The sequence below is a fragment of the Vidua chalybeata genome, chromosome 6, assembly GCF_026979565.1.
Source record: "Vidua chalybeata isolate OUT-0048 chromosome 6, bVidCha1 merged haplotype, whole genome shotgun sequence".
NCBI lineage: Eukaryota > Metazoa > Chordata > Aves > Passeriformes > Viduidae > Vidua > Vidua chalybeata.
The window spans coordinates 11290600-11362688 of NC_071535.1; the positions used below are offsets into that span (position 1 = coordinate 11290600).

Sequence of the window (72089 nt, forward strand, 5' to 3'; positions counted from 1 at the left end):
TATGTGGCTGAGCTTGAACGGATAAGTTCTGCTGGGAAGCAGAGCATATTAGTTTGGGATCAGAATTAGAGAGTTGCAGTTATCAGACTTTAGGATCAGAGGTAGCTTCTAACAGGGCATCTTGGAGCATTTGTAGATGGAATTGCTTCTTTTTGCCAACCTGCCATGGGATTACATCCTTAATATGTTAAAAGGGTTAGCCGGATGTGATCTGGAAAAATGATGCCCTAAAGACAGCCCATTCTTTTAAAATAAATCTTGAGTAAAAATCCAGTGCCAAATTCCAGCTTTAGCAATTTGCTTTTAGATGCTTTCTCTCAGGTCTGAGGATTGATGTATGCTAGTGTTAGGGGAAAGATTTAAAACTGTATATTTGAATCTAAACCAAACTGGTCCAAGGAAAGGACTGTGCACAAATGAGCCCCTTGCAGTAATAGCTGCCTGAATTAAATGTCCCTTCCTATACAGTCCATTTACACAAAAGACTTGTTCCCTTGTTTACAATGAATGGAAGGTGCTAATGGCAGCTGATTTATCTCATGTCTCAGGCTCCTGAGTCACTTAGGTACTTTTGAAGATGTTCTCTTGCAAATTAATTTCTGTAATTTATTTCCATGCTTCTGATTTTCAGAAAAAAGCCCTATTCCTAAATAAATTCATGAGTGTTTAAAAATTATTTTGTCCTTAACCTCAGAAGTCCATTAGTTGCTATGTTCTGGAAGCAAATATCTGTATTTATATCCTACAGCATTCTGTAGGATATAAAACTACTCGTAGCTGTGGCAGTGGATCAGTGCAATCATTAGGTTAATACCAAGTATTATTATCCAGGATGCTCATCTGGTTTTACTGAGCTTTGTTAACAAAATGGAAATGATTAAAGTCATCCTGTCTGTCCCTCTAAAGTTCTGCCTGTGAATGAGTCACTGTTTTACAAATGGGTGTTGCCAGACACTGATATTGAATACGGCTCCAGCCATCAGAGCCCTGGGTCCAGCACTGCATTCTTGGAGTCCAGACTGGAACACTGAAATTCCCATTGAAATCTGTGGGAATTCTGCATGGCCAAAGCCCAGCTGCCTTTATGGCTGGCTGAGGCAGCTTAGAGAGAGCTGTAGCTCTATATACATGTAGTAGTCTGGGGACTCAATATGAATTTCATGCATCTCTTCACTTAGTCACTTGAAACCCAAGATGGAATTGAGGATACCACATTCCACTTAGGCTTTGTTTGCTTGAGGTCAGCTGAGTGCCCACTGCTGCCTCTGGACGTGACACCTTCCACCCCACTGGCACAGCTGCAGCTGTGGTTTCTGTGCTCCCTGGGCACAAGAAGTATTTACATAGAGCAAACCCCAGTGTGTCAGCTGCCCTGCTGGCTGCATCAAGGGTGGAATATGCTTCAGCCTTTTCACAGACATGGAGCTGTTTGCATGTCCTGAAAGTAAAGAGCTCCCAAAGATCTTCTTGTGGAGTTGCTCACAGTAAGCTGTGTCTTATGGGCAAGGTTGACCCAATAGTTAATTTTGCTTGTTTGCCTCACATATGAGACAGGGATTGAATAGTCCTGGCTTTGGGGAATTTCACATCTGGATTCAAACTCTTTATGGCTACTGTTCCTTAATCTGTGCCATGGGCTGTTCCCAAGTCATAGTTCTGTACTTTTCCAAGCTTTGTGTTTCATATCATCCCCTCGGGGTCATTTGTAAAAGTGGGAGGGCCAGATTGGTAGTTGCAAGAAAGAGAAGTCTCATCACTGACGTCAATGCAGCTCTTCCACTTTAGCAGGCCCATCTACCAGTGTCACGGTCTGCTGGGGAGGAGGGGAGGCAGCCTCAGAAGTGTTGGGTTTGCAGTTCGCCAAGTGACAAACAGAGAATCTGAGTGCGGTAGCCAGGCATGTTACAAAACACTGTTGGAGAGACTGCTCTCTCTGGAGGCTTCAGTCTTGATTTACTTACTCCTGGTTGTTGTCCTGATATTCCATGGCTTTCAGACAATTTAAAAAAAAACTCAATATATGGCCTTCTGTGAGGATAATTGGCTGAGACCCCTTGTGGGATTTCTGGGTGGTTTCATGTGGTGTAGGAGGCCAGTTGTTGGCATAGCTGCTTTTGTGCAGCTGGGTAAGGCTGTAGTGGAAAATCCAAGGCTGGTTGCTCTGTGTTACCAAATGTATGACTACACAGGTTTAAAGTAATTTAAAGCTTCCAAATATTTTACAAATCTTCAGATATTTTAAATAATTCTGAAAGCATGAATTTAAGGGAATACTGAGTTGAAAGGAAGGGAGTCTGAAAACTCTAAGTAAGGCAGAAAAGAGCTACGGTTTTTTCAGGTGCAAAGGGGAGTAGAGGAGGGGAAAGGCCACAGAGCCTTTCAGAGATCCACTAGTGCTGTTCCCAGAACTCTGCCTGTTTTGTGCATTTCTTCTCCTTTGCTTTTGTTCATCTGAACAGTCTCTCCAGAAATCAGCAACTGGAAACACATAACAAGTAATTCTCTTTGCCAGGTAAATGGGAACAATAGTTGAGTGGGAAAGAATGAATCACTGCCATTAACAAGAAGACTAGGGTTGCTCTCATCATCAACACAATGCAGTGTCTATTCTCAAATGTCAGGGCTAATAACTCACCATTTACAAATTAGACTTAACCCCCTCCCACACAAACCCACATAGCCCTTGCTAGCCTTCAAGCTTAGGTTATAGCTGCCTTTCTCTGAGGGCTACCAATAAAACCTTCAAAATACATATCCTCCAGACAGTCTGACTTCTTTCAAGATCAAATACTCCTCCCCTTTTCCCTTTGGATTTTGTTTTAATTACAGCTACATCACTGAAAATGTGGAAAACCCATCTAAGCCCTAATTATCCTTAATGTAAGAGGGCCATTATTGTCTACAGATGAAATGAATAATACAACCAGTAAGAAAGATTCCAAAGTTTTGATTACCTTAATAAATTCCTAAAAGTGAAGGAACTCACAGATCTTTATCCAATGCAACCACAAATTAGTAATGCAGGTGGGAGTATCAAAAGCTATAGTGTTTCAGCTGGCATCTTACAACATCTGTTGAGATGGTGTTTTTCATCCAGTTTACTGATGGATAATAGCTATAGCTGCCCATAAAAGGTGTAACAAGGATGCCAGTTTCCTAGATAACCATCATGTAGGTGTAGAACATGAGATGCTGCTAATTTCAGATGCTCATCAGGATATTAATAACCTCCATACTTTGAAAGTAATGGGCTTGTTTGAATTCCTGGTCCTGAAATATAGAAGACATCCAGGATATATTTTTCATTCAGAATGACTTTTAAAGTGAAGTTAAAACAGGTAACTGGAAAAAAGGACACAGAAACAAATTTGGGACTCATTAGTAGAGTCCACTTAGCAAATTCTAATTGCCCAGTCCAACACCAGCAGTTTTTCATTAATGAATAAATCATTCTTTCTCTGCAGATTGAGAATTCTTCAAAGTGATTTACACGCAGTTCTTAGCACAGCTGTTTGCTGGGGGTGTATGCTCTGTGTGGGGGATCTATCAGCAGTCTGGCTACCTCTGTGTGATCTTGGGTAAGGCCTGGATAAAAATCAAAGGCCAGATTGTTCTGTTTTTCCAAATGTGTTGCCTGGGGCCTGCTAATTAATAGAATGTCTAGGAATGTCATACATCTATTGAAAAAAAGTGTCTCTTGAAAATTGCCATTGTTTTAATTGAATGTTGTCGTTTTCACATAGTGACCAATATCTCAGCCTACCAGTCTTCTTGAAAGAGCAAACTGGAACATGGGAAAACTGGACACTCATAGGAAAATCCTGTCTGTTTTTAAGTTATTTTTTAGTGTAGGTCTCACAGAGTCATAAATGCTCTCACATGTTGACTGGGGGCCTTATCCTGAAATCCAGACTTGTGTTTCATTCTTATGAATTATTCCAACATAAGCCATTGCTGGAGGCTGACTGTAAACAGGGGTTAGAGAATTGAGCTGATTTTGACCTAGCAATGGAGCATAACTCTGGAAACATTTGCCGGAGATACGGCACTTTGTGTCACGGACAACTGAAAGGCCAACTGAAACTCTGAGGTTGTGCATGGCAGTAGGCAGGCTGGGATGTCTACCAGTAAGTGCTTGCAGGATTGGGTGGTAGGTGGTCCTAATTTATTTGCTGTTTTAACAAGAATCTGGGATTTGTTATGGAGTGAGTTAGTTCCTCTGGGAAAGGTGGGTGTAACTTGTCAGGACATGAAGGATAACTAACCTCAGACATTTGGGAAGTTGTGTGTGTGTGTGTGTGTGTGTGTTTTGATGCATATGATTTTGTTATGTAAAATAGTGAGGCTCACCCCCTGCTCTGCCTGTGGGTTTCTGCACAGTTCTTTTGAAGGAGAAGGGTAGCTCATATGATGAGGTGAGAAAGAAGATGAATGGAAATAGAAACCAGGAGGAATCACTTCTTCAGCTGAATAGTTATAAGTGCTTCTAGAAATCAAAAATTTTTGTCCTGTTTCACTGGGCATATAGGGCGAAAATAAAAATTGATCTAAAGATTACATCTTGATTTTTACAAATTTATTTGGCCACAATTTGTTTGTACATGATGAGAGACATTTTGTATAATATCTGACTGGAAGCATTCCCCCAGTACATCACATGCTGTCAAAAGAAGCTAAAATCCTTCTTTTTCTTCTCTGTGTAAGTTTTGGATTGGAAGCTGTTTTCATTTGATTTGTTTCTATCAGTGCATTAGAGCAAAGGTGTGTGCTTTGGACCATGGGTATAATTTTGAAGGCTTCTTATGTTGAAAACTCTCTCAGTTGGCAAATAGATCATTCAGAGCTATGTTTTCTGGGAACCCAGCAAAGATGATGGCATTTTGGAGGCGGAAAGAAGCAATAGGGAATGAGGGGGAGTATCTTTTTATCTGTCAAATGCAGTTGTGGTATCTCTGCAACACTGCGCTTTAAGTGCAGTGTGCTGGTCTTGGCTTTTATGAGAGCTCTGGAAAAGTTTTGTGCACTGCACAGTCTGATTGACAAAGAGGTTTTCTGTCCTCGCATGACCTTCTTTTAATTTAAAAAAAAATTCAATAAAAGTTCAGCCACACAGCAAGGGATGAATTTAAAGACTGCACACCATGTGACAGTGGTAAAACTTTCATAATAGCCGTCATATTTGTTGGTTTAAAAATCAACTTCATTGTCATAGTTAATAGTTTGCAGCTGCTGTAGAACAGAGGCAAATTGCTATGTATGTGTCAGCCTTAAATGCAAGTAAGATCCACTGACTAGGACGACTCGGTTAGTTTTTCCTATCTATTGGTAGTATTGCTGATCATCATCTCTACGCGATGAGAGGATTTTATTGCCACATTTCAGCACTGCTGAGCTGATTATGTGATCTTGCAAGTAAAATAAACTTTTTTCAGTGTCCTGCCAAAATATACTCCACAACATCTCATTAAAAAGGCTTCCAGGGTCATGCATAAGTAGGTGCAACCCCCTGCAAATCTATGGAATATCAGCAGCATTGATTTAACTAATGAAGGTAAGTTATATGAAAAGTGTAAAAGAATAAGAATTTAGCACCTAATGTGAAGCTCAGTAATAAAAGCCTTTTTGGAAGATCACAAGGTAAGTTCTCTGCCAACTTATAACACATGAAAGTAGTTATAATTTGCACCAGGTTTGTATCAGATGGGAATGGGAAGTAGATGAAACAACTCTGTCTCCGTCATGCTGGTGATGTGCAGAAGGTGTGTAAAGTCAAAACAGTCCAGTGGTCAAAGTGGGACAAGCAGGCTGGGCAGGCAGTGGAATATGTGAAGCATCTTTTGATTATCCTGGACTGAAGGCTATCCAAGACAGCCTCCCTATGGCAGTGGGAGTTGTGGCAACCATAGGCAATTATGTCTAAAGGGATCTGTTGTTCACTTAGGCTGGGCAAACGTAGTGCTACTTAGATTTAGGGAGATCCTACTTTACTTCTCCTCCTCCCCACTCTGTCTGCTGTTAAAGTAGAACTGAGTTTAAACTGTGGACTTAAGGCTCCAGAATGATGCGTGAGGGGTATCCCTTTGAAGTCATCTCAGAAGGACTGTGGTTATTTAAAGCAGAACATCACTTGGTGTTTCAGGCATCTGTCTCTGTGGAGAAGTCATGGAGTTCAATAGGTGCAGGCCAGGCTGCCCAGGTTGCTGTGTTCTCGTGGCTGAGAGTCAGCTTCTCCTTCAAGAAAATAAATAGCAGAGGAGCAAGAAAGGCTTAATGACTGAGCTTACAAGAAGACAGTACTTTTAATGCTGAAGTCAAAGACTCAGAGCCTAAATGGTGGGAAAATTTCCCCAGGGAAGAGGCAGCCCACACAGTCCTGCACTGGATTACTGTTAGTGCTACTTCACTTATTTGGTTGAGATTTCTCATGTGTTTCTTGGGCCAGAACCTGACCCTCAGGTCTCATTTACAGTTCAGAGAATTTCAGTTTGGCATTCCTGTGAACACTGTGTAATTGCAATAATTTCAACTCTTGTTATTCCTTCAAACTTGGATAATTTGTCAATGTGCTAGTTTATTTTATTCACATAGAGACCATCACTAGCACTGAAGTCTAAAGTAAATATATGGGATATCTAGTTAATCTATATTTTTTTTTTCCTGCAGTCCTTCTGTCTTTATTGGTTTGTGGAGATTGCTTTGCTTTACAAACAAATGGAAGTGTATATAAGATGGATGGAGCCTTCAAAGCACCCTGTTCAGTGTGTGAGGGCTCTAGGAGAGTGGCTCTGGAGTCTGAAAATGCCACACAATAGGTACCTCCCCCCATTTCTGAAGTATATTCCCCATTCTCTTGATGGAGTTTCCTAGCCCTGAGGAGTGAGGGACATCTGGGCTGAGGCCTGGTTATTTGTCAGCCAATTCACAATTACACAAAATGTCTTTCCACAGAAAGAGTAGAGAGGGAAGGAAGATCATAGAAAGGCTCAGGGCCCCATCCGGCATGGGATTGAACACTTATGGGGCAGCCAGAACTTTTGTGGGAAACCTGTTCTGTGTATCACCACCCTCAGAGTAAAGATCTTTTTTTCTAACATCTAATCTAAATCTCTTCTCTTTTCATCAAAACCCCTTGTTCCCCCTTGTCGCTATATGGCCATTTAAAATGTCATTCTCCCTCTTTTTTTTTTTTTTTTAATAAGCCCCCTTTAAGTACTGGAAGACAGCAGTGAGGTCTTTCCAGAACCTTACCTTCTCCACGTTGAACAACTCAACTTTCTCAGTCTTTCTTTGCAGGAGAGGTGCTCCAACACTGTTAATTTTCCTGGCCCTCCTCTGGACTTGCTCCAACAGGTCCATGTCTTATGCTGGAGATCCCAGAGCTGGATGCAGAACTCCAGGTGGGGTCTCATGAGAGCAGAGCAGGGGAACAGGAGCACCTCCCTTGGCCTGCTGGCCACACTGCTTTGGGTGCAGCTCAGGATGCAGTTTGCCTTCTGGACTGTGGGCATACCCAAGATATACTCCTGTTAGAAAAGGTGGGACAGATGTCTGGAAGAAAGCAGCTATAAATGTGTTGGAACTACCTCATTAGTATTAGACCTGCATCTATTTTTCTGCCTTTTGGGACAGAGAAACTTACAAGTTTTTGACCAATAGTTCTCTGTATCCAACATCCCTGAGTGTTTTCTGAAGATTGTGGACAAACAACCATCTTTGTCCTTGATGGCAGTCATTATTTTCTGAAGGCGACTCCTTCATTTAGGCCTACAAGGGCAGTTGGCCTCTGTGGTTAGAGAAAGGGGGTGGACTTTATTTAATTAAATGTAAAGGCATCTGAAATGCAAACATATGCTGTCATAGTAGTCCTTGAGCATTCTGTTATGATCTGTAGATATGAAGTCAGTGTAGTCAAGGGACTGTAGGTGCTGGCTCTACTTACCCTAGAGCAGATCTGTAAAATGGCAAATAGACTCTGTCCATAGCAGTGTCTCTATCTATTAATTACAGGGGGACTGAGGCAAGAAGAACAACCCCAGATTTTTTGTATTCTGCTTACAGTGGTGGAACAATTTGTAGAGATGGTGATCTGTATTTTATCTTCCTTCTGATGTTGCCTTCCTTTTCACCTCTAAACATTGACATAACTTTTCAGGGTAGGCATGAAGTAAGTATGTTGAACATAAATTTTGATTTTTGTCATTGTAGCTTTGCCTGGAACAGCACATAATCTACTGGCATTTTAGATCTGCAGGAGAAAACCAGAATGTTTCCACCATCAAAGGTCTCTTGGAGTTGTTGAAAGAAGGCTGGAACAGTCCTGGTTTTTGGACTTTCTTTTCTTAAGGTATTTTTACTCCTATCTGATTTCCAAAGAGGAGTCTGATTTTCATTTTACATTGCCCCACCCCTGTGGCGTTTTTGACATTGGCCAGAAATGAGAAACTTTGAGTTGGAAAGGTGTCATCAAAACAATGACTAGATATACTTGGAAGAAATGTTTATTATTTGGCTTGGTGCTGCTGAGAGCTGCTAATTACCAAGCAATTATGACACAGGCATAATTTTTCACTGTCTAAAACTGCCTCTTGGGTTTAATATCTGTCAGAAAACAAAAAGCAGAAAATTTTTGAGGAGTCCAAAAAGGGCCAAGAGATGTATAAATATTTCCTCAGGGCATCCTTTGCTACCTTGGACTTCAAGGCCAGGAGTTTGGCTATCACTCCCTCCTTAGAAAGCATTCTTGGCTCCAGTATCCTGATCCATCTTTTCTCTCTTGGCTTTTCAAATAATCAAATCATAAAAGTAGTTAGGGAAGTACATTTTGCATCTGTAAATTCTGTGATCTTTGGATGCTTTAGGAGTCAAAACTCCACATGGATTTGCCACAGCTGAGGGCTGTGTGTTTGACTCAGAAATCCTTTTGCACACAAATTAGAGGGCAACCAGTGCAAAACAATGTGGTTATAATGCATTAGCTAAGCAGGAAGCATGGAGATCTGTCTCTGCTGTGTCAGGAAACAATTTGTCTGTGGAAATGGCATGGCACAGTGCTTGGGAAGACAATGCTGTGAGCAATGTTCAGTAGGCTGGCGGCTGGAGAAGGTCCTACAGGGGCACTGTCAGTGCATCAATAGGCCTGATTTATCACTGTATTATATTAATTCTACTCCAGGGTGACTCCATTCAAGTCAGTGAATTTATCATAGGGAAAAGCTGGGGGGAAATAGTGCCTCATTCCTCTTGCTTTTTCTATGAATCTCTTCCAGAGCCACATTGATACTTTCAGTTCTGTCCTCTTCATGCCCAGCTGTGACAAGGTGGGAGCTGGAAGCTTCTTATTACTGCATAGAGGAGCTGGGATATATTCCTGGTCCTGGCAGACATTTCTGAACCCCAGATTTGCCAACTAATCCTTAAAAATGCTTTCTGGTGAAGACAGACACATGAATCTTACAGTGTGGATCTTGAGAAGGCACTTTGAAAATGGGATTTACTGTTGAGGTGGAACACCAGAGGCTGTCACACCACTAAGCTGAGAGTAAACAGAGAAGAAAGCCTACATGAGAATGCTATGAAACTGGATATAAATGAGGGAGGGAGTAAACTCTTGCATCCAAACAGAGTTTGGCATTTGCCTGTAACATGTAGGTGCTTTGCCAGCATGAAGAACAGAATTGAGAAGTGAAAATCTACATCTCCATGTTCATCTTCCAGCAGGCTTCCAAGCATGCACATTTCGTTCAGAATCACTACCAAGCTGTTTGTGATACATCTGTGCCAACTGCAATGTTTTATGTAGTCATTGAAGCCAAATCACTGTGACCTGATGTGACTCAGTTTTCTAAAAGGGTGCATCTTGAGAATTCTCATTTTCTTCAGTTCAAAGTGAAACACTAGGAAAAGTGTTGGAATGGATCTGAAAACAGTGCAGCATTCTTATGCAGAGGCAAGACTGCCATTCAGGCAAACACCAGAAGAAAATCTGCCTTGGGTGTGTTTTTCAAAATGAGTCTGAAATGTTCATTGGAAAAGTGTCAGGAATATGAGACTTAAATTAACTCATTTACATGCTCTGATTTTGCCTATATCTGTGGTATTGGGCAATGCAATAATAAATTCTAAGTGCTCTGTTCCTGAAATTTTAGTTCACGTTTTTTTTCTCAGCATGGAATTTTTTTTAGGAGTGTATGTGAAGTCTGGGGTTTTTTCTCTCTGGTTTTATTTTTTCCTCCATATTTCTCTTTGTTCTTCTCCATGTTTCTCTTAATATAAGTTTTATACCTTTATGTGACTTTTAAAACTGTTAAGGATATGGAGAAAAATTAAGTGAAAACTTTTCTCTTTTCTTTGTCTGTGTTTTTTTTTTTAATTTTTTTGTCTTTTGCTGCTGTTTTTCTTGGATTATAGAAAAAAACTCTTCTTTATGTATTTAGCTGTTTAGATATGTTCTTGTGCATAGATCATGGTTTATTATGTGTTTTATTCTTGTTTCCTCAAATACTACTGAACAAATTAACAGTAAAATTTTCCAAAGTTCTTCAAATTTAGGTCAGATGCTTTCAGGCTCATAAATCTTCCAGGTCAGCATAAGATATTTTGATACTTGAAATTTGTCACCATCTTTCTCTTCAGTAGCACTGCCTGGTTTCAACTTCATCTGAGATTGAATTGAACAGTTAAGCATTGTCAGAATTTATAATTGACAGTTGGATTTATGTGTCATAATACTTGCCAGTGATGCTGGGTTGTTTTATTTTTCAGAGGTTCCCACTACAGCAGACAACAACAGCCACAGATAAAAATGGCTCGTGTTGTTTTCCCGTGCCAGCCATGAAAGCTGTTAATTAAAAAAAAAAAAAATAGTGGTTGATGAGAGGCTTCCTTCTGATGAAATGAAATTCAGTATCATAATTGATGAAATAAGGAGGAGGAGATTACCCCAAATGACCTTCGTGTCTGAGTCTTTATTTGAAAGGAAAAAAGACTTTTTTGAATGTACTTCCAGATAGTATCTACATTTCTTAGAAACTTGCAGGGCTTTTTGTGGGAAACCCCCAAACTATTTCAATGTGGCTTTGGCCAAAATTATTTGGTTTTCTCTTACCAAATTTCAAAAAGGTTGAATAGTTGGCTTTTCTGAAGGAAAGGCAATACTTTCCATATAGAAAAGTCCCCCTTTTTTTTAGCATTGCTTTTTTTTTCCTTTCCACATTTCTGACAAGCAAAAGAGCACAAAAATGCCTGGAAGTACAGTTCTTATGTCATGAAATTTCAAAGAGAAAATAAGATTTACAGTCTCTGAGTTTTTGCCTGCTGCAGCACCAGTCAGTGCTAATACGTCAGGCTCACAATTTGACATAAATACAAACAGAAATTACTGTTTCTTCCACTGCAACATTGCAAATACCATTTTGGCTAATTGCCATTGACACCAGTCAGTGAGGAATAGAGGCTGTAGTTGCCTAAACAATCTGTACTATCACTTAAAGGGATCAGCTGCCCTTTTCATGCCCCTCTGCTGTGATTGCTGGAGTGTTCATGTTAGTGCAAAAGGTGTCAGATAAGGAAACTTTGCCAACTGAAAGCTATTAATATGAAAAAAAGGAAAGTTAATGTGGACAGGAGGGAGTGGTGTAAACTGAGATAATGTAATTTGGCTGATGTCTGAATAGATGTTTCTTTGAAATTGCAGTGTAGTCATGCTACATGCTTGAGATTAGGCAGTGTTGGTGCCACAGGGAATTACAGGTGTTCAATTTTATGGGGCAGTTCTGTTTAAAACCAGGCTTGGATGATATACCTGCTGGGTGGTGTGCTTTATAGGCTGTTTTAGCAGGTCAGCCTGAAGGGACAGCCCTGGTCATGAATCTTTCTCCCTTGTGAGTGAAAGAGGCTGTGCTGGTCTGCATTGTCCTTCCTAGACACATGGAAGGGGTTCTCAGGTGGTGGGTTTTTTCCTGTCCTTGCCTCTGTAGACCTTGAGGATACATTTACAGAGTCTGAAACTGCTTTTCAAAATGTGGGAGTACAGTACTGTTGCTTTTCTGTCTATTTCTTATTTTAAACCAAGGGATTGTACCTCCTGACTTCTCTAAATTAGGCTTGGAGCCTTCAGCTGTGATTGAAATGAAGATGAAGGCTTAAGTGCTGGGATTAGACAGCTAAGATGAGGGTTTAGAAATTACCCATTTTTGCCACGAGATAATTTTGTGATATTTCTGTAAAGAAGGCTCTTCAACAAAAGCTGGAAGGAATTCGGCCATGAGGAATTCCAGCAGTGAGAATTTGAGATGTTTGGGAAATCAGGAGCAAACTGAAACTGAGGTCTTAGAAATGGTGGTATTTTTTTTTCTGGTGCCAAAAGGCAAGCCAAGTTATTTTGTCCTGAACAATCTGTAGATTTAATCTCTCTTGAAGTGCCCAAGGGGTTCTCTGACAGAGTTTTGGAATCTGTGGTTCTCCTTGGTGCTGCTGTGTTTTACAGTTTCATAACAAAACATTGAAGCTGATTTCTGTAATGGATAAAGTGGAGTTCAGTATATATTTGATCTCTTTCAATAACTAGAAACCTTAACCATTTTGTAAACAAAGACTCAGCCCAGTGTGAATATGCCTAAAAAAAGAGAAATTTTATTGGATTGTGGAAGTAGTGTATCTTGTATCTTCTTCACTTATTAAAACATAAGGCCTTAATTTCAGAGTTAGGAATAAGAAAGATGACAAAGATTAGCACTAAATTGGAAACTATGAAGCCTGTGCCTAACTCCAGTGAAAACAGTTATGGCTGAGTCATTTTGATGAAAGCATGTACAGCCAATAAATTCAATGAATAGATATATGTAAACCCACGGAGACAATGATTATATGAGGAAACTTGAGAACAATATTTTAACGTGTATAACATTTTTTCATTTGCCATGAAGATGTCTACTATTGTATGGATTTCCTTTCTCTTTCCCACACTCTATGTAAAGCTGAGGACAGAAACAGCTTCAAGCTTGAACATAGTATATCTTTAAAATCCAGCCATTCTCATGCACATCTGCCAGTTGTGGACATTGACCTTTTCTTTCGTGCTCTGGGAAGATGTCATTCAATTCAGGAAATATCAGAGAAGTGACACAGCTCTGGCTTAGCACAACAGTGACCCTATGAAATGTGGCCTTGAAAATCTTATTGTGCTGGCAAGCCAGAATCTCTGAGCATTCCCATTGCATACAGTCTTTGGCATGGTTAGCAATGGTAGTGACAGGTTAATCTTTGCCCTTCTCCTTTAGCTATAGATATGACTAACAGTGGGAGAAGCTAATGAGCAGATGATCAGCAGATGTTTTGAACTTTCAGTATTTCTGAGATATTTAGGTAAAGTGAGGTAGGGCAAAGTTTTGTATAAAGAGGTAATGTCTTTTACTATGTGAAATGATAGAAGTGGAAAGAAACAGCAACTCTCACTTGGTGAAAGCTTTTCACTTTTTCCCAACTTTAACATCAGTTGCTCCAGTGATGTCTGCAGCCAGGTAAAATCACTGGTTTTTTGTTACCATTAGTTATTTATTAAGTTTAAAGACAGAAGACAAAATAACATAGCCATGTGCTTTGTGTGGATGTTGCAATGTGAAGCAATCCTGAGGAATATACTCTTGTGTAAACTGATACTGTCTTTTAATTTGTGTATCTATCATAAAAAGTATTTAGACTGAACATCAAAAAATTTAGAACTGTGATATTTTACTAGGAATATGTGTTCTCAAATGTATATTCAGGTGAGGATGAAACATATCAACAGTGTGATATTTTTATCAGGTTACCCTTATTGTGCAAACTACCTGAAGTTATGTTTCTCACCCCATCACTACCATGTGCCATCATAGAAATCCAGTTTCTCTGAAGTGTTAAGTTCTCTGCTATTCAGGAAACTTTTTCTTTGAATTCCCTTTTCTCTGTTTTTAATAAATCTTGGTTTTGGCTAAGATCACTCTTGCCTAGGTAATTTTACAGAAATGCCTGTAGAATGCTGAGAAGCTAATCAGCTTTATGAAGAAGACCTTCAGACTTTCTAGAACTTAAAAGTTCCTCTCAGTGCTAATCATTAGACAGGAAAGAGGTTATTCTGTTATTTTTTAGTAAATTTTGCCTGCTGTCAGGCTTCAGTGAACAAACAAACAAAATCATACAGAATCTTGAAGACTAAAAGAAGGCTAAAAATTGTTGTTGGTGGGTGGCCATATAATATTAAAAAAAAAGATGAAAACTGTTTAATTTATGCTTGGCTCTTGCAGTGCATGAGGAATGCCATCCCTTAGCCATTGTGTCATTTGGAGCATTAGTCACAAAAGGAGCTATGTTATTTGCTGATAATATCTGCATATGGGAAATCCTCAGAGGATTTGTTAGGACACATCCATGACTGGCTGGACTCTCATGAGCTGTCTGAGACAACCAAAGCATGTTGTGTGGACAGCTCTCTATCTGCACTAAGGTAATTTTGGCCTGTGAAAAAAGCTGTCAGACATGCTGGACTCCTGTGTTGCAGGTGGTGTTTCAAATGCTGCAGTACCTGGATGGCAAAGTCCTTAGAAGTGATTCAGTGGGTTAAACCCAGAAATCTGAGTTTGCCAAGTATTGTCACAGATGAATTCTTTCAGCAGTTGTTCTAAGACAGCTTATTAAAACATAAGGCCTTAATTTCAGAGTTAGGAATAAGAAAGATGACAAAGAATAGCACTGAATTGGAAACGGTGAAGCCTGTGCTTGACTCCAGTGAAAATAGTTACGGCTGAGTCATTTTGATGAAAGCATGTACAGTGCTAAGACAGTGGCTGAGACAGAAACTAATGGCTTCAGAAAATGAATTAAAAAGAATTCTTACTTCTATTAGAAAAAAGGCATTATGTCTGATGTCCTATCTGTAAAAAAATTCTCAGAATAAACACAGCTGTTTAATATCTTAAGGTAGAAAACCAATGTCTTCTTCATGTTTTCTGATCTATAAATTTACTATTTCAGGCCCCTTGCATAGTAGCTCATAAGCATTTTCCACTAAGCCAGGTTGCATAGTGTGCTTGAAGATGAAGTTTAAAGTATCTGTTCCAAAGGCAACTTTCAGCCTGTTTGACAGACATTTGTATGGGGTAAAACGCACAGCATAATTTCTGGCTGGTCTTTCAACAGTAAAAACCTAACATCAAATTCATAACTGTATTAACTTTAATTACTTTGTGGCCTAATCCTACTAGCTAGGACCAGGTTGGGTTCAGGCAGGGGACATGATGCATTGGTTATAGGACACATTGGCCACCTGATATCCACGTGTAATATGATGTGTGACGTGAGCTAGAATTATATATGTGAACACCACATTTGGGGAGAAGCACACTTCCTAAAACATGGAAAATGAGAAGTTAACCTTAATGTTTTTCTTCTGTAGATATACTTGGACTTAGTAACTTACTGAACTGAACTTAAATAAACAAATAAGATTTAATTTGTACTTGGTAGAAAGTTCCAGCCTCTTTTCAGTGAAAACTTTGCCATTAGGTCTCAATGAATAATTAATTTTCCCCTTTACTTTCTGAACTAAAAAAAACCTAAGAAATTATTTTAGATTGACTCATAGTGAAAAAAATTTGTTTATCTCACTGTTATGAAAAATCCAAATATAATGTAAATAAAATATTGTTTCTGCTTACATTGAACATTTTCTGCACCAAAATGCTTTATTTCATATACTTGTGGGATTTATAATTCTCCTTAGTTTTAAGTACATTTTTAAATAAAACAATTATTTTGAAAAGTCAAACCATTAAAAACAAACAAATATTTTCAAGGCTTTTATGTAGCTCTCTGCTATCATCCTAGCTACATTTTATAGCAAATAATCTACTAAGTGGGTTTTTTTTTTTTTTTTTTTAGTGTTGATTTATAAATGATTCCTTTCGCTGTCCTGGTCATTTTCTGATGGCTGCTTGCCATGGTGTGATGTGTTTCGCAAAGTTTTCAGAGAATTGTGGTGCATACAGTTTGTGCACCTGAAAAATAAATATGGATAAATACATGTGAAGGCCCTTCCTTATCTGTGATTGGTGCAGGCTGCAGGCTAGGCTTGTCTTAATCTTAAACATCTTTAATTTCCATGGGGTAAGTGAACCTTTAGGCTTCGTTTTCTGTGCTTGGAAGGGAATCAGACTAACACCGTGTTATCTAATTCTTCATCTCTACATTTCAGGTCTCCATTTAGTTGATTTTGGAAAGCATGAAGTGTTTGAGAGGATTAGAGACAGCAGAAGAGGAGGAATTCAGAGTATGTATTGAGTAAGGGATGTTGACAGTGGAGGGAGATTTTGGAGCTTGTTGTGTTTATGGACAGCTACATTGCAGAGTTCATTTGAATGCTCTGGGGTTCATAAACTTGTGTAGCCTGGAAGGCAGGGCCCATTGGAAGGAGTCAGAATTTCAGTGCAAATGATTTACTCAGCTGTTAAGATAACAATTAAAGAGTTAGTGGTAAGATAATTTTTTTTAAAAGGTCTAATTTAAATTGACAAACACACTGAAAACTGCAGATGGGCTCAAGCTGAAAAGTAGAGTGTGTGAATCCTTTCCAAGCTCAGGCAGGTTGTAATCCAAACCTTCTCCTACTGCTCTGGCTTTTGGTTGCTTTTAAATTCCTCTTTGGTTCTTTTTTTATGTCTTGTGTAAATCTAAGATGGTGGGAACATCTGGTTGCAAGGGATTTATAATTGTTTAGGTGGGTATGTAATGAGAATTCACTTTTTCTCAAGCAGAGCCCTGATTCCTGAGCCAAGATCAGTGTATCTAAGTAATGCCTAAAAGTGTATCTAAGTATCTAAGTGATGCCTACATTGATGCCTGAAAGTTTGCTGACTAGCTCACAGCTCCAGCTAGGACTAGTTCAGTTCTACTAAATTTTCAGTATCCAAAGTACTTGACTTTTCAAAGGTTTTGCTTCAGTCATTTCACTGCAGGGCTGGTCTGCTCTCAGCCCCAGTGTGATGGCTTGCAGTGAAGAGGCCTCAACAGTTGTTCTGTGTATTTTTGGACAGGGTAGAAATATTATTATTGTTAGACACATATAATGCCATTCAACTCTTCATGCTGCAGAATTGGCAATTATCTGAGTGCTGCTTTTCTTCTTGAACAGTAGTGAAGCAGTAACTAAAAGTTGGACCAGTAGCCAGGAAATCTGCAATTGATAGAGTGACAAATACAAAAGCCTGTTTTGATTTCATCATTCCTCACTTGACAAGTGTTTACCTAGACACTGTGTAGTCAAAATGAATTGTCATTTTTTGCCACCCCAAGTATTTGATGTGTCAAAACTCCTATGAAAATAGATAAACAAAATCTGAAATTTCCAGATGGACAGATGTACTGCAAGCAATCTACCCATGATTCAAGTTTGAGAATGATTTGAATCACTTGTTGCAATGCAAGCATATGTCTTAAAATATTAGGACTTGTATCATGGGAGACTTGCTGTAATAGTGAAAACAATCTTAGTTTCTATTCAAATAGGTTATGTGTTTTGATTTTGGTGGATCTGATTTTATGTACTTCTCCACATTTTCTTAGATGTCCTGCCAAAAGAAGGCAGTGGAAAATGTTCCCCAATAAGCCCAACACAGGCACATAGACCAAAACTGCCCTTGGCAGTGGAGGTCTGCTCTATTCATGTTCTGGTGAAATTGTGAAGAATGTTGTTGAATATATTTCCTGTGACTTGTAAACTTCTTATACTTTTCGGTGATGAGTACCTTGAGAAGCAGCCTAAATGCCCAAAGCTTGATTTTTCAGAGGAAGTTACATGTGCCCTCTAGCAGTCTTTGAGATTTTACATACTTTAAAGTGCAATCTGAAGTTAAGTACTGTAGCTGTTCTGTATGTGGTTTCAGAAATGTGGTTTGCAGATATTTTAAATCTCATGTGTGGACCTTAAAAGTGTAGATGCCTGGAAGTGGAAAGTGTACTTAATTTCCAAATCTTTTTTTTCCTCCCTCCTTCATTCCTATCCACCTGTGTATGTCACATGTGCCTACCAAGTATAGATGCAGAAATACACATGTAATGTGCAAGTTCCATATTAGCTCTTTCTGAATGAGCCATACAAGCTCTGTAACTCTGCTCATTACCTGGAATGGGCAAGCTATTTTTTGTGTAGACTAGAGAGGAAGTTTACATCAAGATGATAATCTTGAGTTTAACTGAGGTCAGAAGGGCATTGGCTCAAGCACTGAGATTCTGATACTGGTCATGACATTGCAATAGTTTGTATAATTTTGTATATTACTAATGAAAACTTCACCCAAACAGCTTCTTGAATTTTAGAGAAAATCTTCCCTGTTTCTCTATGAGGTCAACCTTGAAATTTCTTACAGTTATGCCAGTTTTACATAGCTTTCTTTGCTGAATTTGGTCCTCATATGTAGAGTATAAAGAAAGACTCATATTCTGTGTGAAAGGGAAACTACATCACACCAGAACCTCAATCCATACCTCATTTCTTGTCCTTATGCAACAAGAGCTACTACCCCTACAGTAAAGGAAAGTTGAAATATCTCAGCATCTGTCAAAATGAATAGCAGAAATTAAGAAATTATTTTCTGACCCTATACACTCAGACACTTATTTCCTGAGAAACGCAATTTTGACGGTGAGTTCATTGTTCTGTCTTGCACAGCTACAGAAATTTTTAGTGGCCATAAATGTTTCATTCCTTTTAAATGTCCACTGACTCAGTGACAGCTAGGAGCAGTTTATTCCTCAGGTCCACCATAGATAACACAAAAAAAGTCTTCAGTGTTTTTAAGCTTTGTAACATTTATGACAACAATATCTGAAAAAAACTTTACCCATACACAGCATTGTGTGTGGTATAGGATTTGCCTTTGAGCTAGAGGAGAAAGAAGCACATTATGTAGTGCATTATTCCCTTTTAAACATAGCCTAAATTATATGTGTCTAAGTTAACACCTATTTTAATCTCTGCTTTCTAAATGTGACCCTTTCTTTTTATTTAATGTCCATGTTTTAAACTGAAGGTAAGAGGAAGAAAGAATGAAAGAATGGACTGAAAAAATATAATCTCCATTGTAAAGAGAGTGGTATTTGATACTAGTTGGTGCTACATAGATTTTGCTCATATTTCCACATTTTCTGTAGTGTAGGTCTTGTGAATCTTATTATATGCAGTGCAAAAAAATTCTAACATATTAAACAATTTATATAAACATTTATATAAATCACTACAGCTTTGTACACTATGTAGAGGACTTAGTATTAAGTATATTGGGGGGTTGGAATAGGATCTCTAAAGTCCCTCCCAACCCAAACCATTCTATAATTCTGTGTGCTATATTATGCAGGTATTAATTTTTGTGTGTGAGTAGCTTGGTATCTACTGATGAAAATTTGCATCTTAGATACACTTAATAATTTTATGTGGACTTTGAACAGGGGAAGGATTTTAGTGGATCATTATTTGGAGTCTTCTGCACTGGGGATGAACTGCATTATGTAGTCCCATTTCTGACCTCATTATCTTTCATCATTAATTTCATCAATTACTTTTTGCTCCTGCACTTCTTTCAAGGAGCTCTTTCAAGGCTTTGTGCATCTGATTGTAAGGAAACTTGTTATTTTTTTCTTTCCTAAATAAATTCAGGCCACTTTATTTCCCTCCCAACATAACCATGTAGTTAGTCCTCCAGTTCTTACCTCATGCTAACACAATTCATAGAGAGCAGCCACATTTCATCTGTGCTCCCAGTCTTGTCTGTCCTCCCAAAGTAGACTCTCAGTTCCCTACAAGGATGACTGGACCTTCCTTCCACCTGTTCTGGTCTGAGTTCATCTTTGCACAGAGCATAACACAGAGCACTGTCTTCAGTTTACTGTAATCTTTTATAATGATATTAATACATCCCAATTTTTATTGGAAATACTTTGCTTTTGCCATGGGCTAGTATCACATTGTGCTTTATCATCACTCTGGTGACTCACTGTAATCTTGTGATTAAATTCTATTCCCAGGTCTTCTGCTTGATCTTTCATTTCCAGCTGACCAGAACATTTTTTTGTGATGGTACCTATTAGTCACAGTACATTTAGTGAAGAAATATGTTTGCTATCACATTCAGGAATAAGTAGGTCCTACCATAATTGGTAGCATGTTTTTTCCAATATGTCTTGGAAATTTATGTGTCCACACAATTATATAATTTCTGATAGCCATTTTCCTTCCAATAAAATATTAATGAGGTCCTCATCCATGTTCAGATTTGATCCATGTGAGGCAATGGTAAACTTCTGACCCTAATTAATTTTAAAGTCCTTCATTCAAATTGATTTTGACCTTAAAAGCTATGGTTTTGTCCATGCTACTACAAAATTTTATTTGCAGAAACAGTCTTTATTAAACTATGGCAGTATTCTACTCCTGATTTTATTTCTAGCTTTCAGAAGATTATCATATATTTCCATATCCACTTTCCAGTAATGAATGTTAATCCACCAAGTCTTGTTATGGCTGTACTGTGTAATTCAGGTCCTCCCCTGTTAGTTTCACTTCCTATGGTTTGTAACCTTGCCACTTTTCATTGGTTTCCAAATATCAAAGTTGTCTCTGTGTTACCTCAACCATTTCAACTCAATCCTTTATAATTCTTTCAGTAACTGAACTGTCACCATGACTACTCCTATATTCTCTGCTTATATTTTTCTCTTTGCTGCTTCTGCTGATATTTTTTTCTTTTTACTGAACCTTTTCAACTGTTTTTCATTTGCCTATGTAGCAAAGTGGGATTTGGAGAGTTGAACATTACTTTTTTCCAGTTTTCTTCCTTGGGTCTCTTAGTTTCTGAATGGTGATGCTAGTTTGAATCTTACAAAATCAGTCCCTCAGGAACTCTGGTAGAGGATGTTTCATGTGGGCATTTTCTCCAAATGCTACCTTGTATATTTATTTTATTATATAATTTTATTTAAGGCATATGTCAGACCTGAATCATAACATTATTTGGTTTTTTTTTTTTTCCCCTGTGGAAAGAGGTTAGAATATTTGTAGAAATATTGTCATTTGCCATAAAGGGATGTAAACAATTTATTTCCCCCTGTTCAAGAAACAGACCCTGAAGAGAGTGTACAAAGTCAAGAATCTTGATTTGGCAGCAGAGGTATTCAATGTAAATCTCATGTAAGCCACGAAGCCATTTTGGCTGCCACTTCTCAGAAAGCTGCTTGTGGATGTAGTGTACACACTGACAAATTTTCTCCTTCCTGTCATCCTGATTCAAAGAAATTTCCCTATGGAAATACTTCTAGAGAGATACATGATCTTCAACTGGCAATCCTTTTTTTCTTTGGATGCCTGGCTTTTTGCCAGGAAAGACCATTTCTTGATTAATCTGAAGGCAGTATGTATTTGTCCTATTCCTGATTTCTTCAGATGCCTCTCACTGCACATTCCAGCTGACTGGACAGCTGGCTTATTCTGAACAGAGCCAGGTAATGCTTCTTTGTGGAGCAGATGTCATTGAACACAATCAGTGCATTCCATTAAGTCTGCCAGATATCTCTGACTTAGTCAATAATTTTCTGTATCATTTAAGGAGTTTGGGAGGGTATAGGGGATCCACCAATGTAAGAATACATTTTAAAAGAAATACAGTCATGTTTAGGTTCATCCCCTAAATCCAGTCAAGTCTCCAGACAATTCTAAAATCACAACTATTTGGTTGTCAGCCTTCCAATTAATTAGGTTCAAGAAGTCTTACTGGTTCCAGTAGATGCTACATCTCTCCCAATGTTCAGCAGTGGGTCATCAAGTTTTAGAAGAATTCTGGAATAGAAGATTCTGACACTTTATGATCACTTTTTACCCTCTGTCTTTAATGATTGGTTCATTAGGTCATACAAGAACTTGTGCTTACCTTTGAAAGTGCAACTATTATCACAAAACACAGAGATTATATTTCCTTATGTGCAAATTGCCAGAGCAGATGTAAGCTGAGAGTTTATATTGTGGATGAAATTTGCATAGATTTTCATTTCTTATATATTTGAAAGTTTTGACATCCAGAACACTGGAGAACAAAAAATTCCTCTTGTACTTCTTTCTGTGGAAAAAAAAAAATAATAAAAAAGGAAAAAAAAAAGTGGAGACTGAACATTTTCCACTGGTTTGTTTTCTGTCTTTGTTCCCATCTACTTACACTCAGACATTTTCATGTGGCACTTTGGCATATACAGGTGTATAATTCATGCTGATTCTTTTGTCTGCTTGAAACAGACTTCTGTCTTTGGAAAATTTAGCCCTATCTATTCATGGACATTTTTGACAACTCTATGTATTTTTTTTTCCTGTTGTTTCAATAACCTCTCGGTTGGCCAAAGGGACACTGTGTTGACACTACATTGGCCAGAAAACCTCCTGCAGTTTCAATTGGCAGGGTTATTTTCCAATTCCTTCTCTTGATTCCTGGGACATGCAGCTAACTTTATGCAGCTTCTTTGTTTCAGCCAAAAGATGGGAATGTTTTGTGGAGAGAGAAAAGTGTGCCCTCTTTGCATTCTGTTTATTTTACATTTGAGGTGTCCTTGAGGGAGGATGTTCTACATCACTTCATATTTTTAATAAGGAAGCTGTCAGATTTTATTTAACTGAGCATTATTAAGTGAAAGGATACAAATACTTCAGTCCAAACATTTTTATACATATTTTCCAGCAGCTTGCTTCACCACATCAGTTTTTCAGAATCTCTAAATGTAACACACTTTAATGACACATAATGGGATCATAATGTGATGTAATGAAAAGCTTGTTAGTCTTCAGCACAAGTAAATAAAAGAAAGCAACTCAAAACCCTTGAATTTAATTTGTGTTTTTTACTTGCATGTTTTTCTGTGCATATCTTAACATCTACTGCGTATTCCTCTCTTGCCTACTCCTATTTTTTTCAGTGGTGCTTTTCCTGATGTACTCTGTGAGCTTGGAAATAAATGGGTAGAGGGGAGAGGAGGTAAACTGGGAAGAAAGAGTTCCTGTCTTATATTTACCACTTGCGAAAGTGGAGACTGGCCCCTTTCTGATACAGGGTTTTAATTTATTTTTTAATCTGCTTTCATGGTAATTTTTCTGAATAGCTTATTCCCTCCAGCTGAAACACTGAAGGCAACAACTTCAATGCTCTGAGAAATCACTTGGCACTGAGAAACGACCAATTACTTGTTAAAACAAGGACAGGCAGACCGTACTGGGGCAAATCCATTGCCATAACAATGAATTTTGGCTGATTAGAGTTTTGGCTTTTTTTCCTTGCATATATATTTTTGTAACAATATCTGCATCTATATTTTGTTAAAAGCTCAACACCCCTATCCTTGTCTTGTTTGTCTTACCTTCTAAATTATCTGCTTTCTTCACATTCTGGTTTCTAAATCTTGTAAAAACTGTCTCAGCATAACATAAATCTCACACATATGAAGTGTTCCTGTTAATGTTCAAAAAACGAAATGCAGTTAAACAAGTCAAAAGTGGCTATCTAGCTACTTGCAGAGTAATAAATAAACTACACTACTTTGGTATAGGAAGTTTATTTTACCTATGAGAAGGGTAATGTGAATGTTAGCTAAATTCTAGGATTGCTGAAGACCACTCATTCCGATTCATAAAAATAAATACCTTTCATTCAATATCAAGCAGCTGAAATTGTTGACAGCAGATCCCTTTTAAGGTCAAAACAATGTATCTTTCTCCTCTCCTAGTTTTTAATGATATCAGGGATTTCAAAAGAACCTATGGGATTTAGCAACAATTTCCCTTTAAAGGGCACTTGGATTTGGAAGTCTAACTCTTCTAGGTTCTTTAAAAAATACAAGCTGTTATTAATAAACTATCATCCAATGCCTGTAACATTACATCAGACTTCAGATTTTTTTTAAGTCCAGGAGACCATATGGGTAATTTATTCTCAACCACTTCTAGGAACTTCTAGCTATCTTACCAAATATTTAAGAACATTTGTTTAGGAGTGAGAGATCACTGGTAATTTGTCGTCCATTCGAGGAATTGAGACAGAGAGGGAGCACTCATTATTTACTGAACTGCTTTAATGAGCTACTCACCACTGTAATGGTGATCTGATTTTACTGTGAAGGTGTTCTTATAAAGAGAGATTACATTGGTTTTAATTTATCTATTTCCTCATATCTAAATGATTTAAAAGGAAAGACCTACATCATAAGTAAATGGGAGTAATTTTATAACAATATTTTCCATGAGTAACTGGGAAATCATGATAGCTTTTGGAGATATTCAAAGACATCTTCCTAATGGTAATGTGCTAATATGAAATGTGCTAATATGAAACCATTATGAAATCCTATTTTACACCCCTCATATCACTTTTCTATGAGAAACTGCTTTTACCAGGTTGTGTCTAGATTTATTGAAGAGAAAAAGTGAAAGGGTTTCAAAAAAATCTGTCAAATAATTTTGCAGTTAAAACCCGATTGACACAATTTCAGGACTGATTCTTCAAGTGTATGCTTTGCACTTTAGAGGGATGATTCTTGAAATAGTAATCTTTCAATTAAAGAGAAAAAAATACTCACATTATTAGATTTCTTAGGTTAGGTCTCATGGACAGCAGTTGTGAATTCAGAGTCTCCTTCTGTATGATATTACTGTGATTGAGGCAATCATATTGTTGAGACAGGTCCTGCAAATGTTTCCTCACTGTGATTGCTACCAAATCCTAGCTGCCTGCTGCCTCCTAGAATAAACATATGGTAGGAAAGCTGCTGGTGGAAATTTTGTTTTATATTCAGTGTAACAGGGTAACAATGGTAACAGTTGCCACTGTTCAAAGGGAAACGACTTATTCAAAACAAAACCTTAACCTGGCAACCTGTCAGAGCGAGACAAGCAGTGATGCCAGTCAAAACAGCAAAGGCTGTACTGTTCCTCCTCCCTCGGTCTTTCTCCCACTATGAAAGGCTGTATTATGTTTACAGTGTTTATTTTATCTCTGAACCTTTTGCTGATGCAGTTCTCCAGTGCTTTTTTTATAGTCAGTTCCTGCTTAGGTGGAATTCTTGAAGAAGTTGTCAGTCTGTTCTGTCTGTTGCTGTCATGCCTGGGTTGCACTTCAGTACCTAAGGTTTTACTGCGTGTTACACAAAGCTTCTGCCTTGACTGGAATTGGAGAAGCTGCTCCAAGCAAGGGGTGGGATGTAGCTGTACCATGTTGGGAATAGGTAAGAGAAGGAGCTGTGACAGCCAACAGCTGCAGGGTGAACTATGGTAGGGCATCTGACAACATCTGGCAGCATCTGGTGAGGCATCTGACACAACCCCTCTCATCCCCTCTATCAAGTGGACAGAAGGAGGTTTTGGTTGGGTCAGGGTGGGACTGCACACCAGGCAGCTGAGTTCTTGACTAAGGCTGTTATAATCCAGCAGTATGGGCCCTCAGATCCCTCAGATCCTGCACTGTGGCAGAAGGAGGAGGAGCCAGGTGCCACCCTGGGGCACCCCAGCTTTGAGGCAGAGAAGCAGATGACCAATGTTATAACTCTGCAGCCTAAGCATAGAGCAGCAACATGAAAATTAAACTTATCAATACCTCTTGTGTGGAAGGTCAGTCACCTTACAATGATACTACCTTCTGTGCATAGATTGGATAATGCCTTTACTGCCAAGGAGATCCTGAAGTGAAGCAGTCAGCTGCTGTCACCTGATCAGCATTCTGCACTGCAGTGTGCCGTGCTCCTTACAACACACTTCAGCAGTGACTATAGCCCAGAGCAGAATAAAAAGAGATGAGCATAAGTCAAATTGTCAGTCATTAACTCTTTGAAAATAAGGTCTTCCATGTTGGTAAGGGCAATAAACAAATTAATTACCCAAAAAAGAATCACAGATATTATCTGCATTCATTGGAGCCAATAGTTCTGAAATAACCTTCTTAAGCCAGGAAGAAACTTAGCCAAAGTGCACCCAAAAGCCTGACCTTTGCCCAGCACCTCCCATACCTTGGTGAGTGACTTTGGCCAGGAATGAAGCAGAGAAACATTGGCATTTCTTCTGTCAAAATATTATTCTGCCCCCATGGATGTAGACAGTCTTTTCAAAATATATTCAATTTTTATCTGCAAAACAACAAAAAAATTTCCTCACAAGAAGAAACTTTAAAATCAACTACTCAGAAAAACAGTTTATTTGAACCAGACTATTTACAAATCCAAACAAATATGCTTGGCCAGAATACCAAGATGGAGGCAAATAAATATTTCTCCTACAACTGCAGGGTTTTAGATTTAATATCCTTATGCCTCGTTTGGTGAATTTTGTGATTTCTTTTGCTGCTGCTGTTATCTTCTTGTCCAGTGTATTTGCTTGTTAGGGACTGACCATAAATTTGAATGGCCTGTGTAATGGAAGGGCAGGAGGAAGATGCCAGATGTAACCATATCAGTGAGGAAAAGATAATTGCAAAGTTAGTGTGGTACCTCCCTGAAGTACAAGTACAGCTTCATGTGGAACTCTCTCTGTTATGATGTCAGGGAATCGACCACTGGTGCAAGGCTACTGTCCCAAGTTCTCCACAGCTGTCTTATGATAAAAGCCTTTCACTTCATAGGGTCTGATGCCACCTGATAATACAGACCAAGAAAAACGTCAAGCCATTGCAGCTGTACCAGTTTTTACCAGGAAAGAGTTGGTCATGAGTATTTGATGTGGCAGATAGAGACTGTGAGTGAAAGAGGCTGTTTGCTGGAGAGCCAGGGTCTCCCTCCTCCTATTCTCATTGCAGTCATTTTACTTATTAATTTTCAGCTGAAAATTTTTATTTGGAGCACAGTAATGCTGTGGTTACTTTCCCCACCAGCCTTCTTGTACCCATGCGAGGAGGGCCTGTCTCCTTGCTATAAAGACTTTTTCTAACATCTAATCTAAGTCATCTCTCACACATGAAGCTAATTATTTCTTGCCATCCTTTGATGGAAACAGGATATGTGATGAATTTAGAATTTTTAAAGTCAACACTGGCTGATATTTATAATTCTGTCTTCAGTCTTCTGTTTTTTTCCTGATAGGTCACATTTTATAATTTTCCTCTTGTTCTTTGTTCTCCTCAGGACTCTTTCCAGTTTACCACATCTTTCTTAAAATTGAGAGACCAAAATAGATGTAGCAGAGGCTTTACCAGTCATTAGTAGAGTGGATAATTTCCTTCCATGTTTTATGTAGAGCTTTATTTTTAATAAACACAGAATTATATTATTCTGTTTTGAAACGTTCATCTACAGTTGACTCATTCACTCTGTGATCCAACTTACCCAGTTGTTTCTTTTCCAGCCTTCCCTTTTCGATACTGTATATTTGAGTTTTTTCTTTTATTGCAGAACTTTGAACTTCATAAAATTTCATCTAAGTGATTTCATTCCCCTCTCCCCACTAATTTATCACACTTACTTTGGATCTTCTCTTTCAAATTGCTTTCAGTCTCTTTCACTTCTCTTTGCCCAAGTTTTAGGACTATTTCCTGTTCCATCGAGTTATTAAGGACTTCAACTGTTCTGAGGCCTTCTCAAGCATAATCTAGTTTAAAAATGAGACATTGGCCTTCACTTTTTTCCATAGAATTGTATACTCAAATTATAGCAATAATATCTAGATAATGTTCCACTAGTTCTCTTAGTGAAGAAATTGTTTTTGAGAGAATATATATATTTATTTCCCTAAATTTATCCTTTCTATTTTTTCTGTAATATAGTTATTCTAAAATATTTAAAAATTGTTCTTTGCATTTCACTTATTTGCTTTCTAATCATCTTGGATCAAATTCTTCAGCTGGTGGTTAATTGAGTTCAGCTATAACACAAATAATTTTCTGGTGAATAAGATTCCTGGTTGGTGTTTGTTCTTTACACTTTGGCGAGCCAAGGGAACACTTTGTACAAAATGAAGTGTGTTGCTTCTAAAAGTACATGCCTGCCTATCACATTCTCATTCCTGTGCTCTTTCAGTTAGGTCTATACAGTTTTCTCTGGTTTACAGTATTTTTTTAAATTGCATTTCTTTCATCTGATGTTTTTTGCTGCTTGCTTTCTTTTCCTACAAGCCTAGCTTTTGAACTACTTATTTTTAAAATGGCCACTGTAGATTGAAATGTTTAGATTGTCATATTTATCAAAATAGACTCTGGATTTTCCTTGAATATGGGTGGGCTTAAATGTTTCAGTTTTTTTAATTGTCCATTTTATTTGTCTATCTACTTATTTAATTTAGTCACCTTGGATAATATGGGGTCCATATTGTATTTTTCCCCTAGTATCAATAAAGTTTCAGATTTCAGTAAAGTTCCACAAGTAAAGTGCAATATTAAAATATGTTAAATATAAAGAATTATATATATTGCTAATTTTCATAAATATTATTTTCCCTGGCTCCACTAAATCTTCTATATAAAGAACCATTGACTTCAATAGTGCTGGGGTATTTTCTAGTTACGTAGATAGATACATCTAGTAATTTTTGTGGTGATTTTGTAGAGCAAGGCTTTACTGTGTACGAGTTTGAATATTGGGATATGACTGTTAATATAAATACAGTAATGCACAGATAATATAATGCATAGTACTTTTTCAGGTCCTAATTTTAATGAAGCTTTTCTGAGGCATTGAAAAATAACTTCCACAGTGGTTACATTGCTAACTCAGTGCAAATACACTTGGACATTAGACAATGCTCTCTGTTGTGTGGGTTTTTTTCAACATTATGTCTTCTTCAAATAAGATTTAGTGAGAAGAACTTTTGTACTACTGTGAGACCAAAGCCAATGTCTAGAATGTGTTCTATTTTTTGTTGAACACTGGCTTTTAAGAACTACTGCCTTTTATTAATGATAATAGCCTTCCTCAGGGGTCCAGATGGCACCAGTGCTGTCTGACATCTTTGTTGGTGACAGGGAGAGTGGGATTGAGGGCACCCTCAGCAAATCTGAAGATGACATGAAGCTGTGTGGTGCAGCTGACATGTTGGAGGAAAGGGTTTCATCTCTCTTGTGAAGACAGGCTGAGAGAGTTGGGGATGCTCAGCCTGGAGAAGGGAAGGCTCCAGGGAGAACTTTTTGTACCTTCCAGTACCTAAAGGGGCCATAAGATAACAGGAGAGGGCTTATTTACAATGGCATGGAGTGATAAGAAAACAGGGAATGACACCAAATATGCTAAAGAGAGTAGATATGAGATGTTTAGATCAGGTACGAGGAAGAAATTCTCTGCTGTGAGACTGATGAGGTGCTGGCACAGGTCACCCAGAGAAGCTGTGGCTGCCCCATCCCTGGTAGTGTTGAAGCCCAGGCTGGATGGGGCTTTGAGCAACCTGGTTAAGTGGAAGGTGTTGGAACGAGGTGATCTTTAAGGTCCCTTCTAACCCAAACCATTCTATGATAGTATATGATACGAAATAAAAGTCAGTTAATTGAAAGTAATCTGCTGCATCAGACATTAAAAATCATGAATCAGATTAATCTCAGTATCAATTTGTTTGTCCCAACAAACAAATTATTATTATTTGGTTTTAATTGCATTCTCGTTTCTGATTTTTTAAAAAACATTTTCTTAATTTTGTAAAGCTTGTTTTTCAGTTGTGACAACTTGAGATCTAGTAATTTCATTTGAAATGAAATTTCCTATTCTTTAGGATTCTTAAGACCAGGAGATTGAAGGAAAAAACAAAATCATTGTAAACTATTCAATAATTTATTCCATTATTATCTTATTTTTAAGCTCCTGGTAGGAAATATTTGTATTAATACCTCTCTGTGTTTTACTTCTGTGTGTGCCACTTAGTTTCTGTTTGATTCTGAACAGTCATTATGTCTCTTGAGTATAAAAAAGTCTAGGCAAAATGAAACAAATCACATTTATGAGTTGTAACAAATATTTCACAAATAATAAGGGATAAGGGCTCACTTCAGTTTAAAATATCATATATCTCTAATGTCACATAGTTTAAAAATTACTCTTCTTTCCATATTTAAGATGTATTGAGTTTATTGAAATCTCTGTTTTCCAGCAAAATAGGCTCTGTTGCAGGTTATCTGTACTGATTAACTGATTCACTAGATGGACTAGAATGGGACAAAAGAATTTGAAGAGCTAATATTTGTGTCATGGTTTCTAAAGTAACTGAGTCTCAGGCTGCAATCCAAATTAAAGACTCCTACTTTCTTGCAAAATTTCATATCAGTATTCAAAAATGTTGTATTTATACTCTCTAATAACTATCTTTTTTCTTCAAAAATTTATAATACCCTTTTCTTTCCAGAAAGCCTATTATTTCAGTGGTGTCAAATAACTTATTTTTTAAGCTACATTATATGTTTTTATTTGAAGATTTGTTAGGTTAAGTGATTTCTTCAGACTACATTTATTTTCTTTGATATGTGACATTATCCTAATGATAGCCTTTGTGTTGAAGTCCTATGTTTGACTAAGTGATTTTGCTGAAACTGTAAGCTAAGATCAGACAAGGTTTCTTCTCAAGCAATAATTCTAGTAATTGAATCTGTTTGTGTGACATGTATTGGCAGAACAGAATGACTAATCTTGCAATGAATAATTTAGTTGATAAATGTAGATTCTCACTTTATTTTACTACATTTTAAGAACAAAGCAGATATTTTTAATTATTCATTATTCAGATTTAACGAATTTTATAATTAAAAAAATATTCTTATTGATAATTTCCCTGGGAGTATTGATTCAGATAAATTTGAAATTCAAGTATAACTCTAAGTGTTTAATTTCTGGTGCATGTTAAAGATGGCTTCTGCTAAAAAAATGGATAAATTTTTGAGTGAACTTCATCATGAAGTTTTAAAATATGGTTTCTATGAATATTTGTGCATCAGTTCAGAAGCTCACTTATATATATAGTATTTGTGCCATATGATTGCCTGAGCATTTGTGGAAAGCACCTATAAACAATATTTGAGCATATCCAAGGTGTATTTGTTTATAAATACATGGGAAGGGAAACAAACGATTAATTTTATATTATTTTGGCTGACCTTAGAAATTATGTAATTTGTAGCTGCATTCTGTTGCAATTCAGATCTGCTGGCTTCAGTGGAGGAAGGCTTTGCACCAAGTGCAGAACTGGGGGACTATTGGATCCCTGGATGCTGAGATTTCTACAAGCGACAGGTGACAATATGGAAAGATCAGCCACAGCTTTCTACTCTTCCAGCTCAACCTTTTGGCTCTGGTTCTTCTCCTGAGTCTGTCTGCTTTGTGCTTCGTCAGTGGAAAACTCTCCCAGAGCTACTCCAGGTGAGGCATCCCAGTAACAGGTCTGTGCTTCTCCTTGCATGATCTACAGCTTAAGGAGATTCATCAAAAATCTCACTCACCTTGAAATTGGGCAGCAATTTACTGGAAGTGCCAGGATTTGTCTCCCAGGATGACAAATAAAAATTATATCTTTGCTTCCATCTTTTGCTTATAGTTTACCAGAAAAAGGTGTGAAGATTTCAGGTCATGACAAAATCTTTCAGGAAGACAATGGGGTATGAAGTGTTGGCCCTGGGAGTCTGTTTGCTGTAATTGGATTGGTGGGAGAGATTTTTTTGCTCCTGCAGTGCTTGTTTTCTGAAGGGAACTTTGTATATAGCAGATAAAAACAAATTATCTTAAAATAGGTATTTCTATCTGTAAAAGTTAGAAATGCAATTCAGTCTTCAGCTATTCAAATGCAGGTCAAATCAGAACATATTCAGAACTTTGTGGATAGAAAAGAATAAGTGCAAGGTCTCTATTATGCTAGAAATAATATTCCTGAAGAAAAGAAGAATTGATTTCCATCTAAACAGACAATACATACTGCACATATTTTTAGTATTTGTGGGAACATCAGGACTACTTCCAGCAAAAAAAGTTAATGTAATTTTGTGGCTCATTTTAGGTTTGTTTAGTTTGAGACAGACATACTGATCCTCAGTAAAAACTTCAGTGCTAAAAACGGTAAATAATCAAACATATTTTGTGGTAAATATTTTAAGAATTTCATCTGAGTTCTTCGGACCTCACCTCAACTCTCAGTATTGTTAGTATCCTGATAAAAATGTGTTTTCAATCTCCAGCATTCCAAGTTTGTAAGTAAATAATTCTGTCCTTGAACCAGAGTGCAGATTAATTACTAGTTGGACATAGTTCCTCTTGACCAGAGAATATGAAAGTTTTTAACAAAGGGAATATTCATTAATCTTGTGAGATGTTTTTTTTGGAAGACAGATAAGTATTTCTGAGGGGAAAGAAACACTTACAAGGTTTAAACAAAGGGCCAAATTTTCTGTATACTTGTATATCACATGTTTCCCAAACAAGATGATATAATAGCTGTGTGTCCTTGTAATGTCAAGTGCAATGTCTGGCTACTATGAACCAGAATATTTATTTTGAGATATTAAAGGATTAAATATGTATTATCAGGCCAAATCAGACAGCCCTGTTTTAACAAGACGCTTGAAAAAAATCAATTGCTAACAGTCTGAAGAAAATGATTTAAAGAAAAACAATGAAAATATGTAGTGAAGTAGACAGACATGCATCACTGATAGGCTGTGTGATTAAAATCAGTAGCTTCTCTACAAGGAAGTTTAATCAATTTAGGAGGGGGATGGAAAAAACCAGATGCATATATGGGTACCTTTATTAGAGTTTCCTACTTTTTAAAAAACTTCACTTAGTGTGTTTTAGTCAAGTTACTTCAGCATTAGGTGGAGCACTGTCAGTGTAGCTCTGGCTTGCTTGCAACATGAGGAATGTTGCTCCAGAATGTTGCCTTATCTGAGGGAATGCCCTGGGTTCTCTTTAACTTGCTTTATTATTTAATTCCTATGAGGTACTATGGTGTGTGTGTATTATATGTATGTTCCTTTGATCCACAGTGTATCTGAATCTGTTATAAGTTATAGGTGGCAAGTTTGGTTCAAAACCTTTAATTTTAGAGCACTACTTTGGTCATAGGAATCCTCAGAGCAGTTTCTCTTATCAACAAAAGTTGTGAATGCTTCACAAATACTAAGGAACTTTTGAGCTGTAGACTAATCTGAATTTTTCCACTGCTCATTTCTCAATGGAGTAAAATTAGATAATTTTCCTGTGTAGTGGCAAACCCCACTTTTCATTCGAATTTAAAGGGCAGAAATTCCTTCTGACACAGAATAATTAGAAATACACAAAATCTTTCTTGAACAGCTCTAAAGCTGGTACTTTGGATCAGATAAGTTGTAAAACATCAGAGGTTGAAAAAATCTAAAAAAAAAAAAAAGATAGAAATTTTCAGGACCACTAAAGACTCTAGACCCTAAAAGCTAAAATTATGAGAAAGGAAAAATATCACAATAGGAAAGAGTAGAAATAAAGGGCCACTTAATAAAGTGAGACTTAATGAATGAGTTTGGCACTGATTTATGTCCACTAGAAGGGCTGTGCTTGACACTCCTTAACAACGCTGTTTGCCATAGAAGTATTTTTGTGTACAGTTGTGTATGCAGTACAATAAATATTTGGTCATTATGACTAGAGCCAACAGCAGAGTTCAGGGCCATGGGTATTAGGAGAACATTGTGAGAGCAGGAGTGTTTTTGGATGCCATCAAGTGCTCACAATAACCAAGCCCACAAACCCATATCTTTAACAGTTCCTGCCAGGTAATGCTGAGCTACTGGCAGCAAATGCTTGAAATGAATTTCTTGCTGCCATCTTGTGTCTAAAGGCTAAATGGCAAGGAAATTTCTGGAGTTCCAAATACTGATTTTACATTCAACATCAGGTTGTTCCTCTTATTTCTCTTAACGCCAAAGCATGGACAGAGGCTTGTCCTAAAATGAAAGTTTTCAAGGTTTGTTCTTATGAAGAATGGGAAAGTGCAATTTAGCTTATGTAAGAGATTTTGTGAATTTTTTGTGAGAAATATTTACTAGAGTGGCAGTTCAGGTGTTAAAAGTTGCTTTCTCCAAACGTATTCCCAGCAGAACAGAATTATGAGGTGCCAGAAGAAATAATTAATAATATTACTTCCATGATAGACAGGGTGGAGCCTGTGTTTGCAATATTGGCCTCCGTATTCATTTTCTTCTTGAACCCATACATGGGACACCTTCTAGCAGCGTTCTGCGGTGCTCCAGAAAGACCCCAAAGGGCTATTACACTGGTATATGTAAAATCTAAAAGAAAAACATTGTAGCCTACAATAGTGCTTTTCAGGAGTATCCACAAAACTTTGATGAAGATGACATTACCTGTTACATAATTTTTTAATTAATTCCTCTCATGTTTTTTTTCTTCGTTCCAACTATTGTTCATGAACCTTTGCTTCCCTGTGTTCCCTCTCTTATATCCCATCCAAACTTTAACTGCAAGTCCCATCCAAACTTTAACTCTTTCCCTTCTCAGCTGAACTGGAGCTTTTGGCTGATGTGAAGGGCTGTTACTCTGTGCTTGTTTACAGGAAAGCAGTGCCATTTCCATTTGTTTGCTAGAAGGCCATCTGTGAGAGACAAGCAGAAGCTGACTGCATCTGTGGCAGTTTTGGAGTTAGGATTGTTTGCAGTAACTGCTGACTGCAATGATGATGAACCCACGCCACAGAGACATTCACTGCAACAGCTTTATTGCAAACATCTGGCAAGAAATTATTGAAGACAATTCAAAATCAGTTCACCTGAGTTAGTAGGTTGGTGGGAAGACATTTCCAAAGCAGAAGAAAGGGATGATCTTACATTGAGATCAACCACCCTCTGTGTTCCTTAGTCCATGCTAAACTTATTATCTAGATCATTCAGTTCTTTAGCAAATGCTTGACTTTCTTTCCAAGCTGTATCTGCCCCATCATGAGTTTTTTTTGTCAACAATGTATGACTATGCCTTTTTGGGTAATTTTTTGAGGATTCGTATTTTCCCTGCTGTCTGCACACCCAAGCATCCTCAGTCCTTTTCCAATTGAAACAGTTCAGCATAAGAAATTGGTCCACCTCTTCCTACTCCCTGTCAAACAAGTAAACATCTTAGGGATTCTTGGCGTGAAAAAAAAATTTGACTATATTAAAAGTAAATACAGTCAGTGAAACTTAAAGTTTCTGGCTTAAATCAGTGATGACTGAGGTCTGTTGACTTTAATGAATTTTTGTCGGCAGAGATGAGAGCTGGAATTATATAAATGCAAAAAATATCTCTCCATTCTGTAGGCTCTGGAAATACTGTTGGCGTAAATCACTGGAACAAACTACGCAGAATTGAATTCTTTCTCTCTTGACATTTCTAAATAAGACAAAATGTCTTTATGGAGGATATATTTTGTTCAAACAGAAATTATATGGCTCAGTGCAAAAGTACCTGGATGAAACTCTGTGGCCTCTGTTATACAATCAGATATCTTTTTGGATCTCAGATCTAGTGATCTTCAAAGTTTTCTTTGTCTTGCTTGTTGCAGTCTCATGTTGTTGGTTATATTTCCTGCTTTTTAGCTAAGACTGTAGGCTTTTGGGGAGCCAAAGCCTTTCTGGAAAATTGTCTACAGAAGGACTGTAGAGAAGCTAGTATGTGGTTGAGGGCTACTGTCCCACTCTCAGTAATTCTGAATAGTTATTGACATTGAGTGACTGAAATAAGAAGTAATTCTCAAAAGAATATGGAAATCACTCTAACATGCTTAAGACGTAGAATATATACATAAAACATACGTGAAATAGCAGACATTCACTAGACATGGGCTGTTATTAGGGTTCAGTGCTGACTTGGTTTGAGGTGACTTTCAGGTTCTACTTCTCAAAAGCTGTTTGCATTTTTAAAGTTTTTTTTTTTTTTTTTTTTTTGGTTTTTTTTTTTTTTTTTTTTTTTTATTTGCAGCTTCAGTCATGCATTAGAAAGTCAGGTAATATTTGATTCTGAATTTATAACTTATCCTTACAACTCTGAACCTTGGACATTCGCATATTTTTTGGAGCGCAAAGCTGGCATAGAAGAAAACAATCTCCTGAAAAAAATGTCTGGACTTGAAATCCATTCTCAAATTGGATCAGTTTAACATTGGCAAGTGGCCATTGGTAATCAATCTTCTGATGAAACAGGGATAGAGTGTCTCCTTTCCTTGGGTTAAATAACTCAAACCAAGATTTGGTATCAGTCCCTTGGTGCATAAGTATCAATCTGTAAATAGAGCTGGCCACATTTCTACGAGGAGGTATTTTGACAAATACAGTGTTGTCTGCAGATCTAAATAGAGTCTGAGGGGAAGGGCAGAATTTACATTTCAGCTGACCTTAAGGAAAGAATTTATGTCACACAGGATACAGATAACTTAATGCTCCAGGAATGCACTTGCTAGGGATGCACTTTCTGATGAAAGATTGTCATGGAGTACAAATGGAGACAGCTAGATGCCCTAGGGCATGTATTCTTCACTGATATAATTTCAGCATAGTGAGGTAAACACTTTGCTAATGTAATGCTTAGATGTGTCCTCTGTCATAATAGAGTACAAAATCCTAAACTTTTGTGCTGAACTGTGGGGGCTGTTATTATTACATTTTAATGCATTTCAGAAAAAAACCTCAGTGACCTAAGAGGAACTGTAATATGCTAAACAATCATGTTGTAAAAGCAGTACATAATAAACACAGTTTCCATACAAACTCAAATCCATGGGAACTCACAAGGTTTTTAGTGACATTATGACATATAATAGCAATAATAATAGTTCCTGTGTCATCCTTATGCATGCTGTACATGTTTTGATTTCCTGATACTGTTTTTCAGAATGAAATCTGGAATATATTTCTTCATGTCAGAAATGAAGGAGTACTCTTTGTATACACTTCCTTGAATTTCTGCAAATTTATTCTTATTATTCAAAGAAAATTTCCTTAAAAAGAAGTACAGACTAAAAAGTTTGGGATTAATTTGTAATTAATCCCAAAGGATTAATTCTTGGAAATCTTCTTGCTGCAGGTTCCAGTTTTAATCCAGGCCAGACCAGTAGTGAAAGTCTTTTAGAGCTAGTAAGAAAATATCTTTCATAGCTGAAAAGACAATAGCAGATGTTCTGAGAAGAAATTGGACACATTGGATCATGGAACCATGGTCACCCTGCAGTGAGGGTGACCTTTCCTAATCTCCTTTTACTGATCTGAGGGTGACTTGACAACATCCCTGTATTTGGTTCCTACTCATGCTGGACAATTCCTGATATCTAGGTTGCACTCAGTAAGCTGGCAATCCCTCTTCCCTCTGCTGGAATCTGCATGATATCACAATTTGCAACCTGTGTTACTGTGCTGATTATTTTGATGTGCCCAAGGCAGGCAGGAGTGAAAAAACCCTTGAAGGTTGTCCAGCCTTCTAGGAGAGGATGGACTGACGCATCTTTAGTATTGGGAGCTGCTCTGGAATATGATCTTCTGGCCCAGTCAAGCCTCTTGCAAGGGTAAATGTCCCTGTTTGCCTGCCTACAATTTCTTCTCGCTCTTCCTTTACCTTATGTGTGCAGATGGCTCTATATGGAGTATGTATCTACATTATTGACATATTTATTAATAAGCGCGTTTTTCCTCAGTGTTGTATTTAAGGAATGCATAAGGATCACTTGTATGTCTGTCCATCCACAGCAGTGCACAAAGTCATATGTTGCTCTTCAGGTAATGGACCTTACCTGACTTGTAAACCAGTTCTTTAACAGAATAACAGAATTGATTCTCAAATATAGTTTTGAAGTCTTTGTCTCCTAATGGGGTAGATTTCCTTTGAGACTTCCCCTTAAAGAGAAATCCTTTGCTTTCTCAGTGTGACAGACCCATTTGATAATATGTGTCAATGGAAATAAACATCATGTACTTTATTTGTGTTTCTACGCATTTAACTGTGGAGGGAGGTGAGGTCAGACATTGAATATGCAAGGCAACAATTGGCAATGTAATGTACAGCATTTGCTTAGTGTCCAGCCAAGGATTTGCAATGTTTTTAAAATGGTACAGTACATAGCAACTATTTGATGTGCCAAACCACAGAAGATGGTTGATGATGCTTATGGAGTGGAAGATACTCTGTAAGTAGTCCCTGTAGTGTATTTACTATACTGTACATTTTGCACGTGCTATTTGTTATACTGCTTGTTTGTAGTCATTTTCTTTCTTTTTCCTGATAGTATATATTATCATGATCAGGGACCCATTGGGAGAGTTTTACTTACTGTGAAATAGGAATTGTGTTTCTTACTGCCTCCTTCTTCCATAAAATAATTTTCAGGAATGGACAATGCCGGAGCATTTGACTACCATATAGAAGAGTGTACTGGAAGCAAAATTAGATGTAACAATATAAAAAAGCCCCAAACAGCCCACACAAAAAACCCAGAGTAACATGCCAAACACAAAGAGAATTGTAGTCTTCAGGGAAAGGGAAAAACATAAGGGAAAGCTCATGTTTTTAACATCTTTTATTCTCCATAAATTAACTTTCTTATTTCCCCATTAATTTTTCACCCCCCATCCCATCCCATCCCATCCCATCCCATCCCATCCCATCCCATCCCATCCCATCCCATCCCATCCCATCCCATCCCATCCCATCCTTCCCCACATTTCTTTTGTATTGACTTTTCTCATCCTGACATGTCTACACTTCAGTCTTCTGCTGCAATGAAGACATGATCTGGCTAGATGTGAACTCACCAACTCACTTGCCATGAGCAATGCCAGAACCCAGCATATGCTGGACACCCTGGATGTGGTCCTCACACAGGGGAGTGCAACTGCTGTGTTCTAATAATGTCTACACTGGATGCTACATCCCAATGGTGTGAAAACATCTGAAAGCTTCCAAGGGGCTGCCAGTGTGATTTGTTGTCCAAATTTGTCAGATCCTTGGGACAAGAGGTGACTTGGCTTTTGTTTTGTCTGTGGCCAGATACCCTGGAGCAGAACTGAGTGCTTGCCATATAAATCTGATCCTCCATAAAAACTCTGTGAGAAATCCTAAATTTTGCAATTTTTTTCCCTGTAAGTTATCCTGAATGATTCCTTAAGTTCTGTTCTGTTTTCACTTGCACTGGTAGACCTAAGCAAATCAGTTGAATTCTATTACAGGGGAGCTAATGTGTTTTTAATGTTACCCTCAAAACCAATTAAAACCAAAAAAAGTTTGTTTGGTGTTGCCTGATTTGAATTATTGCAGAAATATCTAAGGTCTACATGTGGGTTAGTTTTCAGTATGAAAAAAACCTACAGGACTGAGACTTCTGTTCTTCAAGTTCTTAGGCAACTACTTACCGTTAACCATGTGAGTGTCCAGTTTGAAGGTGGAACTCTTGCTTAATATTAAACAGTTATGTAAGAGTTTGTCAGGCTGAAGTCTGCAACTACCTTCTCCTCCATGAGTTACTCTGGGTGTTTGCTAAGCAACTTAGCAATGCACCTTTATTCTGTTTACATCAGCTATGGATCCATTTCCCTCTGTTTGTGGAAATCCACATGTGGCATTATCAGAGATGTCTGAGCCAAGTTCAAACCTCAGTGTTTGGATATAGGGTGATGGTAGACACATGTCTTGTCAGTTCCCCAGTTTTGTTATTTTTTAAAATGTATTTGATTATGCACTGGGTTTATATAATGAAAACAAAACTTTCATTATTCTGGTTTGAGAGGGACTGCGGTTGAAAATGGGAAAGAGAAAAGGATCATGGGGAGGGAGGGAGGGAAGGTTGAGGGAGGACAAACAACCAATGGTGTTACAGCCAGTGAGGGGAAAAAGTCTGGAGCAGCATTTCAGAGATTGTTCAAGGGCTGGGTCCCTCCAGCTCCTTTGGAGAAGTGAACTGGTGATGCAGATGTGTTTCTGAGTCTGGGCTGCAGTTTCCTTTGTGTCTCTCCACGAGACACCCTGAGACACCTCAGGCTTTGGAAGCCTGAGAATCCTAGAGCTGTACCTTTTAAAGGCTCCTTTCCTCTTACGCTTGCAACTTCCCTGTGGTCAGAAGAACATACCCGATCCCTGCTGTAGCTGGGCTCCTCTGTTTTTCAGGGAGCTAGAAGGATCAAACTGAATGGGAAATAGTAGTACGTTCAAGACTGCATTTTAGATTAAATTAAAATTATTTCATTTTGATACTAAGTTTTTTATAGATTTGATGGCGCCGTGGGACCTGATCAATGGACAGCCGGGGTGAGCAAAACCTGTCCATATTTATTGTTGCTAAAGACAGAACTGAAACACTGAGTAATTAAAATATGTGGATCTTAGCCAGACAGGCTTGGACAGAGTGGCTGACCAGTCACATCTGTTCTGTGCCTTCTCCACAATACCTCTTCTGAGGTTAGGAGAAGTAATGAACTTAAACCAAAACGGATTATTTATGGTGATATGCAGAGCATGAAAAGAAAGTAGGTTGTGGTTTTCCTAAGCCTAGAAAGACAGAGAAACTAAACTGTAGGTGAAATCTCTCTCTCTGAAGATGAAGGGCAAGATTCTCAATTGATGTACATCTCTGCAACTTGGCATCAGTGAAGCTATGTTGATTTGCACCAGCTGAAAAATCTGGAAGGGAACAATGCACTTTTTGTTTAATTTTTATGTGATCGTCAGACCATCCGTCACATTCACTTGAAGAGGAATAACATTTGGTAGATGTTTAGTCTTGATTTTTTTTTTTCCCTGAAATGGGAAGTGAATTAAATGAAGTGAAGACAGAATAAGGCATTTTTATTATTTGAGCTAGCTGAACAGTCTGAAAAATATTAAATTAAAAAAAATCATCAAATAAAGTATTTGACATCACAGCAAAATACAGTTAAATGAATTATTTCTTAAAAGAATTGTTAATAGGAATTTAGAGAAATCAATTGTGCTGGACATGACTGGATTTACAAAGAGTTGGCTGTATGAAACTGTCTGGCTAATCCATCTCTTTCACAGCATATGTTATATAGCCCCTGACTGTTGCACATGTATCATCCACTGGCATCACTCAGTGCTGAATGTCATCAGAAGACCCAAGGTACAAGGATTATCAGTTCTGTTTTAGGGACTGGAATGAGATTTGGACAGGTGTCTGTGTCTACCTGCTGAGCTCATTTTGCCATGGTGTTGGGAGCCGTGCACGTGTTGCTGCGTACCCTTTGCAAAGGGCTTGCCCTGAAGGGAGGGTGGTACAGTGGTGGCTTACTCAGACAGAGGCACAGTGCCAAGGCATCAGAAATGATTTATGGACTAAGGTCCCAGCTCACCCAAAGAAACAAGTGATTGTAAGGGGCTGCTATCTGTTTCTGCCTAAGCCTGTTGTCAAAGGTGATAGGGATGAACAGGCACTGCCAAACTGCTCTCTGTCTCCTGTACAGGTAATGTTTGACTGTAAACAACACTGAAGACCTGGCAGACTTTTTGTCCATCACTAGACGTGCATCAATTTCGGCACAGACCAGGAAAGGATTGGTGCAGCAAAAGTTTTGGAGCAGGTCATTTCCCTGTTTCATTGAATTGAAACTCTGGGAGTTCCCATTTGGACTTGTTCTGCTGCTGGGGAATACATATATTAAATTACCATTATTCCAACCTGATGCTAGGTTACAGTCCTACCTCTATTACCTTTAAAAAACCAGTTTTTTTAGGGTGCTGCAGTTTAATATGGAAAAAATATTCCTCATGTATTACTCTCAAGGCTACCAGCCAAGCTGTGTAAACCCTTGCAGTCAATGGCAAGTAGTAGTGTGGGAAATGTACTTCCTCTTTCATAGACAATTTTGTAATTTCTAATAATGATAATGTGCATCCAAAATCAGAAAAGAATACAAGTATGTGGTGTTTTCAGTAAGGCATATGTTAAAAATCCCCAAATCTGATCTGGGAAAATCTCAGTGGATTTGGAAACACTGAAAAAGCCAGACCTACCTCCGAAGCAGCATGGCTAGGACAAAGAGCTGGGGAGTCCAGGAACAGACCACCTTACTACTTAGCAAGACAGGTGGGGCAGGGTAATAGTGAACCATCCACCAACCAGCCTTCATATCAGGTTCTTCATTTCAGATTCTCAATCTGCAAGAAATTTACCCTCTGTGAACATGAGGTTAACCCAGTGTGAACTGTAGTGGGAGAGGAAATGCCAGTGAGCACAAACCCCTTTTCTTCAGCACAGGGAACTGATGCTAGAAAAACAAGGAGATTTTTCTGGCAAATTCCTTCTTGAAAAAAATGGAGGAGAAATGTTCTTCTCTGGCTTCTCATGATAGGTGAGCAAAATTTTAGTGTGCACCTTATTTGACCTACAAACTGCACGTGGAATGTGTATTTTCTTGTGCAAGTGTGGAAGGAAATTTAATGTTATGCCCTTTACCAAGAGAGGCAGTTCATCTGGGTTGAAAGTGGAGAGTTTCTTCATGTAATATAGCAGCTGAAGTGAGTGAATATTATGTGGGTTGTGCTGGTACACATTAGTACACCAAATGTTGCCCACACAGCTTTAGAGGTGTTCAGTCTAATTCAGTGGCTGCCCAACAGGTTTAGTGCCAGAGACCTATATAAGAATATCCTGCTCTTGGACACATAGTTCCTGAAAACATAAGAATTGTAACCCTGTGTGTGGTTACTGCACAACCAGCATCTGACTCATTGCTTCGCAAAGCACTTTTAGTTGCTTGGGAAACATGAGGATATGCACTATACAAACCCAGTAACTGCAGTACTCATGTAGCAGTCTACAATCTTGGAGCTGTCAAGAAAACTTTGTTCTCTGTTACCCACACCACAGCCACTAGGAACTTCATGTGACAACCTACACAGAGCCCTGTATCTCCAGCCACTCTGAATCCATCCCCTTGGTGTTCCAGCTGATGGGGAGCCCTCAAGAGGTGTTAGTAGCACAGTCCACATCTATTGCACAGTTTCCTTTCCATACAGCAGGGGGTAGTAAAATACTCAGAGACTACATGTGCAAGAAAAGAGCATCAAATAGTAGAGCAACTGAATGGAAAACAAACAAAATGTCTATTTTTAAGCTGAGCTAAATCCATATAATTTTCAATAGGGAACCTTTTGAGTCCTTGTAAAACAAGTTCCTTAAGGGCTTGAATGATGCTATTTAAATGTGTAATGACTTGGCCTGTTAAAAACCCAACATATTGATTGCTGCACTTTGAGGATGAAAGTATTAAACATTTTAATCGTGCTGTGCATGTTTAGGATGCAAACAAAAGTCCTCATTGTGAACCTGCCAATTAAAGTAGCTGCCAATAGGGAAAGGAGACATGCCTGTGGCTTTCTTTGGGTTAGCTGAGGTCATGGCTACAACTAATGCAAAGGTTCTTAAAGAAGTTTGGCATCTGAATGCATGAAAATCCCAAGCAATACTCCTCTCTTTCTATTAAAGATTTTGGAGCTGTTTTGGACTGACAACAATGTTTACAGAACAAGATCAAGGTTTTTTTTTTTTTTTTTCCCTTATATTATTAAGAAATAGACTACACTTAAGAATGCAAAAGACAGTCTGAGATGTTAGTGCTAGAAACCCAGTTACAGGACTGCTCTTGAACTTCAGAATACTGTACATGCTCATTATATTGTCCAACAGGGAGCTCATAAACCATTGAGAAACCCAGGGGAAGCTGGTGGGAATAATTATGTACTTCTAGTCAAGGAGTGGTTTTGAACTTCACTTAGAGTTTTGAAGTAACAATTTAATATCTATTAAGTCATTGCCTCCATATTTCTACAGTACCATTTAGCAGTACACAGAGTAACATCACATTTCTCTTCCAAACTGTGCAGAAAAAAAATCAAACTTCTTATTTCCTTAAGGATTTCATAGAAATGCATAACCTGTGAAGTTGGTTCCTAGTCACATTCTTACACCAATTTAGCCTGATAAGATCTAAATACCAACACACCTATTCCAGTGTATGTTAAGAGCAATCTGAATAACAAACACCCATGGTACACTGGTGGAGAGAGCTGTGAACAGCTGAGTCTGGCTCAGTGTTCTCTATTGCAAGAGGAAAGCTGTACTTAAATCCATGTAGGACATGGGATATGTTTATTTTACATTTCTGCAAAGGTTTTAAAATTTACACCTAAATTTTTGTCTCTATTTTTGTCTCAGCTGATGTGGCTTCATAGGAAGATTCTGAGGAACACACAAAAGCCCTTTGGTGAACGTATACTGAATTTGTGTTATATAATGATTTGAATTTTATTGGTAACTATTACTAACTACTCTGAAGTACGTTTAAAAAAACAACCTGTAAGCCAAATTGACTTTATTTTCAAGAATCTCCAGCTATCACTCACATATCCTTGCCAAATGTGTCATTTCTCTTAGCAACAGTTTAGATGACTTTAACAAGTATTTTTAACCTGTAAAAGAAAGTCATAGAGCTCACTTCTGAAATCTGAAGTTCTGTGCAGATAGCTAAGGGTAGAATTCAGTGATGAATTGCTTCCACTCCTGACAAGACCATGGAAGCTTTTGTTGCAGGAATGCTTAGTAATCCAGTGAAAGCGGTTTGGATGGATTTTTGTCTTTCCAGTTGAATCTGGCTTTACTTTCTTTCTAGTATTATAAATTATTGTATATGTAATAAAACATGTGCACCTCCTGAGAAAAATGTCAATTCTACAGAGAAAGAGGCTGATTCAAAGATAACTTTAGCGTAGATGTATTTGTCTGTAATTTATCCACACTTTAAATTATCACCTAGGTTATCTTGAAGCAATGGCGTCTTGGTAGCCATGGTTTTACATAAAATGTCCAAAATTTCACTTGCAGTTTTGCCTGCAGACTTTAGTGCTGCAGACTGTAGTGCAGTCTTTAATGCTCTTTTAGATCCCTTTAAAAACAGATATTTCTGGAATGACAGATGCATTGGAGATAGTTAGTTGGTATTAACCTGTCAAAGTAAAAAACTGTCCAGTCTTTTGCTTCCACCTTGTCAGTGGTTTCTGTCATCCCTGTGGGTTGTATAATGCAGAGTGATGTGGCAACAGCTGAATCTGGTTGAATGTGTGCCAGAACCACAAATATGTTGCTGAATATAATGTACCTTTTTTCCATCTAATGAGCAAAAGCACAGATGATACACAGGGGTTCTCACATCCCACTCTATCTCTCATTCCCATCTTTGGATTGCCTACCAAGTGCTTCAAGTGCAAACTAACCTCTGAATTTGATATACCAGATGCTGCTATCTCATTTAAACTTGTGTCTTTTTAAGACATATTAATACTTAACAATATCAGTTAAATAATCTCTTTACTCTTAACATTTATTTAATCAGATGGGTCAAGCATACCTGCAATAAATCACATTCTTAGTGTCCACTTCTAAGCATTCTACAGCATCCTGTCCTCTTCAAGGCTCTCTTTTAGATGCTGAGTTTCATGGGGCAGGCATTATTTATTGCTTGTTCAATGCTAAACACTCTTTCACTGTTTTAAGTTTAGTTATAAACTTCCAAAAATGTACTTATTATAAGAGTTTTACATGACCCACTGCCTTATTATTGTTCTGTAACTGTTTTTTGATCTTTTGAAGAAGTCCTTTTAATACCACTGTGGTTTAATTCACCAGTTCTTGAACTTTATTCTGGATTAATAATTTTCTAACAGTAGGTTTGGATTTAAATTTAAAACAAGTTTTCAGAAGGTCCTCTTATAATGAGATACTTGTGTAGCCATCAAGAATGAAAAAGGGAATGGATATGTTCTGTTGTTCCAGAAGGCTCCTGGTGTAGGTAACTTATAGGTTAGATTTGAAATAAAATTAAAAAAAAAAAAAAAAAAAAAGGGAGAAGGCTTGAGAACCTATTTTTGTGTCAGATCCACATGACTGGCAGGAACAAGAGTGTTGATATCACTGGGGGTGAATATCTTTAATTTTTTGGTTAGGAACTGGGGAAAGATGAGGTATCAGAAAGGAAGGCTGTAGCAAGTCTGATTTTTGCTGGATTTGGAAGAGTTTAGAAGGAAGCTAGAGTAGTCATAAGCAAATATTTTATTTTCAGTATTCCTGGACACATCTTCCATTTAAGGAAGGCTTGGGATAAGGCTGAGGAACTGGAAAAAAACATGTCAGAGAGAGTACTATGGCGTAGGCAGGAGCATATGCTTCATATTAGGTATTCCAGTACAGATTCTTCCTCTCTCTACAGTACATGATAATTTTAGGGCTAGGACTGGAATCAGGTTTTCAGAAAAAAAGGTAGAAAGCCTTTTTATTCTTGCATTCTGCAAGACTGGCAGAGATAGGATGAAAGTTTGCATAATTGGGAACAAATGCCTTATAATTGGATTTACTATACAAATTGGTCACTTTAAATTTAAAAAAAAAAAAAGAAAAAAAGAAAAGGAAAAAAAAAAAAGAAAATAAAATTAGGTTTAGGATTAGGGTGGCATTATGACCTAAAAGAGGGAATCTTCTTTTTCTGCCAAGCTCACTGTTGGATTGTTTAGGATCAACAAAGATTAGAAAGAATGTTGTTTTCTAATGAATCTCAATTTTTCTTAATGAGATGTTCACTCAGTTTAATTTCATTTTTTTGGCTTAAAAGCAGGATTTAAGAAGAAATTGCCCATTGAGCCTGCCTTGTCACTGGGTCTGGAATGGATGTGGTAGCTTCAGTGGTAGGAATGCAGGTTAGCATCATGAAGGGCGAATCCTGTTATTCCAATACCTTATGGAATACCTTGTTCACTGGAGTGGGAAGGGTGGATATTTGGAGAGACTATTGGTGACTATACAGTTACTCTCTTTAATGCATTTTACCTGTGAGAACTAGTTCATTGCCCATATAATAAGTAGGATTATGGTTGGGGTTTATATCATATCTGGAAAGGAAAAGGTTTGACCTGGAAATTTAGGATGACAAGTTATATCAATAGCTGATGTTTCATGTTTAAATATTCCTGCAGGGATTAGTTCTACAGTTGTTTTTCAGGCTCAGTTAGAGCTAATTTAAGTTTTGAGTGTAGAAAATAAGTCTTGAAGAAGTCAAGGTCCTATTGCATTCTTTATGTTCACAAGTGATAATACCCATTTCTCCACATGCCATTAATTTGTGCTGGATTTCACTCTAGCTGTTGGTTACCTGGCTATAACCATAACCTTGTGATTGTGTAAGGAGTGGGAAACTCAAATGCACATTGTTTCCAAGAAGTTATTAAACTTCTTAGTTCTGTAGAAGTGCTTACAGATTAAATTGTTAATAATGGATAGCAATATATGATGTTCATCCAAGGTTTCTAGAGAAGCTTGGAAGCTGGATTACTGTAAATAACTGTTTTGAAGAACCAGTGAAGAGAAACTGATATTGTTGGCAGAGAGTCAATATGGATTTTTAAGGGTAGGTCATGCCTCACAAATGTAGTAGCATTCTTCAGAGAAGTCAATAAGCTTGTGGATAAAGGAATAATGATTGATTTAACCTATCAGGTTATATCTTTTAAAGAACCTAAGTCAGAGTATAAATGAAAGAGACAGAAGTCAGCAACAAATAGTCAGTTGTCACAGTGAGAAGAGGTTACCAGTGAAGTATCCATGGGATTTGTCCTGGAGCCTCCAATGTTCCCAATATTAATAAATGGTCTAGAAATGAATAGGAGAAATTTTTGAGGTATCTTAGTTTGCTGACAATACTAAGTTATTCTGAATAGAATGATAGAATCATAGAATAGTTTTGATTGAAAGTGACCACTAAAGATCATCCTGTTCAAACTCCCTACAGTAGGCAGGGGCATCTTCAACTAGATCAGATTGCTCAGAGACACATCCAACCTGACCTTGAATGGGAAAGTTGTTCCAGTGTTTCACCATCCTCATTGTAAAAATTGTCTTCTTTGTATCTACTGTAAATCTACCTTCTTTAAGTTTAAAACAAATACCCTTTGTCCTAAGTCAACAAGCCCTACTAAAATGTTTGTCTCCATCTTTAAGTCATCTTTAAGTACTGAAAGACTGCAATACGTCTCCCCAAAGCCTTCTCTTCTACAGGCTGAAAAACTCCAAGTCTTTCAGCCTGTCTTCATAGCAGAGGTGCTCCATCTCTGTAATCATCTTTGTGGCCCTCCTCTGGACTTGCTCCAACAGCTCCATGTCCTTCCTGTGCTGAGGATCACACAGCAGGGTGCAGTGTTCCAGGTGGGGTCTCACCTGAGCAGAGCAGAGGGGCAGAATCCCCTCCCTCCCCTGCTGCCTCCGGTGCTATGGCTGCAGCCCCACACACAGGTGGTTTCTGGCTGCCAGGGCCCATGGCTGGGTCATGTCCAGCCTCTCATCCACCAGCACCCCAAAGCCTTCTCAGCAGGGCTGCTCTCCCTCTCTTCATCCCCAGCCTGGATTGATACCAGAGCTGCCTGGACACCGGTGCAGCAGCAGCAGCGTTTGGCCTTTTTGAGGTTTATGAGCATGGCACAGGCCCCCTTTTCCAGGTTATAAACTTGTCCAGGTTCCTCTGGATGGCATTCCATCCCTCAGGCATGTCAAACTGCACCATTCAGCTTGGTGGTGTCTGTACATTTTCTTAGGGTGAGCTCAGTCCCACTGTTTCTGTCTTTGCTGAAGATATCAAACAGTACTTTTCCCAGTACAATCCTCTCAAGGACATCATGTGTCACTGATCTCCATTTAGACACTGAACATCCATTATATCATTGAGCTGTTGACCACTACCCTCTGGTTTGGAGTACCCAACCAATTCCTTGTCTACCAAACAGTTCATCCATCAAATCCATTCCTCTTCAGTTTTGAGATAAGTTTTTTTGGGGGAGACCATGTCAAAGGCCTTACAGAAATAGATGGCATCTGTAGCCCTTCCCTTGTCCACTGATGTGGTCATGCCATTGCAGAAGGCCATAATCACTCCATGTACCTTAGCACAGCTTCTAGGAGGATCTGTTCCATTAGCTTTGCAGGCAAAGAAGTGAATATGTAACGTAATTTTTCCGTGAAGAGTTACAGAAAGGAGTAGTATATGTAAAGTGAAACCAGAAAGTGTCAATTTCAAAACAGGAAAAAAGATGTACTTTTGCCTCAAATTGCATTTTTAAGCTGTCAAGATTCTTGCAACAAGATGCTGTGGACAATGAGAAAACTCTCAGATGTGAAAAGTCCTAGAAGAAACCATTAAGGACTATTAAAGATAGAATTGCTACATCTGGTTAGTTGCTGCATCAGCCACAAATCCCAGGAGGCTGAAAAATATTCTGGAGAATTAGTGTTGTATATTACACTGTTCTCACACTCTTTCCTGGGATCTGTCTTGGACACCATCAAGAATGGCTGCTGGGTAAATTGGAAGCTTGATCTGGTACAATAAAATACAGGAGGGTCTTTATGAATTAATCTTATAAAAAAAGAACCACATATTTAGTGTATCTGATTATGCATAGGTATTATTTGAATTTTTCAAATACTGCCGTTATCAGTATTTGCTAAACAAAGCACTTGCTATCCTTGTCATATTTCTATATGTTTAAAAAGACAATACAATTGCTTTAGTAAGATGAATTTGGTACTCGGCACTGTGAGAACCTTTTCATATCACTTTATTTGGAATCAAATAAATGGTGTATTTTTTTTTGTTTTGTGTGACTGTCCTCTGTTTCAAAGTCAAAACTGAAAATAGAAAATCAGTTAATTAAAAGCATAATATATGTTACACATCATGAGTTGCCTTGCAAAATGAATTGTACAGTTGCCAATCAAGCGAGCCCACATCTACTAAGCAAAGACTACTCAGGTATAAGGAGCTGCTCTCTCAGTTTTCTTTTTCTGCTTTTGCTGTGAAAATAGTAAATTTACCACAGTGCCATCACTCATGCTTTAGGACAGGACCCTCACTGGCTGAAATCAGCAATAGTTCTGTTTAGGCATTTAAAATAGTATCAGAGAGTCATGAAGGAATATTTGGTCCGTTTAGTTGCATGACAAACCTAATAAAAATACTGTATTGCTCAGAAATAAATCAAAAGATTTTGCAAAATGTCAGATGCAGAGAAACTTGTAGGAGATGAGATCCCCTTTGAAGCAACATGCTGTATACTGCTGGTGATAGGCTTTCATTAGCTTTATTAGCTTCAGCTTCTTAATTTGTACTCCCGCCATCAAGTCCTTGTCTCCATTCTCTCACAGACACTCTTTATAGTCTGGGTGCATGAAGCTTTGTTGCTGTATTTTGCAAACACAGTAGAAAGTGGCAATATTGTTAGATGTGTCCTTGGATGCCCTGTGACTTGCAGCAGCAACAGGAGTGATGATCTTGTATTTAGTATCAAACAATAGCTCACTATAGAATTTTCTAAACTAGAGTTGGCTTCTCACTGTGTCCCTGTACCAAGCTGGCATTTCACACAATAGAGGAATCAAATGTCTTTTGGCAGCATCTGATGTCATCATTGCTTAGGGCCTGATCTCAGAATTTGGCTGTCACGAGTCACTTCATCTACTCAGTTGTGTAAAACAGAAAAAATGTGGGCATCAGCAGTGTTGTGACCTTTATGCAGTTTTCAACAGCTTGAAAGAAGGCAGAACTGTTATTACTAATTTTAAACTGCTAATATACATTGGGCTTTTTCAATCGATGAAGCTAATGAAAGTCTGTCACCAGAAGTATGCACCATATTACTTAAAAGGAAATCTCATTTGAACCCAAGAACTCACAAGCAAAATGGCAGTGGAATGTGCTTGGAGAGAATTGTTGCACCTCATTTTGTGCTGTCCTGTCATGGATGGTGTATTTGCTGGCCTGAGGGAAGGACAACTCCTGTCTTCCTTTTGGCATATTAGCTAGAGTTGCATTGAGAAGAAAAAACAAAGATGACTTTTGGGTGCAAACATCACATTTGGTATTCAAAGTATAGTTTATGCTGAAGATCTGCTGAAATTCTTCAGAAGAAAATATTCTGTATAATATGCATGTATTACTAATCTGCCAAACCTCTGAGGCAATTGGGATAAAACTGGGGTTTCTTTCACAGCTTGTGATCTGGCCAATCTGGTCTGGTTGTAATATACAATATCACTTGTGGAGCTTGACTGGTATAATAATTGGGTGCTACTTAAGTAATATTTGAACAGGAGTTAAGCTCTAAGTGAATTATGGGATGATTTCATATGGTGGTCATCAGCCACAGATAGTTATGTGAGGAAAATGGACCAGAGCTTCATATTCTGATCCTTTCCTATATTCTTCTACCTTTAGTAAAGGTATGTTGCTCCTGTTTCCTGTCTTATACAGCTACTGATTGAAGACTAGAATAAAGTGTTTGTATAAGAAACAAGATTTTTAAATATAAACATTAAATTAGTAAACAGTAGGTGTTAAAATATTACCAAATTAAACTAGGCAGAACAAGTTTAAGATTTCAGAGGTATCTTCATTGTGAGTTGTGTGTTGATGTCTGAAAGTCCATTATTTTGGGGACATGCATAACATAAAGGCCTTTCTTTTAATGTTATCTTTCTGACTATGATAGTTACATAATATTAAAACGTGCTGTTTAAGGACTACAGCAGGAAAATATTTGACATACTAGCAGTTTGATCACAGTCTGCTAATTGTGCCAGGCTTTCAGTTTCCAAATAAAACTTTTTGTCTGTGTCCTTCTGATGGTCTTTCTTGGAGAAATTGGAGTGGTGTAGTTGGACCATGGAGTTTCATCAGTGAAACTGGGTAGGTTTGTTCTGATCTGTTCCCAGCTGAAGCTGAGGTTGATGAAATCTGCAGTCTCCCTCTGTTACAAAGATCACAGTCATTTCTGCACACCTCATGCTGCATTGTATGCACTCAGAACCAGAATTTATCTCTGGCAAGAGCTGTGCTTCCTGAATTATGTTTGGCATGCCTGTTCTCCGTTGTGAAGTATTTATGCATTTCCTGGTGTCAGCTACTGAATCCAAAGGGATTATTGTCCTTTTAAATAAAATCCAATCTTGTCATCTGCTACTGAATCCGAAAATTATTATTACTTGTTTCATGGGCTTCTTATCAACAGCTTATTTTGGCCTATTGGTTTTGAAACATTTTCATAACACCTCATCAGCACCTGCTTTTTCTAATTCATGATGTGGCTGAAGTTGAAGTGAAGGTGGCTCAGCCATCTAGTTTGATTTAGATCTATTGCTGACTTAATAATATCAGCAAAAATGGCAGCTGAGCGTCTGTCTGCCTTTTTCTGTAATAAATGTACATAAAGAATCTCTGCATCTGCTAACTGATGCTGCAGATTGCTTTCCCTTCAGTGGAAGGCTTTCCAAATGGTCTCAGAAGCAGCAAGAATAGATGTTTGTGGTTGTTTTTCCTGGCATATCAGTGGTGTATGGAGATACATAGTTTCTGCTTCCTCTGTTTCTGTCACCGCACTTTATAGGTTGGCCATTAATTTTTCTGTCAAATTGCAGTCTGGAGCATATGTGTTAGATGGCATCTACAATACATGGCACCTGCATGCTCCATACTGTTTGCTTAGTTCTGTATCAATACATTATCATTATATTTCTTTCACTGATCGCTTCAGTTGCTGTTTCGATGAGTAGCATATTTAGATTAGGTCTATTGCTTTAAAAATGTAGGACTTACTTGCTTCCATTCTTTCTGAGATTAATTGTGAGTGCCAAAAATGAGAACTCTGTAGTATAAACATATTTTTTAAAATTATTCAGGTAAATTTCAGCACTTTTTAATCTGCTGTTCATTCTATTGGGCTCCTTGAATATGTTGATGATCTGTTTCAGCATTTGGGGGCATTATTCCAACAGGATTGTCCTGTTCATCTTCCCCCCACTATAGCCCCTCAGTGTTATACGAATGATTTTTTTCTCCTTCCATTATAAATTCCTCAGGGAGACTTAGTTCTGGTGTTCAGTTTTACTGCCTGGACACAGATTTTGTTTGGAAATCAACCATACCTGGCATCACTCCATGTTGATGATTTCCTTTGTTTCTCACCCTTATTTTGTCTCTTTGTAAATTGTATTTTCTATATTGTTGTGGAACTCACAAGATTGACCTCTGCTGTCGTCTTCCATATGCCACATGCTGAGTAGTAACATAAGAAAACAACACATTTCTTAAGGCTTTAAACTGAGAGAACTGTAACAGAACTGAAGCCTTGTGGCAAGCCAGCGTTCCCAGATGGGAAAGACTACATGTAAGGCCTTTGGTGCTATTAATTTTTAAAGGCTGCAAAGAAAGAATAATGTGTGAGTGAGGCCTGATGGCTGACAGGGATGGAGGGGCCTGAGCTGAGTCAGTGCCCCTGACTTCTCCCCAGCTTCATTTTGGAGTAGTGTCGACATGAGGTCAGGGAGGCATTTCCAGTGGGAATAGACCTGCCAAAATAGGCCTTTACACTCTAGTGCTGTGCCGGCAGTAACGTGATGCTCAGCAGGTGAAGGGGAGGGGTTGTAACAGAGATGTTTACACTGGGAGAGGGAGGATTCAGGTGCAAGGCTGATGAGCTATTTTGAGTGTTTTTTACTCTTTTTAGCCCATTTTGATTAGCTGGTATCTGAGTGCAATATTTTTAAAAAATTATGATGAAATATAATCATTCTTTGTTGCAGTTCTGTCTATATTTACAAACTTCCAGTTCCCTGAATGTCAGAAGTAAACATGGGAGGCTCATTGCTTTAACAGTCTCCTCAGATAATTGTCTACCCTAAGCCCCTCTTTCTTGCTTCATTTCTTTATCAAAATCATCCTACATGTTCTCTAGTTGTCTCTGGGGTTTCCTGCTGCCTGCTCTATCTGTGCCTGTATTTTTGCCCTTTCTCATCCTTGGTGAACTCAACTGAACAACATTCATTGCCCTGAGTTTGAACTTGGTCCCTAAGGAAAATTGCAGTAGTTGGTTCTTTTACTAGGCCTCTGTTTTGGGTGCTGACCTTCAGTGTTTTTTCTCTTCCATGTAAGTGTTGTAACCAGCTTTTTACATTTAGCCTACTACGTTATATTCAATAAAATGTGACCCCTAAATTCAACTCTACTATCAGACAGATTTGCTATTCCTGTTTATAAATGTCACTGTTTTTTTTGGTGTGCTGTCAAACTGCAGTTCTCCTTTTCCCCACATCAAATTTTACTTGTTTTGCATAGACCCCATGTTTCAGAATAGAAAATAATTGACTTTTAGGGTCACTCAGGGAAGATATTTTGTTTTCCCAGGTTTCTGGGTGGGGAACTTCAGCCAATCACATTTGTTGAAGAAGATCTCTCACACATTTGAACTTGACCCTATTTCCTGCCAATAACACCTGGCAAGAGAGCTACATAAGTTAAATTGCAAATATATTAAAGATTTATTTTAGGTAAAGCGTATTTGTAAGATGTTTGTGTGCCAAGTTATGTCTGGAGTAAACTTTTATAGCAAGCACTAAATCAGAGGCAAGCAGAACAGAAAGAATTGTAAAGGGGAGTGAAATAGAAAGGCTGACAGATCTGTAACTATAATAAAAATGGTTGTGGAGAATTCTATGGCATTAACTTAGATAATTGCCAGAGTCATAAAATCCAGATTTTTCTGTCTTCAAGACTCCTGGGAGCTGCTGGAGAAGAATAAAATTAAATGTAATGGTTCATATATAATTCAGAATTTTGTTGCTTTTTATCATTCTCAAAAGAGTAAAAGTGACCTACTTTCTATATGTTGTAGTTTAGTGGGAAATTCCCCCGACTCCCAGTGTTAGCATGCCTGTTCTCCTCTTAAGCAGGTGCTAACTCCCATCTCTGCTTTACTACTGCTGGCATAGTATGTGCTAAATGTGTTGTGACATTCTTTCCTCTCAGTGTACGGTGGAGATGGTTGTGCTCCTTCCCAAATTCCAGTTTTGTTAAGCTTCTGGGATTAATGCAGGATCTAAATTAATTTTCTGTATGTTAGTTGTCAACCACAGTAGAAGTAATTAAATAACAAGCTCTCCTCTAAGACTGATGTTTTTAGAATCAGTAAATTATATGTAATGATGACTTAAAAGAGAAAAAAAATAGATAAAGCTCAAAGACATGGATAAAAAGGCACCACTTCTTCTTTATTTGTTACAATATATATTTGGAATAAAGTGTGAAAGAATAATTAGAATTGTTCTTGGAACTCAGACAAGAGTCAATATTAGCTCCATTGTAAGGATGGATTAGAACTGATTCAATCCAGAAGGCTTCTTCCATTCCATGTTTACAAAATCCAAGAAGGACAGTCTAAAAAATCTGGGCAAGGAAAACTACGAAATTAGACTTAAGGTTACACATCAAGGCTGTCTCCATTTACAGTACGATACTTCAGAAGTATGCTAGAGAGAGTATGCAGCCAATCAGTTCTGATCGTGCCCTCCAAGAAAAGCCAATATTTAGGTTTCTGGATCTAGCTCTGTGTGGAGGAAAAGGAGATAAATTTAATGAATTATACTTTTCCATCATGTTGCTGAACTTATCCATTATTGAGGAAATTCTTCAACTTTTCACTTCTTTTCCTGTTCCCTTCATAGATAGAGACAGATAAGAGAACATGTTAATCCTCTTTTGCTGAAAAAGGAACTTGATTGACCAATAAGGGATTCCGGGTTGTAGGATGGACAGTGATCTAGTTACTTTTCCAAAGAGAGTTTGCTACACAGTTTGATTCTCAGGTGTACGTACAAGAAGCAAAACAAAATAATGCTTTTCATTAAATGAAATGTATCCTTTAGACCTGTTTGTGGGGAAATATTTGAAAAACAATCATGGTTTTCTTTAGCCATGTTCTATTTAGTTATTTATTTGAAGTAAGCAGTTTCCTCCAGCTATGGATATTAGACCAGTTAGCAAGAGGACTTGTTAATATATTTTTACTTTTTTAATCCAAGTCTTAGGAGTTGTGAGTTCGGTTCCAAAGGGAATGAATTTACATATGCAGGACATGTTGTTCAAGGAGCTAATACTTACAGTAAACAGAGGTTGCTTAACTGTTGGGTAATGCTACAATAGTTATTTCCAATATTTTGCAAGAAACAATGTTCATGCAATGTTTTACCACTAGCAATTTGTTAGTGGTTTTAATTTAATGCCAAAAAATTTTTTTAAGTGCTGTAATTTAAAAAACATGGAGCATCACATATTGGGAACTATACCCTCTTTATATTTTTGTAAGATAAGACATACGTGAAAGAGGCACAGTGTTTTTCTCTCCCATTAATGGTTCCTTAAAATCTAAATAGTGTAGGAACACTCTTGTGGCATCACAAATAGTAAATTATATCCATTGAAAGGAGATGCATGTGTGTGCAACTTATGTTACAGGTTTAAAAGAAAGTCTTTAAAAGTGATTAAAGGAAGTCTTTCTCCAATGAATTACATCATGAAGGCAGATACAATGTGAAATGGCTTTATTTTGTCTTCTGTTTTTGGAGAAGTGATGTGTTTACATTATAGTCAGGTCAAAACTAGCAGTACTACAAGTCTATATGCAATTAATTTTTTGTCCAGTGTATTACATTTATTGTGATTAATATTTGAATAGAAAAAGTTATAAAGTGAATGAAAATAAATTATCTGTAAAGTGTCCCTGGATCTCCCTCACTCCAGATCCTATAAACACTCAGAATACTGCTCTACTTAGTATATTTCTTTGTATCTCAACAGTATTGCTAGAAGTTTTCCTTTCCACTGGAAATAGGAGGCAATGTCCTAGTGTAGGTCAGCTTTAACAAACAGTCCTATTAATGCAATTCTCAACAAGTTCTTCCCTTTGAGATAGAAGCAAGTTCTTATTTTAAAGAGGGATAACTAAAGGATAAAGTGGATGAAAATCTTTTGAAATGTCTTACTCTTGTTAAGTCGCAGAGAGAAGCAAAAGGTTTTATCTCCCATGCTTTTGCTTTCTCTACTGCTGTGACATTTATGTAGGTATGCATGTCTATATAGGTATACACATATTCATATGTCTATATTGAATAGAGATATAGTCATCAGCTAGATTTGATTAAAACTTACATTTCTCTAATTAGACATTTGAGTCCGAAATACTAGAGACTAAGCATGAATATTCTGAAGGGAAACTAGGAGTTTCCCAACATTTCTTCCACTAGTTTAACAACTGTTTATTTGCTGGTGCAGTCCTATCATTATCACCTTCTTTAAAAATAGCAACATAATTGTTGGCCTGAAGTTAATAAATTGATGTTTATTTTTTCATGTGGTATAATACTGTGCATACCTACATATACCCTATTTTTCTCACAAATGTATCTACATTGCATTAGCTGTTGTGGGTTTTCATTCAGTTCCAAGCTGATTGGTCTTTGCCTGCTTCATTTTGTTAAAATCTGAATAAAACTTTAGGTGGCACTTTGGAAGGCTTGCCTTCAATGAGGACCTAGAACTTAAAATATGAGACATATTAACTGATTATTATTTCCATCAAACTCATTCCAAATTAACATCCACTTGTGGAAGTCCAACTATAAAAGTAGGTTTCTCTGTAATTTCTTTTCTCGTTTCTCTAATCATTAATTTTTTAACAACTAGGAGCAGAACCTGTATCAGGGAGTCTGTGTGACTACACCTGTACCTTTTAATACAGAAGACCCAGGAAATATTTAGGTATTCACACTAATGTCACCCTCTAGATCTTACTTTGCAGATAATCTGTTCCTTTAAAATACTCCACATATTCTTTGATGAAGCATCCACAGAAGAAGACTGGCTTTCCATACACATGGTGGTACATGGAAAAATATCTGTAATGGTTTATCAGACACCTCATGAAATTTTTGATGGAATGCTAGCTTGTTAGCTTAAAGGCAAAGTATGAATTAATGTCTTGTAACATGGAGAAAGAGCACAGTACTAATACAATCACATGAGGGAAGGAAGCCTGTGCAGGAAACCTGTGAATTTAGCTAAAGAGGCAGGTTAATTGTGATGAAGTTGCTGGCAAAGACTGTGCTTTGGGGTAGAAAAGTGAGCATACAGTTTTCTGGAAAATGACTGTGAGAAGGAGATGAGGACTTGCTGAGCAGGACCGGTTCCAACCACCCAAATGCACATCAGGGGTGTGAGTGCTTGGGAAGATATCTGCAGCAGTGCAAGACATGATGTAATCACAGATTCAGAATGAAATATCTGTTCTTTGTTGTGAAAAATGGTCCAACATCCTTTCTTTGGTGTTGTTAAAAGAGCTTAAATAGAAAGCAAAGGAAGATACAAAATAAAAGAGTAGAAATTAGTGCAAAAATTGGTGAAGAGGAGCTAATGAGGTGGATTGAGAGGTGGAAATGGCGTTAATGAAATGAAAATAGTACTTCTGTAGAAATTATGTATGAGAATGAAGGGAGTGAAATGAGAAAGCTGAATGTCATTCCATTACTGTGGAACTTAATAGCATGAAAGGAAAAATGAAGGAAATGTCAAGGAGGCAGCAGATAAAAGAAAGGTTGTGTTAGAGTGGTATGTCACTGAGGAAATTATTTTCACACTGATTGATGTATTTTTTCCAGTGTGTTTCACTGCTTATTGCATTTCAGAACGGATAGCTTTCTGATATTGGATGTCAGAATATTTTGTTTCAGAAAGGAAAGATTTGTTGATGGGATTTCATATGCTTGTTTTGTGTGCCATTTCTTGTTATTAACCATGTCTTCTTACTACTGCCCTTTAAACTTGATGTAATGCTGGTTTATACATCTCCTCTTAAAGAAGCACTCAACATGAGCATGTTATAAAAGTATGTTACAGGGTTTGCCAACACTTGAGGGCAGGAACACACAGACATTTTTGTATACTTTGGTTCTAATTTAGCACTAACTGGGACATACCTCATCTCCACAGTGTTATTTTCTTTAGAAAAGAACATTGGTTTCATATACAGAACAAAAGGATGATCATTAAAACCCATCTGTGGGCCTCTTTAATAAGCAGAAGCATGAGATAACCCAGACAGCTTTTGCACAGCAGTACATTGAAACTTCATGTTGGGGAAGTTTGCAATGTTCAGAGATTGTTGGGAAGTAAGAAAGTAGAAATCCTTAACTATTAACCAGCTGAACCAGTAACCAACTAAAACAGTCCACACTCTAGCAGATATGAATTTGTGTCCTTTGATTCCTAGAGTCCCTGACCAGTAGCAGGAAATTGTTCCTATTTGTATATATAAACACTTATGAGGAACTTCTTCCTCTAGAGGTGTAGAAATAGTGAAGCCTTTTCAATATCCACTTGACACACACATATTTTCCACCAGTGGACATTGCTTGGACCAGTACAGCTGTGAAATACACAGAGAAAAGCTGGTCAAGAAAAGGAAAAAATTACCAAGCAGGAATACAAATTTTCGAGTGTGAATTATCAAAAATTCTTATCTTCCATGTGAGGGGATGCTATAAAATGTTATTATTTTAGATTTAGTTGCATAGGAACTAGTAAAAATTCAGATTTCGATATTAGGGACACATATAAATACTTTACCATATGATAAAAAATTGTATTTGATATATGAACTATTATTAGTAAAATTAAAAAGAGCTGGTCACCCTGTTTTTCTGAGTTGTCTGTAAGGTTAAAAAAAGTCCAGAACTGCACCATTTTGCTGTTGAAAATGAGTGACCTTCACATTTCTTTTCATGAAGGTAAGTGTATATGAAAGAGATAAGCTAGAATGTCAACTAGCAATATGTCATCTATGGCATGTGGGTTGTTCATATCCAGGCTGTTGCCACGCAGAAAATGCAAACTAAATGAAAAGCCACTTCTCCATGGTGAAAGGTGGAGAATGTACCTTGCATTTGTGGCAGGACTAGATTATGTACTGTAAACGACTGCTGTATTTTACCCCTTGATCTCTAGAATACTGTAAGAGGGAAGAAAATATGGAGAACCTTGAAATTCAGAGCCAGTTATTCTTCCCAAGTTTTGCATGGTTCTCATGATGGTGAGTAATGGGTTGCTGTTCTACACAGCAGCACAGCTGTACAGCTACTGGATTTGCTTCAACAAAACATCAACTTTTTAGTAAAAAATTGGCTGCAAGAAGATAACAGATGTACAAAAGAAAATAGGGAAAGAATAATTCTTAACATTTTTATATTTTGTTTACTAGTGATTTTTAAAGGGAGAAAAAGCTTAACTGTTATGGCAAGTTGATATTTTTGCCCTTATAAACTATTTTTATTGTACTAATTTGTTCATATTATTGTACCACAGATAAGAGCACTGTTGTTGCAGCTTGGCAGGTTCATATTCAACCTTTCTTTTCCAAGTACTTGTGTCTTTGGTACTATTTAAGTGGCAACAGAAGTTGGCAAGAATCTATGGCTACACTTGTTCTTTTAAACTATGAAAAACATTCTGGTTAACTCTTGTCTTTGTTTAGTCTATTGTTTCAGTTTCTTTAAAAAGACAATGACAGAGATTTTATGGGAGAGATTATGGTTCAGTCTCTAAGAAGTTTATTTCTGTTTGCCAACAAACTAGTCTTTTGGAGGCTTTGTATTTCTTATAGTAGCAGTCATGGACACTAATTCCCAAATATGGGCTTGTAATTCCTGTTTGGGGTTATAGTTAGAGAAATATAAAAGGCACAGGAACTAGGAATAATGACATAATCTCAGAAGTGTTATAGAAAGAGAGGTCATTATGCCCTTTAAGTGAAGCTGTGACTGGAAACGTTCAGGACTTACTGTCCCAGTAAACCTATTGTCCTCATTATATGAACTCTTTGTGGGCACCATACAAACACTTAACAAAAAAGCTGTCTTCTGCCCAGAAAAGCTTATTTTCTAATTTACAGCTTCTTTAAGCAGCTACTGTCCACAATAAATCTCAAAAGGTTGCTTTCTCTTAACAATGCATTAGAGTTTTCACTGAAGCAAGTGCTGAACTCGGGCAGCGCTGACCTGCACGCGCTCCCGAGTGTTTACACTAGAGTGGCTCTGGTGCTCACACTCCATCCTCTTCCTGCCAGTGACATAAAAGCTGGTGTTTGCAGGGGCATGGAAGGGCAGGGAAGCAGGCAGTGATACTTCCTGAGAACAGCTTCCCAGTTCTGCAACACTTTGAATGTCAGGGACGTCTTGAACCAGAAATAATGATGTGGGTTTGAGGTGTCTTTGCCTCAGTGGATTTCTCTTCCATGAACTTTTCTGTTGAACCCATGTCATCTACAACTGGGGCACAGTGTTTTAGTCCAAAATTGCATATTATTGTGAATATGCCTTGTTTTGCTTGTTTAGAGGCTGGTACCTGTGAAGTTTCCAGGGTAGGAAAGTAGTGCTTGTTAGGACAAGCAGTACTTGGGATGGCCCCAGATAAAAGATGTAAACAAATGCACATTTTTTTTTTTACAGCAAAAAAATGATGATACTGTAGATAACAATGCTTTAAAAACTATGTATTTTAATAATTAAACGCTTCTGTAGGTGATAGCTAACCAATATAATGAGTGATTGGAAAAAACTCAAAGAAAAGCAAGGAAGAGCCTCTAAACTATTGTTCTGCTTAGAAGACCCTGTGTACAGATAGTCTAATTGTTCACAGCTTTAGAAGACAAGACAAGTTTGTCTTTTGTTTATGCATCACTGGATTTTTTACATATAGTGGTTCAGGAATTACATCACACAAGGTTTTTATTCTCCATCTCTTTTTACAATTCACTTTTAGATATGGTATGTCTACAGCATAGTTACAAAAATGATTTAAATTAACCTACCCAGAACATCATTCTGCTGCAACTAAACTGTGCAACTGGACTCTCAGTTTGCTGCCAGCAGCAGTGTTTCGTCTCCACTGTGGTAAACTGCCAAGTAAACACACATTTTAACTTCCAAAAGTGACCACAGGAGTCTTCATTTCCTACTCTTTTTTTAAATGTAATTTTCACTACTTGAAAATTTGAATGAACAATTGATCAGAAAGAGGACATGTATTGAAACATTTGCATATCTTACAAGTAAAGTTTTGCATGTTGCACAAACAGAAATTCACTCTATAGTTTCACATGAATGCTTAAAATAATGATTAAACAAGTCTTTGTTTTCATGCTGGGCTGAGGTTTCCTTCCACATCTGTAGTAAATTGTCTTAAGGAACATTGATTCAAAAGAACTAGATTGTCTTTTAGTAGCATGGTTAGCATAGGCAGATGAGTCATGAAGAAGATTACTGTTATAGTTGATGTCAGGAAAAAAAACCCAGTTTTATGTATTATATTTCAGCAAGTAAAATACATAAAAAATTTGGTCTCTTTAGCAAGATCATCTGGTTTCACTAAGTCTTATGCCACCCTTTGAGCAGTCTACCTTCTATGTCTGAGGGATGAAATGCCAGAATATAAAAAAAATGTTAGAAGTTTATCTGTCAGTATTATTGCCACTTGACAATTTTCCAGCATGTGATTGATGGTTAAGGTTTCTGCATCATACATAATAATTCCAGGTGACTTTTGCAGACTGCATTTGAGTTGAATGGCATCTGATGTAATTTAATGAGCAAATTGTCCTTTATCTGAACAGTGGTTCCTGTACTACCAGTTCTTGCAGGCTTTCTCTCCAAGCAGCATAAATAATTGTCATTTCTGAGGTATTCCTTTGCCTTTTTTTGGGGAGTATTAGACTTCATCTATTTTCCTGATAGTGAGCGGGAGCTGTGTTACACTGTTAGAAATTAAGACAATCTATGTTACAAAACAATGCTTTTCTTCATAGCACTATTTTGCAAAGTATGCATGTGTGGCAGGAGAACTACTTTTATTTTTTTAACTCTAGGCAGATAGTGTATAAAGGGAAAGTTCAGTGGAAGCCCAATTATACACTAGGATTTGAAGAAATTATATTAGTATGATATAGGAGGAAAACCCAGTGTGAACCAGCCTTCTTGAGAAGAGATAAAAAAATACATTAATTTGTGATAATACGTATTTTTAGGGACTAGGAAATGAGCCAAAGTAGAAATGATATTAGTCTGTGCAGTCTTGCAAAGAAGAGTGATGTATATAAAAAAGCAGCAAAATAATTGTGGAAGTTATGCTTTGACATATGTGTTCTTCTCTCTTAATTCTACATATGGACACATGTAACTATGGCAGGTGAAGTCAACTTTTTGGAAACAACTCTAAAAAGTTCTGGTTTCATCTGCAAATGTCAAATATCATCCTACTGCTGTTTCTGATTTCTGTCTTGCATAGTAAATGGGCATTGGCAAAAATCCAGAGAGTAATAATGTAAACTTGATTTTCAGTTATGATTTGACACATAAGGAAAAAAATTCTGATCTATAATATAATTTGAAAACCCAACTTAGACAAGAATTAAATATTCTTTCCATATCTGATTTGCTTTTTATTGATGATCTATAGATGATGTGGCCATTAGCTCTGTGAAAAAACTGCTCAGTTTTCTTCAAGCATTTCTCCCTATGCTGTTTTACCATCTGTTGATGAATATAAGTAAATATTGTTATTGTAAAGATACTCTCTAGTCTGGTCTGTAACGTGTGATCCAAATTAAATTTTGGCTCTCTGGGGAGTTGGTGATTTTTAGTGGTTCTGAGTATATGTGACTGAGAGTGTGTATAAAAACCACAAACCACCAAGGTAATTTTTATTTATTTATTTATTTGTTTTGGAGACCCTGCCCCTACTTGGGGAGGGGGTGCTAGAAATCTGGGTGCATGAGGTAAGTCCTCCTTACATATGGAGTGAATTAGGAAAGGCTGAGAGAGAAAAATAATGCATTTTCCAGTGTCCATAATTATGAAACTGGAATATGTGTTAAGCAGCTGCCAAATTTACATGCTGAGCAGAATACTGACAGTAAGCTTGTCATCTTTAAGTTGCTCATTTTACCAGTATGTTTCTCTTTGGTCTTGATGGAGGGAAAAACTTAGGCAATCTCAAATATATTAAGTAGTGAAGCACACCAAGTTAGAATTGTTTAAATGGAAAATTTAGCCACATTAATAGTGCATCATCTTTTTTTTCTATTAAGAAAAAAATAGCAAAGGTTACAGGACAAAATTTAAATAAAACCAAGTTAAATAAAGACAGAGTGGCCCCATGGTGGGAAAAGAATTAGCCTAAAACAGCTTGAGAGGAAACAAACACATAGCAGATCTTTTTTCTGTATCTGTAAATAAATACAAAATTAAACACTGAAAATTGACCTAAGAGGCTGTCCTTGATTTTGGAGGAGATAAATCATTGGAAATGTCAGAATAACAACAGGCATATGTCAGGTGTAGGTGAAAAAAAGAACTAAATTCGTAAATACTATTCAGAAAAGTATTTAAAATAACACCAACAGTGTGTGGAATGATATTCTTTTGGGTTATAGTTGTCTACACGATATAATTCTCAGTAACTAAAGGAAAACAAGGGAATGTCTTACTTTTCTGCATATTTTTACAATGTGAAATTAGGCCATTTTTCCAGATGTCTCTGTACAGAGATATATCCAGTTGGGCAAGCCAAAAGAGTATTCTGCTCTTTCATTGAATAGAGCTCTTTGTAAATTTAGCACACTACATTTTTATAGTATTTGGCTAAGCAGCTACCTGAACTGATGCAGAGAAAGTGATGCTTTCACTTGTGCTGAGAAATATTTTTCTCGCTGAAATATGAGATGCTAGTGTGAACTGAAATTAAAACTTAAGAGTAGGAAAACATCTAGGACTTCATTTTCAGAGATATAGAAAAAAAAAAGAGTGCAAAACATATTCTGTGAATCAACCATATAATTCCAATATGAATAATGAAATAAATTTTAATGGAATTACTAGAGGGTGAATTAAGCAGCTCCCAACTGATTAAAATGACATTGTGCACTTTGCAACAACACTGAATAAAGCATCAGATTGGAAACCTTGTGAAACCTTGTGATCAGAGAAATATTCACAAGTTCTGATCAAGTATATAGTAAAGACAGGCCTGAATCAATGTCCTTTGTACCCTTATCCAAAGGAAACCAAAATGCTGAGGTATGTGACGTTCCTGTTGTTCGTGTATCATTCAGAATAACTTCCATGATTCAAATTAATGCAATATGAATACAGCTGGCTTCTATTAGGAACTCTGTGTCCCCTCCTCTGGACAGCAGAAATGGTTTCAACTACATACCCTGCATGCTGGCATAAAGAAACATTTTCACTTACTCTCCCAGTTCCGCAGTTTAACTCAAAGCGTTAAAAGTGTTTCTGCTAAATATAAACCAGGTTTTCCACTAGGTCTTTTATATTTTTGCTTTCTCAATATTTCTCAGTATTTCTCTTGATTTAGCAGGTCAGTCTGTTTATGGAGGCACTGACCACGATTACCTTCCGTTGGTTTTGCTTTTGCAGAAGGCAAACGTAACTTTGTAGAATCAGGGCTTTTTCTTAAATTTCCAGAGTTCTGAGAGATGAAGAGAGACAGGAGACAGAAAACTTGATGGCTTTTTAACAAACACATTTTTAAAGTGTATTTGCATAATGGCAACATTCTTAATTGAAATTTTTTTAAAGAAACATCAAATTTGTCCTAATCTGCTAAAGTCCTATAAAAAACAACACTCTAAGAGCTAGTAGTCTAAACATGCTAATATAGAATGGTTCTAGCTTAGGAATATAAAGCTGGTGAGGTTCAGACTCAGGTTGCTTCTTGAGTCACTGTTGTGATCTACAAAATAGCTACCATTTGATGTTTCTGGTTTCAGCTTTATCTGAAGCATTTTGGTGTAAGGATTGTAGGGGAAAAGTACAGTTCTTCTAATAAGACAAAAACTGACAGAACTGATTTCACTCAAAAGTAAGCAAAAATTGCTGTGAATTGGAATGAAATTTAAGTATTGGCACTAGCACAGCTTGTTTTAGTACTACAATTAGAACGAGTCTGCAGCCTTCATATATCCAAATTGACATCAGTCTGGAATGACTTTTCCAGAAGGAGTAGTATGGTGAAGAACAGAGTAATGTGTAGGCATCCTCAGCAGTGGCATGCCAAACAATGAACCATGTGGTTTACTTGTTCAGTTTTTAAAAAAGAAACTGCTACAACATGACTGTATTTCCCCTACATCGATCCAGAAGTCTGGACACCATGCAAAAATGGATAATTTAAGTGTGTAAAGTGGGATATATGTTTAAGAAAGATCTATCTTACACCATGGTATGAAATGATCTCATGATTTGTAAATAGTTTTCCCAGATTAATTATAATCCTGAAATTCAGGAATATTTTAAATCACCCTGATTATAAAGATAGATTATAGTCTTTACATGTATACACATGATATACATAATTAGAGAAATGTGCTTCATTCAAACCAACTGCAATCATGAAATTACTTTTTCCCATTAAACTGCACAGGAGGCTGTGATTACATCCTTTTTATTTTTAATATCAGTTCCCTGCAATTCCCAAGCTCTCAAATGTTTCAAACCAGCTGTAGTAGTAGGACTTTTAATTATACTATTGCTTAGTGAGTGACATATAGCTCTTTCTCCGTTTGAATTAGCCCTGGAAAAACAGATAGGAGTAATGTGAACTAAAAAACTAAATGCAGAACAGCTGTGGACAGAAATGAATGCCTTGATTGAAAACACTCCCCTGGTAGTTTTCTTGAATGTTGCTATGGTACAAAAATTATGTTTTTATTATAGGTTTTCTAAAGTGACAGGTGTCCTTTAGAGCACCTTTCCTGTGCTTTTACCTTTAATTTTGAAAACTAAGTTGTTTGCAATTTACTCCTATATATTGAAAAAGACAGCACATTATTTTTCCTGCAGTGACTGTGTGTAAATTTACTATATGTAAAATGCATCTGGACAGAATCTTTTCTGGGGAAGGGTCTAGCCCGCATTGGCTATAATTTGTGATGATTTAGAGGTTATTAATAAGCTTCCTGTAATTGAAAAATAAACAAATTATGAAATTATTGAACTGAGACATCAATTAAAAGTGTATTTTTGATAAATTGTATTTCTTCTCCTTTTAAAATTTTTTAATTTTGAAAATATGAACATTTTGTTTTAAAAATATAACCTGTGCCACTATGAATATACTGATTTTTAATTGAAAACTTAATAGTTGATGCATTTTTACTTAGGGTAGAGCAGGTTAATAGTATCAGAAAAGTGACCTGAGCCGTATTTCCATCACAGTAGCAATTCTTCAGTGCCATGGGAGTTTTTAGAAAATAAACAGGAAAAGTGTAACAAAGCCACCAAAACAAGTCTGTCTTCAAGTATGGTCTTTGGAAATGACACTTCCACTTTTCCAGGTGCAGTTGGATTGTTAACTGTGTCAGCAATAGCTCAGAATCCAACAGATTGGATTGGTGCTTCTCAGGTTTGGTGCTTCTCAGCTCAGTAGCACTTTGTGTAACCAGCCACACAACTTCGAAACAAACAACAACTCAGGGCAAGAATTCAGAACAGTTGCAAAAGCATAGATTTTTCTCTTTGTCTTGAAATAGTTGTTTCATTGCTGAGCATGACTTTTTATAACCAGCTGTGTTTCTAAATTCACTTTCTATCGACTTTGTCTTGGTCATACTCAGGATTTAGCTAAGTGTTCAAATAGACATCTCAAATCTCTGTTGACTTCCATAGCTAACCACTGAACATGAACTGAAATTTAGAGACTTGCTTTTATTATCAGCATGGTATTAGCCTGAGATAAGTGTTACAGTGCTTTCTGGGGACTTGGTATGATTTAGAGACATGCCCCTGCAGAGTCAGCTTACAGAAACTGTGGCAGCATGTGGCAGAAAACCTCAAGTTCTTTGGAATGGCAGTATTTTGGAGGAGTGATAATACTTGTTTCAGCTCAAAACCTCTTAAGGATGTCCCTTACTTTGGGAGGTTGAAAGTATGTACCAAACCCTCCCTGTGGAAGAGAGAGATTTTTTCAAGTGGGAAAAATTTCTCCTGGAGGAATTCAATCAAAAAATCTAACTCACATATGTTGACTCTCTCTTCTGCTGGAGGAGCATGTCTTTCTTAACCAGTTACAGAAGGTGTCACAGGTTTAGGTACCTAACTCTGATACTTGGCTTGGGAATATGTATAAAATACCCAGAGCAGTATTTCAAAGACATTTTGAATGGTGTAATTTTTGTCCATCTCACAGGGCATACTACCAGAAGAAAATACACCAAGCTCCTTTTGAAATCTCTGACTTAATGCTTGAACATGTAGCAGTCAGTGCTAGTGCTGAATACCCTCTTTGCATTTTTTTTTTTTTTTTGCATAAGAAAAAGCTTTCTATAAGCCTATGTAGTTCTCTTGGATCAAACAATATCACTACTCAGAGATTAAATTCTGGATTCGTGGCCAGATTTTCAATTCTATGAAAGGTTATTGCAGTCTTCTAGCTGGTATTAATAAATAAATCTAATATTTTCCACTAGAAAAAATAGCTAAAGTCAGAAAATTTCAGTTCATGCAGCATATATGGCTGACATTTCTGTCACCTGCAGCAGATTGATACATTTGGGGTTTTTATATTGCAAGATAGGTTTCATGGAGCTATACTAGAGAAAGAATGGAGAAATGAAGGCAAATGTGGATTTTGCAATTACATCTGAGCATAAATCGATTTGCTTCATATTGCTTCCAAGTTTTCTGTTCTCTTATTTTGGATTAAAATGAACTAGTTAAAACACAAACTAGTGCAATTATGAAGAAAAATTATTGTTCTTTGATTTTTGTGATTTGATAAAAGTGATGCCGTTTTCTTAAAAATCTGATTTTCAACCTGAATGCTTAGGCTATTTCAAGCAAATATACAACAGCTTACCTTTCACCACCAGAATTTAAACTTGAAGTAATACCCTCTGTCCAGACTGTCTGAATGTGAATTGACCATATGTTAAAAGATCCTAAAAGTAGGCTACAAAAATGCTGCTTTCCTAGCTCTGTTTGATTGAAATGGATTCCTAAGTAGTATTTTCAGAATCCCTCACCACTGTTAGTTTTTCTCTGGAATCCTATAGCTATTTGCTTTTTCAGCTGAAGCAAAACAAAATAAACAATGCAAAATTGTCCTGGAAATGAACATGGCCAATAAAAGTCCAGCTGCTGTAAGAAGAAGCTGTTAATTCTTACTGGTGTAGGGGTATATCACAAACTCTAAGGGGCTTTCCTAGGATACATCCAGAGAGGAGTGGGAGGACAGTCATTGCCTTCCTTTACTTAGGCAGCATGAGAAGGACAGCTCAGCCAGATCTTGGACATGAAATTTCTTCCCACTAATGAGAACTATTTTTAAAGCACTTAGAATGTTTTGTTAGCTATAGTAATAATAATGGAGTTATTAATATAGCTTCACTCTGTCTAGACAGATCTATATCTAGCTGAAAATGATGAGAACAAAAAGAAGAGAAACAGATTTATTTCTGAATTCAAACATCTCTAATTCCAAAAGTTTCACTGAGTTCCCACCACCCACCATGCTGAAATGACAGTAGTGTACAAGAAGTTGGCAGAACATGATGCTTATGGCAAGCATGCACCGTTACTTTTTTGGATTGCACCAAGCACTCACTGTCATGTTTAGCAGCGAGGGCTCAAAGGTTGCTCAAAGGCCAGAGCTGTTATCAAAAGTCAGGTGGCCCAGTTACACAAATAGAACTAGAATTTGGTGTGAACCAAACAGATGGGTGCCCAAATGTGAGAAATGGATTTGTAAAGGATTCTCAAAACCTGACTGAAAGCTTACACAGTCTTGTACATCTGTATGTAAACTCTGAGGTAAGGTGTGCTGACTCAGAAAGGCCATGGAATAGAGATGACATTGTTGAGAGAGAGATTGAACTAGAAACAAGTTTCAAACTAGGGCCTTGCAAAAAGACCAGATATTTTGGAGAATTAGAACTGTGAAAGATGCATTATAGCAAGACTACATGCGGTTAAAAAAGAAGTGATTGGTGTTAGAAGTGTTAGCAGCATTGTGTGGCAAAAGCTTATAGGCTGAAAAACATTTATAAGGTATTGTAACCAGGAAATAGGTTGGCTTGTGATAGAATGGCATTGAGTTTTACATCTCTTATGTCTCACCCTTCTCTGAGACTGATGATGGAATAAAATTCTTCAAAATGCCTCTCAGTTGCCCCGTCTCTGTAGAGTTGGGAGTTTCCAACACCCACATTCCTGTAGATGAACACAACTCACCTGTCCTGTCCCCGCTAGAAACCTATGGCCCTGTACCTTTGCACCACAGGCCAAGAAGCCTTGCAACCTTTCATCCTTCCAGTGCCAGCAAGTGCTCAGTTCCCCCTGCAGCAGCCACGTTCCCTCCAGCTGCAGGTGATCTCCTACAAGCCTGTGCCATATGTGACTGCCCACCCCCAGAGAAGCTGTCCACTTCCTTCCTTTGCTCCAGAAGAAGCTCTTCCTCTGGGGGAAGCTCCCTCAAGTCAAGCAGCTGCCTCAAACTTTTCTGTAGAGCAAACTGCCCTCTTCTTGCCTAAGGTGCTATTTGCCTCCTACCACCTACCAGGTGGTAGGTTTGTGGTTTAACACCTATACAGGATAAATTATAGCTCTCACGTAGTAACAGTATTCTGCAGTTTTTATACCATGTATTGTCTGGCTCTGGGAATTTGGGTAGCTCCTGAATGACAAAAATTATTCCCCAGACTAACTCTCACTCACTGAACTTTTCCTTCTTTTCCTAATGTTAAAATGTGCATTTCAACATTGTTTCAGGATTTTGTGGGTCTTCCATTTTTTTCTGCTATTATCAAATGCTTCAACTCCACTGAAAGTAAAGAGCATGACTACAATACTGACTGTTTTTCTTTTAGTGGTTCATAACCCTCCTCAGGCACAGTGCAACTCTCTGGAAATATTCAGTGGTTTTCCATATTTCTGGATGTTTTAAACTCTGCTTATTACTGTAATTTAGAACTCTTGTATTTCCATCAGTGAAAAAAGTCTTGAGAAAAGTCTTGCAGACCTCCTCATTTGGAGGGGAAGAAAGGGGGGAAATACTGGGTATCAGTAGGAGTGGCAGTGTTTTACTGTGGTGAAAGCATCATGCTATTGTTATATCCTTAATGCCAAACTGGGAAACTACACAAGGGTCCTCTGCTAGCTCAGCCCAAGTTACCAAATCCTTAAATGTCCCAAATCTGTATCCCACCAGATATCACCCAGGCAGTAATCTCATCTTCCCTGATCTCTATGTACCAAGACCTTTCCATCTATGATAAGTCTACTCCAGTACTATTGATGCTTTTTCTTTGCCAGGTCACCCCAGACTCCTGAGATTATGTCTTGAAGCTCTCTCCTCCACCGTGTCCTGGATACTCATCCGTAAGTTCCCTATTTCTGTCTACATTCAAATCCTTTTCCACCTGTGCATTCACCCTATTAACCTCCCTCCCCATTCCAAGTCTCTATGTCTGTAGGAACAATTACTGACAAGCCCATTTCTGTTTTTAAAGCTATGGATTTATGAACCTTCCCCACGTCCTCTTTCATTCCCTTGGATGCTAGCGCCTGCTAGCTGGCTGAACATATCCCCTTTCTTGGATCTGCCCTCAGAAATAAACATGCCCCAGCTCTTGTTTCTGGCAGAACTCTAAGAAAACCTGGACACTTGCTGCAGTAATCAAAAATCTGCTCAGATGGCAAAGAAAAAGAAGAGAAGTTTGGGATGAAGAGTCCATATAGAGCCCTGTATGAGCTGCTGTCCTTCAGTTCTTGATTTATTTTACCCCTGGTACATTTTGCTCTTGGTTCTGTAATCACTCAGGGCAAGAAGGCCAGCTCCTAGAGGCCCATTTAAATCAGCATCTGTGGTCTAACTGATCAGCATTACATAAGATGAGCTTCAGCATAACATAACCGGTCCCAACTGAAAGGTACATTGCTGCACAACATATGCAAAATACATGAACATGTGAAGGATGAACAAATTTCTTGGCTTCGTTCTCCAATTCTGTAATCTCTTCCATGTGGGAACATCCCTGCACCCATTCAGAGCCCTCATGGCCATGGAGTTCTGCCCTCCCCTGCTGTGGCTCTGGCCATGAAGCAGCAGCATTTGACACGATCCTTGAAATTACTTTTCTGAAGCTCT

General features: G+C 37.6%; 2 long non-coding RNA genes across 3 annotated transcripts; one reads left to right on the forward strand and one right to left on the reverse strand.

Moving 5' to 3' along the window:
- Positions 1 to 21916: 21916 nt before the first annotated feature.
- Positions 21917 to 25788, reverse strand: LOC128790183 (uncharacterized). Its single transcript, XR_008431651.1, has 4 exons — positions 25683 to 25788; positions 24631 to 24791; positions 23416 to 23507; positions 21917 to 22133 (listed from the first exon to the last, which is right to left on the reverse strand). It is a non-coding gene; the product is annotated as an uncharacterized LOC128790183 (long non-coding RNA).
- An 862-nt stretch (positions 25789 to 26650) lies between these two features.
- LOC128790181 (uncharacterized) lies at positions 26651 to 41591 on the forward strand. Of its 2 annotated transcripts, none has more exons than XR_008431648.1 (5): positions 26651 to 26773; positions 31124 to 31362; positions 40209 to 40248; positions 40999 to 41080; positions 41421 to 41591. It is a non-coding gene; the product is annotated as an uncharacterized LOC128790181 (long non-coding RNA). The 2 variants fall into 2 exon arrangements; XR_008431649.1 differs by having other exon boundaries at positions 31145 to 31362.
- The last annotated feature ends 30498 nt before the right edge of the window (positions 41592 to 72089 follow it).